The following is a 72,089-nucleotide window of genomic DNA, read 5'->3' on the forward strand; positions in this document are numbered from 1 at the left end:
ATTCACAGCCCTCTGATAGGAGATAATTTAATTCAATGTTAATGAACAATTTAATACATATTGTCTGCTTTACCCGGGACTTGCAGATATTTACTCAGTGCTTTAAACAGTGCACAACTGGACTTTTCTTTGGAGAAAAGCTCCTATTATGCCACAACCATTAGAGATACTAAATTTGCCCGCAAGCTTGCATTCTATGATACCTGTTAGAAATCAAAACCATTTCCCTGTATGATTGAGAACAGCATTGCACTATTTTATCCCTTCATGTCACTGGCAGTGAAAAGGCACGATTCAGATCTGAATTTGCATCAGCGCTTTAAAGATACCTTGAAACTCAGTCTGTTTTCCAATTAAAAGATTAGCAGCCCTGGAAACAGTGTTCATGTGGTGAAGATTTAGCATTGCTACCAGCTCTGAAATGTTTCTGTTGTGATCTATTATTTGGTTGAATTAACCCTTCTCAAAATCCTTCATAAGAGTTGGGTGTCCGGTGTTCCTTTACAATATAGGAAACACGTTAAAATCCCAAACAGCACTAAAAGCTAATATTCTACACGTCCAAACTATTGAGAAGATTATTGAAAAGGCCTTCAATCATCTTCATTTAACTTCTATAAAACTTATTTACAGACCAGTAAAATCATTGTTATTTAAATATCTGATATCTTATGCTGTCAGGTTGAATGGGGTTGCGAGTAACTTTCTGGTGTTCGAGAAAAAAAGGGAGCTTGTGAAATATCAAATAGAAAAATTGGCAAATCAAAATCAAAGCAAAGCAAGTTCGATAATATTTTAGCACATGATATGCGCGATTTGGACCAGCAGCACCACCCTTTTCATAATGAGCAGTCTTCTGAATGAAGCCGCGTAATGTGAAATTCAACCCCTTCTTTTCTCCCCTCACAAACAGAAAGTCAACTCAAATTCAGTGATCTTGCAAAGTTTGAGGGTATAGCCATACTGCAACTCTGGCAACTGCGCAAAGTGGTGCTAACCTGACTTCAGAGCGGAATCTTGTAAAAGCACCTCCAGGAGGCATTTCCCGCCATTTGGGCTCGATACTGCACATTCTTTGGACCTCCTGGGCACTTCATGAGTTTGCACAGAGTTGTTTCAAAATCATAGCAACATAGAAAAATAGGAGCAGGAGCAGGCCATCCGGCCCTTCGAGCCTGCTCCGCCATTCAATATGATCATGGCTGATCCTCTATCTCAATACCATATTCCCGCTTTCTCCCCATACCCCTTGAAGCCTTTTACATCTAGAAATCTATCTATCTCCTTCTTAAATATATTCAGTGACTTGGCCTCCACAGCCTGCTGTGGTAGAGAATTTCACAGGTTCACCATCCTCTGAGTGAAGAAATTGCTCCTCATCTCAGTCCTAAATGTCCTACCCCGTATCCTGAGACTGTGACCCCTCGTTCTAGACCCCCCAGCCAGGGGAAACAATCTTTGAATTCTTACTCATGCTTTCAAAACATTTAAAATTTAAAGGGTGGGAGCAGAGCTCTGTGCAAGTTTTTTTTTATATGCCCATTGCTGTCCTGGTACTGACAATGTCATTCGCAATGAGACAGTATAATGGGATTCTGCTCAGAATATATCCTATAGCAATAGCTCTGAGACAGAAAGAAGCATCTTAGCAAGGAAATGTTTAGTAACTCACTAAAAGGAAAGCCTCGGTTTTGAATACTATTGCGAAAATTATTTGTTGGTATAAAAGAGAAACAGAATTTCTTGCACTGCTTTCCTGCTTCACCTGATTGGTCAATAAATGGTTCACGGACAGGAGGAATAAAAAGACCAGAGAGAAAAAGGAACAAAAAACCAATCATTCAGCCGGAACAATTCAAATCAATTAATATAATGGATTCACCTCTCAACATCAAGGCTTTCAAGGGACAATAAAATCTCATTTACTGTAATTTATTTGCATAATAATTAAGAAATGCAAATGCAAACAATCAGTATAATGTGCCTAGCTTCTGGTGTGTTTACATTATCCAAGAAGTCTCTGAAATAGATTGAGGGCTGATTCATTTACCCATAAAACAAGGTATAGGAGCACTTCACTGATGAACTCAAGTGAAGGTTCACATTACTGCTTACGGAATGTGTGCTCCTAGGGCAGATTTTGCCGTCGGCGTGCTTATGGAGTACGCCGCCGGCTTCTGAATAGAACACGAACTTACCTGATGGGGACCTTCTTTCACGAACTTGCTCTGTGACGCTGCGTGCTCGAGGGCAGGGTAATGGCCCATGGATCCCGGTGCGCAGCGTGTGTGGAAGTGTACCCGGGATCACGTGCGCCTGGTGCTCCAACCTGTGGAAGCGCTGAGTTTCCTCTGGACAGATATGTGGGAACCAGCATCAGGCTTTTAAAGTTAATTGTTCAATGGGATACTGATAACACAGGGAAATAAAGGGCAGGATTTTCATTCAGGAGTCGGGTTGGAGGCGGGACTACAACTTTCGGGGTTGTAGTCCCGCCTCCATCGAGGTGCAGCCAATCCACGCGATTTTAACTTGATTGACATTGTTGAGCCTGCCCAGCATGCTCAGAAGGCCAATTAAGGGCCACCCGGCAACAGGTGACATCACAGACTGAAATTTCATCTGTCAAGATGTTTTGACAGATGAAATATCAGTGTTTCACAGCTGTTTGAAGCTGTCAAACACTGATAGTCTTACTTCTAACCTGAGTCCTTCTCCACAGACTCAGTTAGAAATCTCTCCTGCACAGAAAGCTACAGGCTGTCACTTTTGACAGTTCGCAGCCATTCTGCTTTCTGTGCCGGTGAGATGAGGGACTCCCGGGACCTAAAGGAAGGAAGGCTGAAAAGGTAAGAAAAGGTATGTAAAACTTCTTTAATCACTTTAGACACACCAAACACACTTACCTTTGCACTCATGCACACATCACTCACCTGAACATCGACACCTCGACCCTTCCAAGTCCTTCAACCCGACAGCCCGCCTCCTCTAACTTGGCATGGTTTGGGGCCATCGAGAATCCCACACTTCAACCTTAAAAATAGGGATTAGGCTAAAAACTGCCTGTTAACTACCTATAGGCGGATCCCAGTGCGGGGCGGGTACCCGCCTCCTTTGAAACTGGCGTGGAGGCGGGTTTGGGTGCGGGATGGGGTCGGGACACCTGATTTCGGGATTTTAACCCCCCACACACCTCCAATCCCAACTCTACGGCCCAATGAAAATCCTGCCCAAAGTTACAGAATAAGGTGAAAGAGGAGAAAGGAGGATGCAGACTGGCACCTGCCCTGCTGAATCCACTCACAGAACGGGCACAGTCAATGACAACAGCACTGTATGGTGACTTTAAAAGCATTAATGTATAAATATATAGTTTGGATGAACATTTCCTTCTTTACTTTGGATTTAGGCCGGGACTTTCCTTACCTTGGCGGCTCCGGTGCAGGCGATGTCGGTGGCGGGTCACGGCCCCACTGTTGGCTCCATCCCGTTCTGGAAAATGAATTTATGTTGATGGGGCTTGTTAAGCCCACCCAGCGCATTTGCCGGCCCAATTAAAGGAAACTCAGGTGACGTCGTTCATGACGCGTCATCAGCCGATTTCCTTAAAGGGACAATGGCCAACTTTTTCCTGATGTTTGTGCTGACAGTGTTCTACAGCATTGAAGTGCTGCAAACACTGACAATGACTGCACAGAGGTGCACGGCTGCACCCAAGCTCTCCCATGACTCCCTCCATATGCTTATGGAGGGAGTCATAGCATGCAGGGAGGTCGTATTCCCTTCCCATGGGTGGAAGAGACCTCCCCAGGAGATCAACGCAGCCTGGTTGGAGATTGCAGAGGAGGACACGAGCAGGGATGTGGTCAGGAGGACCTGGCCGCAGTGGCACAAACCTTTCAATGATCTCATTAGATCACGAAACGTTAGTACAAAGCCACACAACCTCATCCTCCTGTGCCTCTCATCACATCCCCATCACTCTGCCTTCCCTACCCTACTCCTGCACATCCTTACTCACACCAACTTACCTTGCACCTCCACCCATCCCTCTCTCTCTATCTACATTATCACATCCCCATCTCACTAGCCACCCCTCACACTCACCCTCATCTTAGTGCAAACATACCAACTAACAACACACAAGGGTGGCCACTTGGATGTTTTATCCAATTGTCATGTAAAGTCTCTGTTAATGTGCTGTCAAACATTGGAACCTTTAGTTTCAACTCTTTGCGTTCTTGGACAGATTTGTGTGCACTGTTGGAAGTGTCTTAGTGAGTTGCAGTGAATGGTGAGACATAACGGTACCCCCCGCAATGGGGATGAGTGTGAAAGGAATGGCTTGGGCATTGTAGGGATGCTTTAAGGTGTTGATATGGGGTGGTGCCAACCTGGTGCATCATGTGGCAGCCAGAGTGTACAGCATCAAGTGAAGTAAATCTGGCCATGGTGAGGCCATCGCTGGCTTCCCGGGCAGCAATGTGCTCGGGCGCTGATGTCCTGTGTCCTGTGCAGCATTGGGTGATTGCGGAGAAGGTTGGTGTTGTTGTTGGTGCTGCTGGTGTGCCTGGTGCTGCTGGTGTTGGGGCTGATCGTGGTCAGATTCTGAGGACCAAAGTGAAACAGTATAAATGGTACCCATGCTGATGGAATAGATGGCAGGTGAACTTGAAATGGCAGAAGCAATCTGTCAATGGTGAGATGATTGTTCTAATGAGGTGGCACTGGATAGAGAGTTTGCTCCAAACACTTGCAACCTGCATAAAGCTCAATCTGTCTTCTGAATGCAGTAAGCAACAGCTTCTAACCTTGGAAAGTGAACAAGCTGTGAGGTGGGAGCTTTTATAGCACATTTCAAGCTGTCAACTAATCAGCTGATTCAATGGCCATTCAACTCCCGCCTCAGGTTCACAGATGTGGGCTTCGAGCAGCATGGACCCCGTGGGCGAGCATTTAAAGTGAAAAGGTAAGGTTAAAAGCATTATTAAGGGTCTGTCAACAACCCAATAATTGGTTTAATTGGGTCACCTGCCTCTGCATGTCGGGTCGGATCAGAGGTCACACACGCGCCATTGGGAAAGGCGCATTGCGACGGGTTGACAGTGGGGTCCCGACCCGCTGTCAAAAAAATCAAATTTCCAACCTGACCCGCCATCGATTACACCCGCTGACCCCCCAGAAAATTCCGGCCTTAGTCTCGGTTGAATTCAGATTGCCCCACACAAATAAACTGGCAAAATGACAGCACCAAGCTTCAACATCAGGATTTCAGTAAAAGGTGTTGACAAAACAAACTAACAGTTTCACATTTATGTGAGCTAAATAAGCTAAATACATGTCGAATCAAACTTTGGATCTTTTGAGGTATCCCGTTACAACAATAACTTGAATTTACATAGTGCCTTTAATGTAGTAAAATGTCCCAAGGCGCTTCACAGGAGCGTAATTAAAGACCAATTAATAGATGCAATCAACTTCAGAAATATGATATCCTTAAAATAAGGCTATGAAGGGAATGTATACAAAGTTTGTGTAAGTGATATAGCTCTAGCTGTTAATTTTGATTAATGATTTATGAATCTGTAAGAAGAAGAACTGCATTTTCTCAAAGATATTTATAATAGAGCTGGTGAAATGGCACTCCTAATTAAATAGACAGTTCATGCTATTAGGTTCAAGTTTAATTGATCGCAGTGACTTGAATTCAGGAGAGCCTTCAATGTTAACAATTATTGAAAATAACATTCCATGCTAAACTGCGCAGAATTAGCACAGCCAACTGATTCATGACACCTTTAAATCTATATATATAAAAGACCTCTTCTGTCTGTCTGTCTGTCTGTCTGTCCGTTCTCTATACGTTCAAAAGTTATAGAGCGTACCTACACGCGCGTCACATCAAAAGAAAGCTTACGATTACGGACCAGTCATAGGCATATTTACTTTTCCGTCAGACAAAAATCGTGCCCACGGTATCCAAAAAACGTTCAAAATTCCGCTCATTAAATGGGAAAAGTTCCGCTCATTTGCTCATTAGCATTGAGTGACGTGAAGGTTGACCAATCGTGCGGTCGAGCGACCTGACGGTTGACCAATCACTGTGTCACGGGGGCGGGTTCATTGCGCGTGCGGGCGGGCCATCCTACAGTTGAGTGTTGAGTGACTTGACGATTGACCAATCCTACAGTTCAGTGACCTGACGGTTGACCAATCGGTGCGTGTGTGGGCGGGCCTTATCATTCTGAACCGAGGTGAGTGGCCGCCATCTTGATTCTTCACGATTTTTTCCCCACACTTTCTGTGTGTTAGGGAACTAAGGAAAATAACAATTTATTTGAGTTTTAAATTGTATTTAGCAACAGTAGGAAATGAAGTGATCCCCTGCCCTTCGCCCGGAGGCTCGCCTACTTTGACGGCCATTTCGAGCGGCTGTGCTGGCGCCGGGCGTGGCCTAGCAGCCCGGGAAGCCTGGGCCTTGAGTTGCGGGCCGTGCCGGGAGCCGCCGCGCACAAAACCTCCCCGCGGCATCAACAGCCCCGCCCCAGAGCCCGACCCAAAGCCACCAGGTCACCGGCCGCGGCGGGCCATGCTGGGAGCTGCCGCACACAAAACTTCCCCGCGGTGTCAACAGCCCCGCCCCAGAGCCGGACCCATAGCCACCAGGTCACCGGCCGCGGCGGGCCGTGCGGGAGCTGCCGCGCACAAAACCTCCCCGCGGCGTCAACAGCCCCGCCCCAGAGCCCGACCCAAAGCCATCAGGTCACTGGCCGCGGCGGGCCGTGCCGGGAGCTGCTGCGCACAAAACCTCCCCGCGGCGTCAACAGCCCCGCCCAAGTGCCCGACCCAAAGCCGTCAGGTGAGCGGCCGCGGCGGCCCAGTCTCTCTCTCACACTCCCAATCTCTCTCTCTCTCACACTCCCAATCTCTCTCTCTCTCACACTCCCAATCTCTCTCTCTCTCACACTCTCAATCTCTCTCTCTCTCACACTCCCAATCTCTCTCTCTCTCACACTCTCAATCTCTCTCACTCCCAATCTCTCTCTCAATCTCTCTCACTCCCAATCTCTCTCTCTCTCACACTCCCAATCTCTCTCTCTCTCACACTCCCAATCTCTCTCTCTCTCACACTCCCAATCTCTCTCTCTCTCACACTCCCAATCTCTCTCTCTCACACTCCCAATCTCTCTCTCTCACACTCCCAATCTCTCTCTCTCTCACACTCCCAATCTCTCTCTCTCTCACACTCCCAATCTCTCTCTCTCTCACACTCCCAATCTCGCTCTCTCTCACACTCCCAATCTCTCTCTCTCTCACACTCCCAATCTCTCTCTCTCACACTACCAATCTCTCTCTCTCACACTCCCAATCTCTCTCTCTCACACACTCCCAGTCTCTCTCTCTCTCCCTCTCTCTCTCTCACTCCCAATCTCTCTCTCTCTCACACTCCCAATCTCTCTCTCTCACACTCCCAATCTCTCTCTCTTTCTCTCCTTCCCCCTCTCTCTCTCTCTCCTTCCCTCTCTCTCTTTCCCTCTCTCTCTCTCTCTCTCCTTCCCTCTGCCTCCCCTCTCTCCCTCCCCTCTCTCCCCCTCTCCTCCCACCCCCACCTTCTCCCCCCTCCCTTCCCTCCCCCCTCCTTCCCTCCCCCCTCCCCTCTCCCCCCTCCTGCTCCCCCCTTCCCTCCCTCCCCCTCCCCCTTCCCTCCCCCTCCCCCTTCCTCTCCCCCTCCCCCCTTCCTCTCCCCCTCCCCCCCTTCCCTTCCTCCCCCTTCCCCCTTCCCTTCCTCCCCTTCCCCTTCCTCCCCCTTCCCCCCAGTCGCTCTCTCTCTTCCCCCCAGTCTCTCGCTCCCTCTCTCTTCCCCCCGTCTCTCGCTCTCTCTCTTCCCCCCAGTCTCTCGCTCTCTCTCTTCCCCCCAGTCTCTCGCTCTCTCTCTTCCCCCCAGTCTCTCGCTCTCTCTCTTCCCCCCATCTCTCGCTCTCTCTCTTCCCCCCCAGTCTCTCGCTCTCTCTCTTCCCCCCCAGTCTCTCACTCTCTCTCTTCCCCCCCAGTCTCTCGCTCTCTTTCCCCCCATCGCTCTCTCTCTTCCCCCCCAGTCACGCTCACTCCCCCCGTATCTCGCTCTCTCTTCCCCCCCAGTCGCTCTCTCTCTCTTACCCCCAGTCGCTCTCTCTTCCCCCCAGTCGTTCTCTCTCTTCCCCCCAGTCGCTCTCTCTGTTCCCCCCAGTTGCTCTCTCTCTTCCCCCCAGTCGCTCTCTCTCTTCCCCCAAGTCGCTCTCTCTCTTCCCCCCAACTCGTTCTCTCTCTCTTCCAACAACAACATGCCCTCAAAAAAGCCTCGGCACCGCTGGGCACCCCCAGCTAGTTTAATATAAAAAAAGAAAATTCCCCCAACAACCGACCATTATTTTATGACTTCAAAAAAGCAAATGCAAATACATTTTAATTTCAATAGCTGAACCTTTCTTTTCAGATATTATTTAAAACATGTCTCAAATATAAATATCCTACTTACCCCTCAATAAATAATGTTTTGCGTACATTTATTCTTCATTTATATGAAAAAATTATAAATATTGCAATATATGGTCGCTCCCATATAAACAGCAGCAAAACATTCTGAGATCAGAAAACAGGCAGTGACTCATAGATGGGATGGCAAAGGGGCAGATAAGTTTTAGGCAGTCTGAAGAATAAAGTTCATTTGTTCTCCAATCAGACATAAAGGAGTAGACTTTCATCTTTACCTCCTGGGTCTAAAGCATCGTTTGAGCAAAGTATAGAGAGGAAAGTCAGGTGGGAGAATTGTGCACCCGTAATGGAGCTTTCCCAATTTTCTTTCCACGAACGGAAGGAAAATTTAGCAGGCTCTGCCACGGGTATGCGACCTTCCTCATTTGATTTTCCTCTCCGCACTTCACACTGGCAATGCTTCATACCCAGATGGTGAAGGCAAATATCGAGCTTGTGTATTTTTATTATTTGCCTGTAGGAGTATGAAATGCAAATGCTTCATGCAATGAATTACATTTATCATTCAATTATTCATTTCATCGTGCTGTCCTCGATATGTATTCACAGGGCAGAGCTAGCTTCTGGCAAAGGCTTGTGCCAGGAATTGGAGCTGGAATGATGGGTGCCATTGTGGACTTCAGCCGCCAGGCTCGGGGCCGACTGGAACAAGGCCCAACACTGAAAATATTAATCGAGAAGTTATGACAAACACTCAACATGTTCATCAGATTTTGCTCTGTCTGCTATCTTAAGATTCATTTTAAATGGATAACACCTTCACTGAAATAGAAGGGAAAGGAATGTCACACAAACACATTGGGCCCTGATATTTATGGGGAGGCGGGGACGATGCAGGGGAGTGCGGTAGCGGGGGAAAGCCCGAGGGAGAGGAGGTATTGCTGATATTAACGGCAGGACCTCATCATCATTTTTTCTTTCAGTTTCCCACCCGGCTAGTTTGACAGGCTGCCGGGTGGGTAAACCAATGAAAGGAGGCCGTAACCGGGGGAGAGATCAAGGTTGGTGTAGGGGGAAGGGGTGCGGTTCCCAACTCTCCCGGAATGACCAGGAGTTACCCGGATTCGGGGGTTCCTCCCGCCCCCCCCTGCCGAGTGCTGCCTCTAGCAGCTCGGCGGATCAGCAGCTTAAATTCCCCGCTGCAGTGGGCAGCCCCCACCCCCCACACCCGTCTCCGTGACCTCACTGACTGTTCACAGAAATGTCCGGCTCAGTGCAGAGTGCCGCAACCAGCTAGTGTGCAGTCAGGAGGGGGCTGGAGAGTCGGGAATCAGGGGTGTCGGCATTTGGGGGACTCTCAGAAATCAGGGATGGGGAATCTCTGAAATCGGGGGTGGGTCTCTGAAATCAGGGCGGTCTCTGAAATCGGGGGGTCTCTGAAATCGGAGGGTCTCTGAAATTGGGGGGAAGAGAGTGAGACTGGGGAATGGGGGCTCGGGGGGAGAGAAGGAGACTGGGGAATGGGGGCTCGGGGGGAGCGAAGGAGAATGGGGAATGGGGGCTCAGGGGGAGAGAAGGGGACTGGGGGCTTGGGGGGAGAGTGAGACTGGGGAATGGGGGCTCGGGGGGAGAGTGAGACTGGGGAATGGGGGATCGGGGGGAGAGTGAGACTGGGGAATGGGGTCTCGGGGGAGAGAAGGAGACTGGGGAATGGAGGCTCGGGGGGAGAGAAGGAGACTGGGGAATGGGGGCTCGGGGGAGAGAAGGAGACTGGGGAATGGGGGCTCGGGGGAGAGAAGGAGACTGGGGACTGGGGGCTCGGGGGGGAGAGTGAGACTGGAGAATGAGGGCTCGGGGGGGAGAGTGAGACTGGGGAATGGGGACTCGGGGGAGAGAAGGAGACTGGGGAATGGGGGCTCGGGGGAGAGAAGGAGACTGGGGAATGGGGGCTCGGGGGGAGAGAAGGAGACTGGGGAATGGGGGCTCGGGGAGACAGAGCGAGACTGGGGAATGGGGGCTCGGGGAGAGAAGGAGACTGGGGAATGGGGGCTCGGGGGGAGAGTGAGACTGGGGAATGGGGGCTCGGGGAGAGAAGGAGACTGGGGAATGGGGGCTCGGGGGGAGAGAAGGAGACTGGGGAATGGGGGCTCGGGGGGAGTCGGAGCGAGACTGGGGAATGGGGGCTCGGGGAGAGAAGGAGACTGGGGAATGGGGGCTCGGGGGGAGAAGGAGACTGGGGAATGGGGGCTCGGGGAGACAGAGCGAGACTGGGGAATGGGGGCTTGGGGAGACAGAGCGAGACTGGGGAATGGGGGCTCGGGGGGAGTTGGAGCGAGACTGGGGAATGGGGCGCGGGGAGACAGTGAGACTGGGGAATGAGGGCTCGGGGAGAGAAGGAGACTGGGGAATGGGGGCTTGGGGGGAGTCGGAGCGAGACTGGGGAATGGGGGCGCCGGGAGACAGAGTGAGACTGGGGAATGGGGGCTCGGGGAGAGAAGGAGACTGGGGAATGGGGGCTCAGGGGGAGTCGGAGCGAGACTGGGGAATCGGGGCATGGGGAGACAAAGCGAGACTGGGGAATGGGGGCTCGGGGAGAGAAGGAGACTGGGGAATGGGGGCTCGGGGAGAGAAGGAGACTGGGGAATGGGGGCTCGGGGGGAGTCGGAGCGAGACTGGGGAATGGAGGCTCAGGGGGAGTCGGAACGAGACTGGGGAATGGGGGCGTGGGGATTCGGAGCGAGACTGGGGAATGGGGGCGCGGGGATTCGGAGCGAGACTGGGGAATGGGGGCGCGGCGAGTCGGAGCGAGACTGGGGAATGGGGGCGCGGGGATTTGGAGCGAGACTGGGGAATGGGGGCGTGGGCAGTCAGAGCGAGACTGGGGAATGGGGGCCCGGGGAGAGAGAAGGAGTCTGGGGAATGGGGGCTCGGGAGGACAGAGTGAGACTGGGGAATGGGGGCTCGGGGAGAGAGAAGGAGTCTGGGGAATGGGGGCTCGGGGAGACAGAGTGAGACTGGGTAATGGGGGCTCGAGGGGAGAGAAGGAGACTGGGGAATGGGGGCTCGGGGAGAGAGAAGGAGACTGGGGAATGGGGGCTCGGGGAGAGAGAAGGAGACTGGGGAATGGGGGCTCGGGGAGAGAGGAGTCTAGGGAATGGGGGCTCGGGGAGACAGAGTGAGACTGGGGAGTGGGGGCTCGGGGGGACACAGCGAGACTGGGGAATGGGGGCTCGGGGGGACACAGCGAGACTGATCAATGGGGTGCGTGTGGTGCCCAGCATTTCCTGCAGAGCCGGGAGCAGCAGCAGCAAGGTGCTGAGTGGGAGCGACACTGAGAGAGGAGCAGTCAGTAAAGGGGTGAGTGAAACCTGGGGACCTCACTGTGGATAAATAGCCAAAGATTATTTCCATTGGTGGGCAAATGGGGGACATGGGAACAGGAAACAAGGATTCTCGCTGGAAGAAACAAGGGAGGAAGAAGTTTCTTGAACTGAAGGCTATTAGACTGTGGAATACTTCACCACTTGTGGCTATAGAGGGAGGACTAAAACTTCATTTCAAATAAAATGGCATAAATATTTGAAAAGGAAGAATATAAGGTCTTTGGGGTGGGGGGAATGGGGTTACAGGAGAGAGTGCCAGCACTGGGGTTGAATGGCCTCCTCCTGTGCTGTAATTTCCATAAGTCTATCGAGTCTGAGCTGGTTTAGAAATGTTGGTGCCGAGCTGAGTTTAGGAGGAGGTGCCCTGTAGGAAGTGCCACAAACACAGCCCGCTGCCCTTTGTGCGATCTCTCGGTTTGGTTCAGGTCGGTCTGCGCTGGCCGGTTTTGACGTGAGATGTCCAAATACAGATCAGCTCTGGCTGAGGTTCCTAGTTGAGTGTTGTCACCTTCACATGGAACCGGAGTCCAAACCAGAGTCCGAGGAGATCGGGAGAGAGATCAGAGCTGTTAAAAGTGACATCGACTGGGGGAGCCTGACCACACCTTGTGCAGCGCAGGGGGATTCAGGCTTATGGTTTCAGGGTGAATATCAGCGGGTTATAGGATTACTACCAGTTACAATAGGATATCAGGGCATTACACCTAATACTACCAGTTACATAGAGATTATCAGAGAGTAATTTGTATTACTGTTGGTCAGTTGTTAGCGCCAGCTGCTAGCACCTTAGGGGGAGGAGAAGTGGGGCGCCAAGCGGCTAGCGCCCGGGCACGGCGTGATCTGCACCTCTCGCGAACTTCACTCAAGATTTAGCGGTGGCGCAAAACCGCAGTGCCCGCTCAGCTGCGCGCGCAGATCCTGACGTCATTTCATGGTGCAACGCCCTTGGTGCACCCCGAACCGGAACTTCAGTGGCGCCGCCCTTCTGTGCGCCTGGCACCCCCAGCGACTGGTAGAGGGAAACGGTTCCCAGTCACTGCGGGGCACGGGGGGGCGCTATTTAAAGGGGACTCCTCCTGCATTATAAGTGGCAGCCATTTTGTGGCAATCCTTCTGTGTGAGAGACGGATATTTGGAGAGAGACAAAGGGAGAGAGCTTTCTGCTTTGACTCAGCGCTCGCACAGGTATTCTGGCTTCAGGCCAGAGCTTTGCACTTGGATTTCACTTTCAGTGCCATAGCCTTGAGTCACCACATATAATGGGGGCTGCAATGGGTGAAAACGTTGGCTTACTGCATTGCATTCAAAGGGCTCAGAGATGCCGTGAGAGAGTGCCAGTCATGGCCAGACGGAGAAGGGCCAACAGGCGTCGGCACAGGAGGCCTTACCCACCCAGGGTATACTGCCAGCAGTTCTCATATCTGAACATGTCTGAGGAGCAGTGTGTTCGGAGGCTGCGATTCAGAAGGGAGGTGGTCACTGAGATCTGCCACCTGCTTCGCAGAGATCTGCAGCCACAGCTGAGGAGCAGGACGTCTCTGTCGGTGGCAGTGAAGGTGACGGTGGCTCTCAACTTCTATGCCACCGGCTCCTTCCAATCCGCCACTGGGGACATTGCCAACATCTCCCAGTTTGCGGTACATTGCTGCATCCGCCAGGTGACCAATGCCCTTTTCAGAAGGAGACGTCAGTACATCTCCTTCCCCATGACCCAGGACAAGCAGCAAGAGCGTGCAATGGGATTTGGAGGAATAGCGGGCTTCCCCATGGTCCAGGGCACCATTGACTGCACGCATGTGGCTTTGCGGGCACCTCTAGAGAATGCCGAGGATTACCGCAACCGGAAGGGCTACCATTCGCTCAACGTCCAGTTGCTGTGTGACCACAGGCTGCTCATACTAGCTGTCAATGCCCGCTTTCCAGGCAGCAGCCACAATGCCTTCATCCTGCGCCAGACTTCTGTGGCAGACATTTTCGAAGCCCAGGCTCACCCACGAGGATGGCTTCTCGGGGACAAAGGCTATCCTTTGTGCACCTGGCTGATGACCCCGCTCCGTGCGCCCAGCACCCCTGCTGAAGAGCGATACAATGACAGCCATCAAGCTACTAGGAACATCATTAAGCACACAATCGGCGTGCTCAAGCAATGGTTCCGCTGTCTGGACCGTTCCGTAGGAGCCCTACAGTACTCGCCTGAGCGAGTCTCCCATTTCGTTGTAGTGTGCTGCATGCTGCACAACCTGGCTATCCTCAGGACTCAGCCACTGCCAGCAGACATTTGAGGACCACCAGAGGAGGAGGAGGAGGAGGAGGAGGAGGAGCACCAAGACGGGAGGGAGGCACAAAGTGCAAGAGCCGTCCGTCGGCGGCTTATTGCAACTCGGTTCTAGGCCCCCTCTCAGGGAATGGCTTGTGCCAATGAAAGAAGATGAATGGAGCCGCTCTGCAAGCCCTCAGCCGATCAGGGCAACAAATAGTTCAAAGTGCAAACATGGACAATGTGATTAAAGAACATTTCTTACTGTGCAAACTCTGTGACCTTCCTGCATGACAAACTAATTCAGATAAACCCCCCAAAAAACAGTCAGAGACATAACTGGCTCTCACAAACTTCAGAAAATGAAAAAAACAGTTAAACAAAAATGACCATGATCCTCGGCCTTCATATAAAAAACAAACACAACAGTCTCGGCCTTCATATATAAAAAAAACATTCTCGGCCTTCATATATAAACACAACATTTGGCCACAATTTCTACTTTTTCCCCTGTGAGGGTGATCTGCCTCGCTTCCGTGAATGGCCCCTACCCGCCCTGCAGCTCCTCCTCAATGGGACACCAGTGGCTGCAGCAAGGCTGGGGGAAGGCTGCTGAGGGTCAGATGGTGAGACGCCAGATGCCCTTGGGGGACGGCCTGGACCGGCTCTGGGCCTGGAGGGCCTGGCTGCTGACTGCTCCAACTCTGCTTGGGCGGCAGCAGTCTGTCCTACGGGTGGTGGCAGCTGCAGTGGAGGAGTGAGAGTGTTGGCTGCAGGAATGCTGCCAACCTGACAGAGCACAGGCACTCCCTGGTCGGCTGATACACTGGCACTCGCATGGGCCAGCACTGCAGCATGCGCAGCAATCTGCTGAAGCACAGACTGCTGGGCTGCTGCGGTGCAGCGAGGGCCCCGGCTATTATGTCCGTGTATAATTGAGACACGGACTGCAGGAGTTGATTATAACAAGTCTTTACTGAATGGAGACAACCTGGATACTGAAACTACAGAAGCCTGCTAGGGCCTTTTATACAGGGGTGGTCACTGCCGGCACTGCAGTCTGAGACCAGTTATTCCCTTAAAGGTACATACACAACAATTCCTCCCCTTTTAGATAAACAGTACATAACATTCATTTAACAACTAAATAATAACTAATTACAATTACAATTATGGTTGCTAGATACATTGGTTGAAGTTAAGCAACTATAAGTTCAGTCTTTGAGGAGGCTTCCTGATTCTGTCTGGATAACGCCTCTTTGGGATATCAGGTTCTTCTGGCAAGGTTGAGTTGGGATCAATGTCGTTGTTTGGTTTGTCTGCTTTCAATATCACCGATTCTGCGGTAGATGCAATTGGTACTTCGGTTTCATCGTCAGGTGTATCAGATCGTGGTGTGGAGTTGACGTTTTCCAGTGACTCTAGAATCTGGTCAGCATGGCGTCTTACAATGCTCTCCCCAACGTCCACGGTATACATTAGAGGTCCTTGCCGTGTACAGATCGTTCCTGGCTGCCATTTCTCTGTGCGGTAGTCCCGGGCCAAAACTGGTTGACCTATCTTAAAACTCCTGGTCGGCCTTTCATTCATATTCTGAAACTGCCTATTCTCCACATCTCTTCTGATGTTTGGCTTAACCAAATCCAAGCGGCATCGTAGTCTTCGATTGAAGAACATCATGGCTGGAGTTCGGTTGGTAACCGCATGTGTCGCATTCCGGTAGGCAAACAAGAAGTTATCCACCTTGTGTTGTAGGGGTATATCTTCATTACACATTGCCTTGATAGTCTTCTTGAATGTTTGAACAAACCTCTCGGCCAATCCATTAGTGGCTGGATGATATGGGGCGGATGTGTAATGCTTAACACCATTGTTCTTTAAGAACCTCCGGAACTCTTCAGACACAAACTGTGGTCCATTGTCAGAGCAAATCTGTTCAGGCAGCCCATTCCTGGTGAATATGGTTCGTAAGACTGTGATAGTTTTTTCTGTGGTGGTTGAGGACATTTTTATTACCTCTGGCCACTTTGAATGTGCATCCACCGCAATTAAAAACATTGAGTCCATAAAGGGACCAGCAAAATCAATGTGCACCCTTTGCCATGGAGATGAGAGCCACTCCCATGGATGTAGAGGGGCTTGTGGTGGGGCGTTTTGGACCTTCTGGCATCCTGTACAGCTCTTGGTCATCTCTTCGATTTCTCTATCGATTCCCGGCCACCACACAAACACTCTGGCTAAGTTCTTCATTTTTACCCCTCCCAGATGACCCTCATGAAGCTCATTGAGCACTCTATCCTTCAATTTGGGTGGAATTACTACTCTGGATCCACACATCAAGGTTCCTCTGCACACTGACAGCTGTTCTCTTCTCGGCGAGAATGCTGGCAGCAATGGTTCGCCATGTGCTGGCCATCCCTTCACCGTTAAGTCATAGATCCAGGAGAGTGTCGGGTCATTTCGTGTTTCCTTTTCTATGTTTGCATTCGTCACAGGGAGACATTCGACTATAGTCGAGTGGAATAACTCCATTGGATCCACTGCCAGTTCTTCTTCCACCGTCAGCAACGGTAGGCACGACAATCCATCAGCATTCCCATGCTGTTTAGTTCCTTTGTACTCGATGTCATATTGGTGAGCCCCTAGGAAAAGGGACCACCTCTGTAGCCGTTGTGCCGTCATTATCGGTACACCCTTCTGAGGGTTGAAAATGGAGACGAGAGGTTGATGATCAGTTAGTAGAGTAAATTTCTGACCGTGCAGGTAGTGATTGAACTTCTTCACCCCCCACACCAGGCTGAGGGCCTCTCTGTCAATCTGGGCGTAGTTATGCTCGGCTGAAGTTAACGAGCGTGACGCAAAAGCTTTCGGCCTCTGTGAACCATCAAGGAATTTATGTGACAGTAGCGCCCCAATGCCGTAGGGAGATGCATCACACGCCAGTCTTATCGGTAGTGATGGGTTGTAGTGAGCCAATACTTCTCTTGAAGTGATTAGGTCCTTACTCTTCTGAAAGGCCCGCTTGCATTCATCGCTCCATTTCCATGCTACTCCCGTTCGTAGTAGGGCGTTCAGTGGATGCAGAATTGTGGACAAATTCGGCAAAAACTTATGGTAGTAATTCACCAATCTGAGGAATGACCTCAGTTGCGACACATTTTCAGGCGCTGGAGCCTTAACTACCGCTTCAATTTTGTCAGGGGACTTATGCAACCCCTCTTCATCAATCACGCGGCCACAATACGATATCTGTTTATTAAAAAACTCGCACTTGGGGCGATTGGCTCGTAGCCCATGTTCACGTAGTCTAGTGAGCACCTGCTCTAGGTTGTGTCATCTTCACCTGTCACTAGGATGTCGTCCAAGTAACACTGAGTCCCCGGAATCCCTTGCAGGACTTGTTCCATCGCTCTTTGCCATATCGCCGGAGCTGATGCTACTCCGAATACCAGTCGATTATACTGGTAAAGACCTTTGTGAGTGTTTATCGTGAGATACTTCCTAGAGGATTCTTCAACCTCCATCTGCAAATATGCTTGTGCTAGGTCAATTTTTGTAAAACGCTTCCCTCCAGATAGTGAGGCGAAGATATCTTCTATCCTTGGAAGAGGATATTGTACTGTGTGAAGGACTGGGTTCACCGTCACCTTGAAGTCCCCACAGATGCGAACCTTCCTTGGCTCCTCAGACTTATTGTTTAACGTTTTCTTCATGACAGGAATGATGGGTGTCGCCCACTCGCTCCAGTCTACCTGAGATAACACGCCTGCATTCTCCAGATTCTCCAGCTCTGCCTCGACGGCTGGGCGAATTGCATATGGTACCGGTCTTGCTTTGAAAAACTTGGGAATTGCATTCTCCTCTATTTTTATCGAGGCGGTTACGCCTTTAAGAGTGCCCAGTTCTTGTTGAAATACGTCTTTGGCGTCAGCTAAGATTGTTGAAAATCGTCCAGGAGTGACGTCGTCATCCTTTTTACCAGCCACCGTCAGTGCCTGAATGGAGTGCCAGTCTAAACTTATCTTTCTGATCCATTCACGTCCCAATAACGGTGGTCCACCATCTTGCAGAATGTAGAGATACAATTTCCGTATTTTCTTGCCGTTGTATTCAACAGGCACCCTTATTTTTCCTCTGGGGTTTACTTTTTGCCCCGTATATGTCCTCAAGACAATGGATGTCTCTCTCAAGGGTATGTGTGAGAATAGCCGCTCGTAGTCTCGTCGATTAATGACGGTTAGAGCTGATCCTGTATCCAATTCCATTTTGACTTGGGACCCTGCTATCGTGAGGGTGACCCAAATAGTTCGGTGATCCTCTTTTGCGATTACGTTGTGAAGTTTGAGACAGCTTAGTCTCTTGTTCCCGGATTCACTATCGCTCATCTGGTCTTCGGAACCACTGTCCGTCATCTTTTGTACTTTCCTGTACGGTTCCTTAGTAGCCTTTTTGTTGTCGTTGGTCTTCTTCCCAGACCTGCAAACTCGTGCAATGTGTCCCATCTTTCCGCATTGCCTGCATATTTTGTCCTTGGACCAGCAGTCCTTCTGGTCATGGTTTGTTCTGCCGCAGCGATAACATTTTGCAAATCCCCGTGTCATTTCGTGGGTGCCGTATTCCTGTGGCTTTTGATGTATTTCCGCAGCTCCCCTTGCTGCTGCTTCATACGATACTGCCACGCTGAAAGCCTTATCTAGCGTCAGCTCTTTCTCTGAGAGTAACCTCTTCTGGGTTCCTTCACTCAGGAGTCCACAGACAAATTTGTCCCGTAAGGTATCTGGCAGTCCTGCTCCGAACTGGCAGTGCTTTGATAGCTTGCGTAGTTCCGTAAGGTAATCAGCATTGCTCTCATTTTTACGCTGATTTCTCCTGTGGAATTTAAATCTTTCTGCTATCAGCAGCGGTGTAGGATTTAGGTGTTCCTGTAGGATAGCAACAATTTTGTTAAAACTCTTCGCCTTCGGTTTGGCTGGAGTAATCAAGTCCCGCAATAGGCCATACGTTCTTGCGCCCATTAAATTTAGCAATACCGATGCCTTTTTCTCATCGGCTATTTCGTTTGCCTCGCAATATACCTCGACTCTTTCCACATACGTGGTCCAGTCTTCTATTGCATTATCGAAGGCAGTGATATCGCTAGTCTTTGGCATCTTGAAAATCTAAGATGGTGCCTCCCACGCTTTGCCTTCGTCCCCGATGGATCAAAATGGCGCCTCCCACACTTGTCCTTCTTCCCCGCCGAGTTAAGATGGCACCTCCCGCGCTTTCCCGCCGCTGCCGCTGCTGCCAACGCTGTTGATGGCGATTATATTTATTTTACTATCCTGTAATGGCGACGCCCTATGATCTTCACGCCTCCCCGATCGCTGCTGCCAACGCCGCTCTCCGTGGTATTTTTATTTTTCTATCGCGCTTCAATATTTGCTCCGTTAATTGAAACACCGTTCCCGTCGTGGAGCAGACCCTCTGGGACACTTCCCTCCCTCTTCTTAGGTCCGAATGCTGCCCGGCTTCGAAGCACCGGCTGCGCCCTGTGTGCTCCATCCTCTCTCTCTCTCTTTGCTTCCCGACTCGCTGCCCGGCCCCGTTGCAGAGCCACCCGATCGAGCTCTAGCCCACCGCAGCCCAGGAAGGATCAGTGCACTACCTACCACCAGCCCGATTAGCTGGGAAACCACAGACTGGAGAACCAAGCCTGGCTCTCGACAGTCTCTCCTGCACTTTTCAATTCGATGATTTGGAGGGCGGTTGCCCACGGTCGACGCCCGTTTCTCGAGTTTCTTTGGATTATTTTTTTTTCTTTCTTCTGGCTCCGACCTTCAATAACGTCGTCTGAGGTGCTGCCGAGTTGCAGGTAAGTTCGTTTCTTATTGGTCGCCAGTATTATGTCCGTGTATAATTGAGACACGGACTGCAGGAGTTGATTATAACAAGTCTTTACTGAATGGAGACAACCTGGAACCTGAAACTACAGAAGCCTGCTAGGGCCTTTTATACAGGGGTGGTCACTGCCAGTACTGCAGTCTGAGACCAGTTATTCCCTTAAAGGTACATACACAACACCGGCAATGCCTGGCCGATCCAGCGAGGGTGGCAGCAGTTAGTGCCCGTGTGGCCCTGATCTGTGTCTGCATCAGACCAGCCAGTGAATGCACGGCACGACTGAGCGCTTGGCTGGAAGCCGCCTGTGATGCAGCGAAGTCCTGCTGACTCCTAGCCTGTGCTGCCGCGAAGTCCTGCAGACTCCTTGCCTGTGCTGCACTGAATTCTTGCAGATTCCTGGCCTGTGCTGCCCCGAATTCCTGAGCACTCCTTGCCAGTGACTCTATGGAGTAAGGCATCCTTGCCACTGCAGCTATGAGCTCAGTGTGCCTGCGCTCAGCCTGGGCGCCCATTTCACCAAGGAGCCGCACCTCCTCCGTTTTCATTGTAGCAGGACTGGAGGCCGCACTCACCCTCCGGGGAGAAGGCCGCCGAGCTTCCCCACCCCTCCCGCGTTGCTGCAGCCTGCTGGGCCCCGGAGCTTCACTCTCCTCAGAACCTTCCCCCTGCTCCCCTCCAGGGAAGACGTGTCCCCATCATGGCCATGGCTGCCTCAGCTGAGGGTGGCACTGATGGGCCGGCTTTCTCTTCCTCCTCCTCGAATTCAGAATCACTGACAGTGGCAGCTTGAGGGCCCGCCTCCTCACCTGGCGAATCAGCATCTGAAAGCAGGGAGGCACAAGAGTTGCTTTAGAGTGAGGACAGGGCGGCAGCGAGGGAGGCATGAGTGCTGCTGTGCACTGCGTTGGTTCGATAATGGCAAAGGATGCTGGTGTGAGGCACAAGTGGAAAGAGAGAGGTCAAAAAGGTGATGACCTTACCATTGCTGTCCAGAACAGGGTCGGCATCTCCACTGGCGACGGGGCCAATCAGCCGGCCTGCCATAATGCGCTCCACATGCTGCTCCAGGTCGTTGAGCTCTTTGAGGTCAGGACGGCCTCCCCCGGTCCGTCGCTGCTGCCTGCGATTGTGGGCCAGCTTGCCCTGGAAGAGAAAGGACGGCCTCTAAGTACAGTTTCTAGCCCTGATCTTGCCTGCACTGCCTCCCATGGTGGAATAGCCCTGACAGTGTCAAGCCCTGATCTTGCCTGCACTGCCTCCCATGGTGGAATAGCCCTGACGGTGTCAAGCCCTCATCTTGCCTGCACTGCCTCCCATGGTGGAATAGCCCTGACAGTGTCAAGCCCTGATCTTGCCTGCACTGCCTCCCATGGTGGAATAGCCCTGAGAGTGTCAAGCCCTCATCTTGCCTGCACTGCCTCCCATGGTGGAATAGCCCTGACAGTGTCAAGCCCTGATCTTGCCTGCACTGCCTCCCATGGTGGAATAGCCCTGACAGTGTCAAGCCCTGATCTTGCCTGCACTGCCTCCCATGGTGGAATAGCCCTGACAGTGTCAAGCCCTGATCTTGCCTGCACTGCCTCCCATGGTGGAATAGCCCTGACAGTGTCAAGCCCTGATCTTGCCTGCACTGCCTCCCATGGTGGAATAGCCCTGACAGTGTCAAGCCCTGATCTTGCCTGCACTGCCTCCCATGGTGGAATAGCCCTGACAGTGTCAAGCCCTGATCTTGCCTGCACTGCCTCCCATGGTGGAATAGCCCTGACAGTGTCACGCCCTCATCTTGCCTGCACTGCCTCCCATGGTGGAATAGCCCTGACAGTGTGTAAAGTGCTGAATGTGCAAGTGGTTTTCATGAGAGTCCCATAGCTCTTGGATGAGGGCTGGGCATTGGGGCTTTCAGGTCCCTTTGGCCAGAAACTGAGGTGCACATGCAGGGATGAACAGGATAGTGGAAAGGGTACTCACCCTGACAACCCGAGTGAGGTCGTTGAACTTTTTCCTGCATTGAAGTGGAGTCCTGGCAACCATGCTGTCGGTGGTCACCCTGTTTGCCACCTCCCTCCAGGCTTTTCGATATTCGCTGGGAAGCGGCCTCCTCCCACTGTCAGGGAAGAGGACAGGTCGCCTGCGCTCTACTGCGCCAACCAGTAGCCTCAGGGCGCCATCGCTGAAGCGCTCCGCTCACTCCCTAGCCTTCTGCATGGTCCTGGGCATAGAAGTGATGATCCAGCAATGGTCAGGCCTTGCTTCAGGGCTGCAGTGTGCAGGGCGTGCCAGCCAAACAAGTCCACCCTCCCCCTTTAAGAGCTGACCGGCGCCAGCGTGTCTGCCTTCAATCAGCAACTTGCCGCACCTGCGCTGCGCCCGCCCTCGGTGTTAGCACCTCGGCTCGCCGGCTTAGCGCCTTATGATAGTCGTGCATCGCCTGCTTTAGCGCAGCAGCAACCTCTTGGGGCGATGCAACTCAATTTCGGCGAAGGTGGCGCTAAGTTGCGCCGGGTGCTAAATTTAGTGAACGCCCGGCTGTAGCACCCCAAACATGGCGATACTGAGTTTCTAGGCCAAAGTGTTACCATTAATTATCAGTGCAATGTCAGTGAGTTACCATTAATTATTTGGGGAATCAAAGTTCCTCCCATTTCTCGTTTCTCCTCTGTGAATCACTCCCCACGCTCAGTTACCCCTCTTCCCCGCCCTCGCTTTCCCCTCTTCCCCGCCCTCGCTTTCCCCTCTACCCGCCCTCGGTCTCCCCTCTTCCCCCCCTCGGTCTCCCCTCTTCCCCGCCCTCGGTCTCCCCTCTTCCCCGCCCTCGGTCTCCCCTCTTCCCCGCCCTCGCTTTCCCCTCTTCCCCCCCTCGGTCTCCCCTCTTCCCCGCCCTCGGTCTCCCCTCTTCCCCGCCCTTGCTTTCCCCTCTCCCCGCCCTCGCTTTCCCCTCTCCTCGCCCTCGCTTTCCCCTCTCCCCGCCCTCGGTCTCCCCTCTCCCCGCCCTCGGTCTCCTCTCTTCCCCGCCCTCGCTTTCCCCTCTCCTCGCCCTCGCTTTCCCCTCTACCCGCCCTCGGTCTCCCCTCTCCCCGCCCTCGGTCTCCCCTCTCCCCGCCCTCGGTCTCCTCTCTTCCCCGCCCTCGCTTTCCCCTCTTCCCCGCCCTCGCTTTCCCCTCTTCCCCGCCCTCACTTTCCCCTCTTCCCCGCCCTCGCTTTCCCCTCTTCCCCGCCCTCGCTTTCCCCTCTTCCCCCCCTCGCTTTCCCCTCTTCCCCAGCCCTCGGTCTCCCCTCTCCCCGCCCTCGGTCTCCTCTCTTCCCCGCCCTCGCTTTCCCCTCTCCTCGCCCTCGCTTTCCCCTCTACCCGCCCTCGGTCTCCCCTCTCCCCGCCCTCGGTCTCCCCTCTTCCCCGCCCTCGCTTTCCCCTCTTCCCCGCCCTCGCTTTCCCCTCTTCCCCGCCCTCGCTTTCCCCTCTTCCCCGCCCTCGCTTTCCCCTCTTCCCCGCCCTCGCTTTCCCCTCTTCCCCGCCCTCGCTTTCCCCTCTTCCCCGCCCTCGCTTTCCCCTCTTCCCCGCCCTCGCTTTCCCCTCTTCCCCGCCCTCGCTTTCCCCTCTTCCCCCCTCGCTTTCCCCTCTTCCCCCCCCTCGCTTTCCCCTCTTCCCCCCCCTCGCTTTCCCCTCGCCCCGCCCTCGGTCTCCCCTCTCCCCGCCCTCGGTCTCCTCTCTTCCCCGCCCTCGCATTCCCCACTTTCCAGCCCTCGCTTTCCCCTCTCCCCGCCCTTGCTTTCCCCTCTCCCCGCCCTCGCTTTCCCCGCTCCCCGCCCTCGGTCTCCCCTCTCCCCGCCCTCGGTCTCCCCTCTCCCCGCCCTCGGTCTCCCCTCTCCCCGCCCTCGGTCTCCCCTCTTCCCCGCCCTCACTTTCCCCCCCTCACTTTCCCCTCTTCCCCCCCTCACTTTCCCCTCTTCCCCCCCTCACTTTCCCCTCTTCCCCCCCTCACTTTCCCCTCTTCCCCCTCACTTTCCCCTCTTCCCCCCCTCACTTTCCCCTCTTCCCCCCCTCACTTTCCCCTCTTCCCCCCCTCACTTTCCCCTCTTCCCCCCCTCACTTTCCCCTCTTCCCCCCTCACTTTCCCCTCTTCCCCGCCCTCAGTTCCCGCTCCTTGCCTGCTTACAGGTGGGCTCCTGGTTTTTGGAACTTGTCGCACGACAGCTACTGGCGCAACACCATGAGCAAAAATACTCCACTACGAGGGACCCAACCTTTATATAAGGTAAATGCAATAACATTTGTAGAAGTCACGTGATCAGATGTCACGTGATCAGACGTCCTGTGATCGGAGGTCAAGTGAACAGGCATCACATGGTCAGATGTCTTGTGGTCAGATGTCATGTGGTCAGAATGTCACATGAACAAAACCTCCAGGAATGCCTCCACCCACAGTTGGCAACCCTGGAGAGAATCAGAGCCCGGCAGTCGAGGGGACGAGATCGGGGCTCGGGATTGGAGCAGGGTGGTGTGGGGTTCACCGATCACGGCAGCGAGGAGAAGCTGCGATCGGCAGAAGGGAGGTCGAAGGTTTGCTTGAGGGGCCGGGGGAGCACTCCTGCTGCTCCTGGCCCACAAGGAATGCTCTAAAAAGCACTTACCATCTGGAGCCAGCTGCTGCCACCTCCATTTCACTGCCCAGTTCCTGAGCAATTGCACTGTGGGAGCCTGATTTAAATATGTTAATGAGGTGTTCTGCCTCTCCAAGATGGGACACATGCACACCGTAACCCACCACCATAAAAACGGCAACGGGCGTGTACACGGCGGGCTGGGGACGCGTTCCCCGATTTTGAATTTTTAACCTTCTCCCGCTCACCGTGGGGCGGAGGGTTAATATGGAGGCAATTAATTGCTTGTTTTATGATATTGCGAACAATAATTTTTAGCTGAATATCAGATAATCTGCTTAAAATGGACGTTAACTTTATCATCTAAGGAACTGATTGCTTCCAAAACAGCACAGTGAGGAACATGAGTGATATCAGGCATGAAAATTCTTGACACTTAGGGGGAAAAATTTGATATCGCCCATTTTGGGGCGCTATTATCGCCAGGGCACAAATTTTAGCGCCTGGCACTAATTATCGCTGCCAACTGTGAAATTCGTCTCCAGAGCCCCTGGAGGTGATTGGAGTGTTAAATCAAGTGCTACACACCTCTCTTAGTGCGCTAATGTCAGGGAACGAGGCGCTAGCTCAGAATGCTACTGAAGCTCAGGCGATGTCAATCACCTTGTACTCAGATAGACTGGCGCCGTCCAGTTCTTAAAGGGGAGGATCCATCTTGCTACACAGCCACATCCTGATCATTGCACCGTTTGACCTCGGCCTGCAAGCAGGTAAAAATCTTCAGTAAAGATTCATGATGACTACTCAGAGGCCCAGGGAGAGAGCTTGCCGGTTTACCGACCAGGCATTGGTGGCTCTGGTTGGCGCTGTGGAACGCCGACGGGCAGTGCTGTTTCCAGACACTGGCAGGAGGCCATTGCCCCGGGAGTTCACAAGGGTGTGGAGGGAGATTGCCCAGCACGTTTCATCCAGGAGCCTGGTCCAAAGAGCGCATACGCAGTGCCGTAAGAAGTTCAACAACCTCACTCGGGCGGTCAGGGTGAGTACATGCTTGACAAACCTCGACATCCCACCATCTCAACCTCACTCTGTGCACAGACGGTATAAATTCCCAAATCCCCAGCACTCACCCAACAACTATGCCCATCTAATAAAAGTCACATGCACATCCCACACCTTTCAGACATTAATGGCTATTCAACTATGGTAGGCACATCTGCCACATGCTGTCCTTTTTCTTGCAGGCCAAGCTTTCACATAACCGGAGAGAGCAACAACAAACAGGAGGAGGACTTCTTCTTCTTAGGCAGTCCCTCAGAACTGAGGATGACTTGCTTCCATACTAAAAATGAATTCTCAGGTGACTGATGAGTCCAATGCAGGACCTACAGTCTCTGTCACAGGTGGGGCAGATGGTGGTTGAAGGGGCGGGTGGGTGGGGTGCTTGGGTTGACGTGCGCTCCTTCCGCTGTTTGCGCTTGGCTTCCGCTTGCTCCCGGCGAAGAGACTCGAGGAGTTTGGCGCCTTCCCGGATGCTTCTCCTCCACTTTGTGCGGTCTTGGGCCAGGGATTCCCAGGTGTCGGTGGGGATGTTGCACTTTTTCAAAGAGGCTTTGAGGGTGCCCTTGAAGCATTTCCTCTGCCCACCTGGGGCTCTCTTGCCGTGTCGGAGGAGGACAGGCAGAGCTGCACCCCCTCACACAACTGGAGGAGCGAGTCCACAGACTCATTGCCAGTCATGTCATCGGTGCTGTGGCCGTTGGAGAGGTCGACCCCCTTGGGGATAGCAACGGTATGTTCATCAGCTTTATCACCTCTCCCATACCACTTCCCCCTCACAACACCAGCCTTTTACACATTTCCATCTAACTACACTGTCTCCAATCCTTGCTCCCTTCCTGCCCCCTTGCCCTCATGTTTAAGCCACTCTTGTACCTTCCTGCTTTCAGATAGTGAATCACCAGCTGACCAGCCTGTCTCTCAGCCTCCCAGTGGCAGTGACATGGGAGTGGAGGAGGAACACAAAGATTGCGCCTCACCCCCTGCGTCTCCCGAGGGCGAGACATCCGACACTGGGGCTACGCATTCACTGGAGGGGAGCAAGGGGTTTGGATCTGATCTGGGTGAAGCTCCGGGACTCAGCGGGCTGCAGCAACACCATGGGGGAAAGGAAGCTCAGGGGCCATCTCCCCAGAGGGTGAGTAGGCGCACGAGTTCTGCTGCACAGGACTCAGATGAGGACCTCGATGAATACTCAGGCAATGAGCATGCAGACAGAGCACATGGGTGCAATGGCAAGGGTGCCTGACAGCATGGATGCACTGGCTAGGAGCGTGGAGGAGCCTGTCGCTAGCACAGCTGTCATCTGTGCGCAAACCCTTGAACCCATCCTTGCCGCATTGCAGAGGATGGTTGACTTGCAGAGAGACCATGGGGACCCAGACCCCATGCCGCGTGTAATGGGTCAGGTGGCAGAATCTATTGCAGCACAGGCCGAGGCAATGCAATGGCTTAGTGCTGGAATTGAGTCATTGGTTGTTGCCATCCAGTCTCAGACTGCTGTCATGCAGTCTCAGATTGATACCACGTAAACGCTGACTGCTGCCATCCTCGCTGGGTCACCCACAGTCCACCGGGGAACTGACGGTACCACAGCAGGCCAGCAATCTGTACTCGAGCAGATTGCTCCGAATGCTGTGGTTCTGCCCCAGGGGAGTGGCAGTGTGTCAGTCGAGCAGGAAGGTGCTGTCCTCTCTCAGGATGACAGCATTCCTGCTCCCACCGCTGCCACTCCAGCATTGCACTTGCCGTAGTCTGTAACACAGCCAGCCCAGACTGCTGCCGCCCAGCCTGAGGTGGTGCAGTCCGCAGTGGGGCCCTCCAGGCCCAGAGCTGGTCGAGGGTGTCCTTCAAGGCCATCTGCAGTCTCTGGATCCGAGATTCAGCAGCCTTCCACCAGCCTTGCTGCAGCCACTGGGGCCACATTACGGAGGATCAGTAGGATTGGAAGGGGGGAAGTGCAAAGGGGAGGGAGATCAACCTCAAAGGGCAAATAACTAAAAATTCTCAAACAATTGGGGGAAATGTTTGTCCCAAAGTTGGATGTTCATGTTAATATATTGTTCACTCTGTTTATGCTTATCTCGCTGTGGTAAGAACCAGTTTTGTTAGTTAATGAATTGTTGTGTTTCTTTGTTATTGGTTGTCAGAAAAATATTTTTTAAAATTTAAACTTGACAACTTTGCTCATTTTACTCATTGGGGCTTTGCCCGGTAATAGGGGCTGTGGGATGTTTGCGATGATGTGCTTCTTCATCCCAAAAGCCATCTTCTCTGTCATTCATCAAAAGCGGCATCTTATCAGGTGTTCACGAATGGCCCTTGCAGAGGCAACATTGAGCGCCTCCCTCCCACGTTGCTGCTGCTCATCCTCCTCTTCATCCTCCTCCTCCACCTCCTCCTCCTCTCCCTCTTCCGCCTCCTGAGGTGGTGCACCAGTCCCTGGTGGCAATGGCTGGGTCCTCAGAATTGCGAGGTTGTGAAGCATGCAGCACACAACAATGAAAAGTGATACTCGATCAGGAGAGTACTGCAGGGCTCCTGCAGATTGGTCAAGACACTGGAACCGTTGCTTCAAGACGCCGATCGTCTGTTCAATGAGGTTCCTGGTGGCGCTATGGCTCTCATTGTATGCGAGCTCAGCAGGAGTGTTGGGGTTACGGAGTGGTGCCATCAGCCAGGTGCAGAGTGGATAACCCTTGTCCCCGAGGAGTCAGCCACAAGGGTGATGCGGTGGTTGGAACAGTGCTGGGACACCAGTCTGGCGTAGGATGAATGCATCCTGGCATAGGATGAATGCATCCTGGCTGCTGCCAGGATAGCGGGCATTGACGGCGAGGATGCGCTGTCTGTGGTCACAAACCAACTGGACGTTGAGAGAGTGGAAGACTTTGCGGTTGCGGAAAACCTCTGCATTTTCATGAGGTGCCCGTAATGCCACGTGCGTGCAGCCAATCGTGCCCTGAACCAAGGGGAAGCACGCTATCCGAGCGAAGCCACATGCTCGCTCACGCTGTTTGCCTTGGGTCATGGGGAATTAGATGTACTCCCTTCTCCTTTGGTATAGAGCATTTGTGACCTCCCGGATGCAACAATGGATGGCAAACTGGGAGATATTCGCAATATCCCCAGTTGAAGCCTGGAAGGATCCGCTAGCATAGAAATTCAGAGCCACCGTCACCTTCACTGCCACCGACAGAGACATCCTGGTCCTGAGCTGAGGCTGGAGCTTTGGCTGCAGGAGGTGGCAGAGCTCAGTGACCAGCTCCTTGCTGAAGCGGAGCCTTCTGAAACACTGCTCCTCGGACAGATGAATGTAGGAGAATTGCTCCCGGAATACCCTGGGAGGGTAAGGTCTCCTGTGCAGAGGCCTCCCTCCGGCCACATTTGCCACTCTCTCTCTGTGCCTCTGCTGCCTCCGAAGGTGAAGCTGGAGGACGATGCCCCGAGTTAGTACAGCCCCCATTTAATCTTCTAAATAAGGTAGCAATAAAGCTGGCAGAAATATGAACCTGAAAAGTGTTGGCGAGGACCAAAACTCCTTGTAGGACAGCGTTAAATGTCTCCAGACGCCTCTCTCCCTCTCTCAACCTGCGTATGCAGAATATTTTGCCGATAGGAAAAAGCAGGAAGCGCCGCATTTAAATAGTGCTCCCCCAGCTCCCAGCTGCAAAACACCCCCCTCTACCTGTCGTTCCTAGTGACAGGCACTAAGGCTGGGGGCGAGAATCAATTTCCAGTCCAGGGCACTACCGGGGCATTGCACGCTTCGATAATGTCATGATCGCCGGGCGCAGGAGATTGTGGCGGTAGTGTTTAGCGCCACCGCAAAGTGGCAGGTCAATTTCGCGGATGGCGCTAAAATCGCCGCGCTCAGGCTGTAAGTTGTTAGCGCCCCTTTAGCGTCCCCCAGAGGCGCAAACGGGAGGCGCTAACCAACCCAATTTTCCCCCTTAATTTCCTAAATGTTCAGGTTCAGTAATTCAGCCAATAAAAGGTCATTTGAAAATATGCAAATAATGTTTTATTAATCTGTTAATCATACCTGCCCTCTGCTGTTTAGAGATCCATACAGGACAGTGGAACAAACTCTGGAAATGGGATAAATCAGTCATCACAGCAACTTTCTTTCAACTTGTTGCATTACCTGGAATCCTACATAAAGGAAATGGAGGAATAATCAGAGGAAATTAGCCAACTTCCAAAAATTGTCCTTTCACTCTATTCCCTGTGACCACTTTACTGTGCGATATGTAATATTTGATACAAAGCTGTCAGTACCGAAAGCTATTTTAAAATGACTAATTTTCTTTTAATAATAATGTTTCTTTTCATGTTTTCACCTCAAACCAAATGGTTGCTTTGAGCATATAATTGATGGCTGAGTAGAATATTGGACAGCTTTTCTTTCCTTCTGGCTGTTCAAGAATGCCTTTCAGCTACAGTACTGCCTGAACTTGCACAATTAAACACAACTGTCAGGAAACACTGCTGTGGAGGAGTTTGCATGCCTAACATGACATGATAATCTGAGCACATTCACTCCTCAGGCAAGACTTAGTCAACTAAGAATACACTGTAATTCCTTGAAATGCAATGCATTTTCTAATTATTATTTTTATTCATACGCTCATGCAAGAATTATCTTGAAGTAAATTTGAATCTATTCTGATTGCGTTAGATTGAATTGTCTCACAATGTTGTATGTTCCTACAAATGACTGTTGGCAGATTAATCTTTTTGATGCATCAACATCTCCCCACCATATGTTCTAAGCATTGTGGTTTCCGAATCCTGTGCCTGGCATCTGAAAGATTACACTGAAACTTGGGCACAATAGTTCCACATTGTTGCCAGCTCTCCCAATTTAAGTGTTAAACTACTCATTTCTCACTTTTGCCTTTATGATCTTGCTTTTCAAACCCAACAATGTTCTCATTAACGTGAAAAATGTTAAATTGCACACAGGAATCACTTCTACAAACAGGACAATGGGTGACGAGCTCTTGGTTAGTTGACTAGTCAGTACATGTACAAATAGTTTCACATCTCTGTATCGTGTGCTTCTGTTTCTGAATCATCACTACCAATTGTATTTTTCTCTGTGGAATATTTGGCAAATATGAAGAAATGTTTCCTGACGGGTTTCTGACCTTTATACAGAAATGATACGTTTGAAATTGCAGTATTTAAATGTCCATTTATACTGCCACTTTTCCATCCATGTCCATCAGTGTGAGGCAGCCTTCTGAAGGTCATTACACCTCAGCGCCTTAGCATGCTGGGCAGTTTTCTCAGTGATGCTGCCACTTTTACATTGATGTGCATAGATACAGAAATGGCATCCGTGGGGAAGCTACCCAGCTTGCGAAAGCCCTGAGGTGTGATGGACTACAGGAGGCTGTCTCGCACTGATTCGAGTTTCCTGTAGAAATCCAGCCTCAGTGTCAGAGGCTGCCAGCAACTTCCACGTTTCTTTCTTTTTACACCTTTGTCTTTCATTTCTCCCTGTAATGTGGATCATAATCTGACCAAAAGGGCAGGCACTGACACCCAGGGTTTTGCCAATGACATTCGATAACTGGCTAAAGAAGTGACCCAATTACCTCAATTGCCTTTACTCTCGCTCTCATGTAAAGAATCACTGGCGTACACAATCTTCAATACACGGACCACACTACTGTCTGTCAATTATCATCGCCGAATCCCCCACCATCAACATCCTGGGAGGTCACCATTGACCAGCAACTTAACTGGACCAGCCACATAAATACTGTGGCAACAAGAGCAGGTCAGAGGCTGGGTATTCTGAGGCAAATGTCTCACCTCTTGACTCCCCAAAGCCTTTCCACCATCTGCAAGGCACAAGTAAGGAGTGTGATGGAATACTCTCCACTTGCCTGGATGAGTGCAGCTGCAACAACACTCAAGAAGCTCGACACCATCCAGGACAAAGCAGCCCATTTGATTGGCACCCCATCCACCACCTTAAACATTCACTCCCTCCACCACCAGCGTACCGTGGCTGCAGTGTGTACCATCTACAAGATGCACTGCAGCAACTCGCCAAGGCTTCTTCGGCAGCACCTCCCAAACCCGCGACCTCTTCCACCTAGAAGGACAAGGGCAGCAGGTGCATGGGAACGCCACCACCTCCAAGTTCCCCACCAAGTCACACACCATCCTGACTTAGAAGTATATCGCCGATCCTTCATCGTCGCTGGGTCAAAATCCTGGAACTCCCTCCCTAACAGCACTGTGGGAGTATCTTCACCACACGGACTGCAGCAGTTCAAGAAGGCGACTCACCACTACCTTCTCAAGGTCAAATAGGGATGGGCAATAAATGCTGGCCTTGCCAGCGATGTCCAGATCCCATAAATGAATAAAATAAAAGAATGGGCCTTCCTTTAAACAACTTCACATTGATGACCAATAAGGCAGGAACCATCTTGATAGCAGAGGAGATATATCACAATAACTCAGTTCCACACTAGACAGTGAATATACCCACTGGGACATTAGGGGAGTTCATAAGTCTAATTAAAGTTGATTAAAGGCATGTTGCTTTTGATGGTAACTTGGGATTGGCAATGAAACACTTGCAGTGTTTAACTGCTAATGTTGTGTCGTTTGACATCTCATAGAGGTGGCTGTTAAGGATAAATAAGTATGCAGTATGTAATTAGCATGAAGTGACATTTCCTGGGAGTAAGAGAGTCGTAGCTTGAAAAGGCCTCATCTCACAGACAGTACTGTAATACCCCTGCAGCTGAGAAATCCTGCTCACTGTGTGACTCAAATGATGCGGAGGATGGACTGCTCGTCTTACTCACAAATCCCACAGCCTCCAGGAGCGGATGTTCTGAGCTCTCTCAGTAAACAGCAACTTTCACACCCTGTACCAGGGAAGAATTAGTTTTACTTCTGTCTTGTTCGGTCCTGCATGTTTCAGAGCATTCAGTTTCAGTTCCGCTACACGCAATCATTTTACCAATAAAATAAAAATAAATAATTCTTGCCTTTGTATATCATGTTGAAACGTCTATAAGTGCTTCACACAATTAATTTCTTTTTGATATACAGGGACTTGTCATAGGCAAATGTGTAACCAGAATTAAATGGTAAAGTGCTTTATTTTGGTGGTATTGGTTGAAGAATGAATATTAGCCAGGTTCCACATTCAGAGCTACGTAACTTACCTTTTCTGTTGCAAGTGTTCTGTCAGGCTTGTTTCCTTGAGTGCAGCCGGCGATGGTACTGGCTGCCTCATGGCAGACTAATGTTGGAGCGGGGACCTCAAGCAGACGTTAGGCCCCTTATTTGGATATGCGAAGGGCCGAATGCCTGCTTCAGGCGTGGGTAAAGGAAGCCTCTTGTTGGTGCACATCCAATATGGTGGGTGGCGTACATCTGGCAGGCCATGTAGTGCCTGAAAAACAGGCTGCGTGGCCACCTAATGCTCAAAAATGCGGTCCGAGATGCGCACGCACATTTCCAATAGGAAGTGCGCCAGACGCCATCTTGGTAAAGGGGTTTCCGCGTGCACACCTACTGACCACCGGTAACATGCAGAGCAGGCCAATCAGTGTGCAATGCTGATCTGATGCTACTGCTGCCAATTTCGAATACCACACTCCAGCCTTAACCTCGCACAGCTGAACACAACGTTAAGCTGTTTGGCTCCTGCCAGGCTGCTGCTGGAGATATAAGCAATATTTCACACTTTCCAGTGCACCGCTGCATAAGGGATGTCACTGAGGTTTTCAGAGAAACAGTTTAATCTCATTTCCTCTTGCCAGAGACAAGCAGGCAGAGTGAGCACGAGGGTTAGCATGGAATGCCGGCATCCCCATGGTGCACGTATATTGCCATGCATGCGCCTCATGTGAACTCAGGCATTTTCATGAACCAAAACGGATTTCACTCCCTCAGTGTGCAGCTGGTGTGCGACCACAGGCAGCACATCATGCAGGTGGCTGTTATACTGGCAGTAGTGGCGATTCCTCCATTCTGCGGCAGTCCTCTGTGCCATCTGTATTTGGTCCAGCACAGCAAGTCAAAGGATGGCTACTGGGCGACAAGAGCTAGCGACTCATGACATGGCTCATGACTCCGGTCTGGAACCCACGCACATGTGCACAGCAGGCCTACAATGAGAGCCATACTGTAACACAAGGAACATTATAGAGCACACCATCGATGCCCTCAAGCGATGTTTCTGCTGCTTGGCCCACTCTGGAGGAGCCCTGCAGTACTCAGCTGAGCGAGTATCAAGATTTGTGGCAGTATGCTGCATGCTGCACACCCTGGCCATTTTGAGGGAACAGCCGTTGCCACCACCTATCAGGTGAGAAGCAGAGCATGAGAGGAGGAGGAGGAAGAGGAGGAAGTGGAGGAAGAGGAAGTGCAACGGGATGTGGAGGAACAGGAAGAGGAAGGGAGGCTGCAACGTAGACTGCTCATTTCTGCCTGGGCTTTACATGATCAAATAATTCATGAGCGATACCTTTAACCTCAACCACACCTCCCCATTCACTAACAGTCACACACTCCTTACCTCTCCTCTCTCACTGACCATCACATCGTTCTCTTTCTGACAACACAAAAATAAAACCCAATCAAATTTTTTTAATTGAATCATTACATAATGCACACAAAAATAAACTAATCACTCTTGTGCATTCCCTAAGGGCCTGTCTTCCGTGTGCCTTCGCCTATCCTTGTGCTCCTACGAGGTGCTTCCCCAGTGGCTGCAGCATGGGTGGTGGAAGGCTGCTGACCTTCAATTGAGGAGACTGCAGATGGCCTTGGAGGATGTCCATGAGCAGCTCTGGGTCAAGAAGGCCCGGCTTCAGACTGCACCATCTCGGCGTGGGCTGCAGCAGTCTGGGCTGGCTGGCTGACAGGCAGCAGCAAGGGCAGTAGCAGAGTGGCAGAGGTGGGAGCACAAATGCTGTCATTCTGAGAGAGGACAGCCGGTTTGTGTTCCATGGAGTCACTGCCACTCTCCCTGGGTGATAGCTCAGCAATCCTACTGATCTGTTGAAGAACAGATTGATGGACTGCTGTGACACCCTGGAAGCCCCTTTGAACAGTGGTATCATGAACCATGATGTCAGCAGTCTGAGCTTGCAAGACAGCAGTCTGAGCTTCCACTGCAGAACTCAGACCTTTGACGGAAGTTGTTTGTGGTGGAATAGAAGCTGTGACATCACCATCAGGTGCTGCATTATTGTAGCTTCCACAGGTGTGCTGATGGAGGTGACCATCCATTCCATTTTGGAAAGGATGGGCTTCAAGCTCTGTGTAAAGCCCTATGCCAAGTTGGTGCTGAACTCCTCCATGCTGCTTGACGTTGTGTGCAGGCTTTCTGGTAGGCTTTCCAGTGCATCAAGGATTTGGTTGTATACACCCATCGGGCTTCTTCTGTAGTTTGGCTCATCGAAGTCCTCATCAGGCTTCTCTATAGCAGAACTAGTGTGCGACATCGCCGTCCGGCCAGCTGACACCTGCGTTATCCTTTCCCCCCGCCCAGGCTCCTGCTCACTTGTGCCTGGTGTCTCACCACGTGCAGTTCTGCTCCATCCTAACCTCTAAAATACATGTAGTATTGTCTCTGAGCTGGTGACTGCGAGTGTAAGATCGAGTGACATTTTCTCTTCATCTCTTCACTGTTCTTCCTCTTCCTCCTCTGACTGGGAAGGTTCCAGTTCTTGGGTATCTGAAATGAAAAAGGGACAAGGGTTGGGTTGTGATGAGGGGAGGGGGTGTGAGAAAGCAAGAGGTGCATGCTTGAAGGGATAATTATAGTCCTAGCCCTTTTGGGCTAATCCCAGATCAGGCATATTCCCCAGACGTTCACCCTCAACTTAAGTTAGAGATAGCCGAATTCCATAAGATGCTTAAATGGGTCTAAAGGTTCAGGCTATCTCACCCTAAAGGAAAGGAATGACTGAAAATGTTACCGTCCTCCGGATAGTACTTTTAATAAGTTGAACTAGACTGTAACCTTCCGGATATTATAAGGGTCCGGAATACCCCCCAGAATTCTGCAACTGCTTACAAAAGAGTGTACAGAATTTGTGGGTCCGCGAGTCTATACAGAATTACACTTTGAGACAATTCTAAAAATATATAGTTTTATTTAAGAGCCGACATTCAGTTAACATCTGTTGAGTCAGTCGCAACATTAGCAATTCAAAATACAATTAGCTTACATTTCTTATTTCTCAGAGATCCTTATTCTCAAATCTTTACTTCATTACATTTCTTATTTCTTACTTATTTCTAAATCCAGAATATCCACCAAAAATCAATACCTTGATTTACCCGAGACTCAAAGTTAAAAACTTACAGATGGTGCCTGTAAATTTGAGAAACGCTTAGCCCGTTCAGTGAATTCTGACTTTCTGTTTGAAAAGCTCTTATTTTATACTCTTTTGGCAGTTGTTTCTTCTTTGATGTTCTCTGCTGATGTCAGCTAATTGTCTTTATTGATATTTCTTTCGAATGCTTTCTATTTTACTATCAATTCTACTATTGCATGCATACCTTTAAGTGTTTCAAAAACCATGATAAAAACAATGGCAGCAATGGTTTCTGTTTGATGTCATTCTTACAAAATGCTTTCTATTCAATTCTTACTATTGGCTTAACTGCTTTTTAGCAGACATTTTGACTTCGTGGTGTTCCAAGTTTAATACAAACACAATGGCCCTGAAATTAGGATCGGGAGCTTGCCGCGCGTGCAAGCCCCCGATGTGCACTTACCCGGCGCGCTGACATTTCAATCCTGGCCCACATTGCATTTCCTCTCACTGGCCCACTTGAGGTCCTGCCGCGCTGTGCGTGCGTGACCCAGCGGCGTACTTAGTGCGATGAGCCGGCTGGGATCACGTGAGCACAGGGCAACCAATGGGAGGTTGCGAAAGTTCATTCATGAGTTTGATAGTGAGAGCTGTCAAACTCATGAAAACTCCTGGCCCCAAAACACTACTTAAACTTGAAAGAAAATTTTAAAAAAAATTGCGCTACTTAACTGAACCATAAATAACTGTAAAAAACTATTTTAAACAATCATTTTAAAATTTGAAAAAAATGATTATATAAAAAATCGGGGCTAAAACTAAACTTACCTTACTGTAAATTCTTTAAAAATAATAAACCTGTGGAAGAAAAATGTATAAATTGTATTATTAGACCACTTACCTGTAAAACTAAGTACTTACGTGTGGTTTTTCAATGCGTAAAAACCGGAGGCCTTTACACATGCGCAACTCTCTAAAAATAAAGGAAATCCAAGTCGCACGCGCTGCCTGTGTATGCGCACGCATTCAGCCTCTTAACCCCTTGGGTCAGAGGAGAGGAAATGCCGGTTTTCCCCGCATGCGCTGTGCATGCTGAAAACCGGCAATTCCTCCGGGCACACGCGTGAGTACCCCGTCCGTACTCACGCGTTGGGAGAGGAATTACTGGGCCAATGTAATTGCTTGGTGTATCTATTGAAGTCTTATCTTCAAAGTGTCCTTGTTGGTATGGTTTTTACTATATCTAAATTAAAGACACTTTGACCAGAGTGGTTCATACATTTGTAGCTATCTCAATTGGTTGCATATTTAATCTTATTTCCAAGTTTAACATAAAACTATTTGACCAGCAGATGTTTCTTTACTTGATGTCATGTTTCAAAGGCACATGCCTCTTTTAATGTTTGTGTTTCTGTTCCAACGTGTTAGCTCTTAACACTTAAACTGGGTCTTCTCATTGTGTTACACCCAAACTCTAGACTCTTCGGAAGCAAGTCTTTGCTTTTCAATAGGGTCTTAGTTTCTTGTTCAATATCCCTTTCCCATTTCAAAGCCTGTTTACAACTTTGTTATCAACTGATCTTTATCTCAGATGCCTGTATTTTGTTTACAGCCATGTCTGCTGAGACTTGTGTCTTTTAAACCCAGTGGCCTAGAAATTCATTAAGGCGCTGCCAGCTTTGCGGCCAGTTACCGCCTAAAGAGGGCTTCTGCGCCAAAAATGAGTTTGCGCTGATATTCAGCGCAGCGGTATTGGCGGCGGTAGCCGTTAGCGCTGCGCCGGCACCGATGATGTCATCGGTGTGCGCAGTGCCCCGGTTCCGCCCCGAATCCGGCCCGGTCCCCATATTTAGTAGCGGCCGCCTCCTCCGAAGTGGCCGCAAACAGCGACCAAAAAATGGGGCCGTGCTGTAGCCTTAGTGGGGTGCTTTAAAGGGGAAGGTGCGGCCGGCCGCTTTTTCGGCGGCCGCCTGCCCGCACCTCCTTCCCCGGCCTCCTCCCCCCCCCTCCGCGGCATTGCCGGCTGCTTTCCGCGAACCCGGCACTTCTCGGTGGTGCCGGGCTCATTTGCCGGCACTCTCCAGTGGCGATCTCCCCGTTGCAGGCAGCTCCCCCTTAAGAGAAGGAGGAGGCCTGCAGTACCGCAGCCTGCCGCTCCGCAGCGGCTGGCGCAGCGGCGCCAAGAGCGCTGAAATTCAGTGTCAGCGCCCCAAGCGGAGGCGGGCACACCCTGGTATAGCTCCCGGTTCCGATTTGGGGCGCTAACACTGAATATCTGACGATCGCTAATGGCTCCCCGCCCAGTGCTAACTTTTGGGCGCGAGCGAGCTGGCCGCCCCAAAGTGAATTTCTAGGCCCAGTATGTCTTTTATTAATAATATTAGAATTCTGTTCATGGTATCGTGTATTTCTCTGAAGCATGGCTATTCCTTCGCCCCCCAGCCTTGACCAAAAGATGAGCCTAAAACTTTAGGGCAGAGTTTGGTCAATATTGATCATGAGGTTATTAATTTTACAAGATGTGCTACATGAAAAATCCTTTGAAGTCATCCTAGGACAATGTTTTGTCTTATTTTAAATTGTACACAATTTAAAAGGATGATAATTACATAGTCATGCAATTAGCGAAACAATAATGTCCTTAAAATGTCCAATCGGTAGATGTACGTTCCGTAGAGGTGAGTTATTCATATGAGTCAAGAAAACGTCAGTTGAAACTAGTTGAAGCTTTACACGATGTTCCTTCGATCTGGCATGTGTACCGATGCGTGTTGTGGTAAAGGCCTCCCCAGGCACTTAGTTGATTCCTTCTTTTATCCGTTGTGTCTTCCTCCTTCGCTGAAGTAACTCGTTGATCTTTCCTTGTTTTGGTTGTTGCTTTTCGCAAATCCAATTCCTGATGCGTTGTGAAGCAATGTGTAGAAGTGTCAGTGACACCTTCTGACTCCCCATCGTCTGTATTTCGATCGCATCCATTTCCTGTGTCGTACTCCAAGCTGGGTCTTTAAAGACAAGTGTACGACTGCACCTTGTATTGTTCCTCCTTCTCCGTATCCTTCAGGACATCTTTTGATATTGTCTATGGAGACATTTAAAAAAAATATGCTTGCCATTCAGCTGGTTAATATGTATTTGAACTGTTGTTTCATTAATAACAGACTGTATTTGAACAGGTTTTTTCCACTTCAGTCTTAAACCAGGTTTCTGCTTGTATTTCTTTTCCTGTACCCATTCTCTTACTATGGGTTGCCATACTTTATTTGTCAATTTTTTCTGCCTATTTGCTTCCCTTATCCTCTGATCATTTCGATGAATCTCCTTTGTTACTTTTTTAAAAATCTAACTGTCGCTGTCGGGTCAAGGACTCAGTGTGTGTAGAGGCAATAAAAGAACTCCGGGTAAGCAGTGTATGCATCTCAACCCCATACATCAGATAATATGGAGTTTCTTAGGGGACTCTGTCCCTGATGCAGATGTGGGCACATTGTTGAGTGAAAACTGTACTTCCGGAATGCTGGCCGTCCACTTATTTCTCCGATTCTCAACAGTTTGGCCAATAACTTTATTACTTCCCAATTTTTTACATTCCACCAGCCCCGCTGATTGCGGATGACATGGCGTGCTGTGCTCTAACCCAATCCCCCTTTGTTTGCAATAGTCTTTGAAGACCTTGGAGACAAAGGCTCCGCCTTTAATGGAGTGCAAGATTTTGGGTGCACCAGCTACAGTAATTATATCAGAAGTAGCCCTGGCGAGTGTGTTTTCCGAAACAGTTTGTGGGGACTAGCCAGCAGAAGGAAGTGCATCCATCCACACAAACGGGAACATGTCTATATCTCAAAAATGGGGGAAGTGGTCAAATAAAGTCAATAAAGAATTTTCACATTTGCTCATCAGCTTTCACAGGAGCCAATGGTGGTGGCTTAATTTAGTGATGACTTATTGGTCGAATAGCATGGCTCACAATTTGCCACGTATGTTTTACAGGCTTTAAGCATGCCTGGTCACCAATATAAAAGGATCAATTTGCAGAATGTTATTCTGGCTCTACAATGTGATTGACTTATGCCCATGTGAGCTTTTTTTTACAAGCTGTTCTTGTTTGTGTCTCGGGGGTACTTCTCGGTTTTCTTTGGGCAACTTAACTAGTACAATACCCGTAGAGGTTTCCGAGTAAAAGTACCTTGGTGGACATTCTGGTGGATTCTCTGTTATTGGGTCTAATAGCTGAATCAGTTCCTCATCCTGATTAGCTGCCCATTCTGCCCAAGTGATTACACTATTGGCAGGCCCCTCTCAAGGGGGTGTCATGCAGACCGAATGTTTCGCTTGTTCGTCTGTAAGGCTGTTTCCTTTTGAGTGTACTGTTCCAGTGATATGTCCGTTTATATGAATCACCTGACACTTCTCTTTCTCCATTCTCGAATGGAGAATATCTTCCCACTGTGTGGGTTTAATAAAATCTGCTTTCTTTAAAACATATCGTAATGCTGTGGCTTCAGCATATTGCGCTGTCTTATGGCCAAGGGGTTTAAACAGTAATTCTTTTGGATATAAAGAATAGGAATCTCAATGTCCCTACTACTATCCCCATCCTAGCTGAGGATTGTTGGGGTGTCTCTTTTTTAATCGTCATTGACGATCCATCAGAGTAAATAACTTGATGATATTCTGTAAGTGGTCTCATAATTATTTGTCTGATTCTCTCTTCCGTATTATCATCCTCCATGATGGAGAGATATTCTATCTCTCCACATTAATTTTGGATGGCTTTGTAGTTAAAAGATAATGGCCTAGAAATTCAGTGCCCTTAGCGCCGATTTTGCGGCGCTAGAGGGCCTAGCGCTGCAATTGGCGCCGGCGCCTAAATTGCCTGGGGCCCTTCCGCCGCGGTAGACCGGTAGCGCTGCGCCGGCACCGATGACGTCATCGGTGTGCGCAGCGTCCCGGTTGCCGTGGTGACGGGCCCCAGCGCCGAAATTGACTTGCGGCCGCCTCGCCCGTGGCAGCCACAAGCAACGTTCTGGCAGAGGTGCCTTGCACAAGTTTGCGCCGGCGCATTAAAGGCCCCGCGGCGGCCGGCCGCTTTCCCGCCGCCCGCCTGGCCGCAGCTCCCTCCCCGGACTTCCCCCCCCCCCCCCCCCGGAACAGAAGCAAGCCCGGCACTTGTCCGAGGTGCCGGGCTCATTTTTAATAAGATTATCGCGGGCCGCGGCCGGGTGCAGGCAGCTCCTCCTTAAGGGAAGGAGGAGGCCTGCACTTCCCGAACCTGCCGCACCGCAGCGGGTGCCGCAGCGCCGGAATAGTGCCGAAATTCAGCGCATAGCGCCAGTTTTCAGGCGCTAACAGCTTTCAGCAGCGCCGGCAGCCGTTTGGGCGCAGAACCAGTGAATTTTGGGCCCGACCAGCGCGACTTAGCTCCGGCACTAACTTCCGGCGCTAAAGCCCTGGCAGCGCCAAAACTCAATTTCTAGGCCAATATTTATTAATAAGTTTCTCAAGGAGGTCTTTGCCTTCCCCTTCTGGACAAGTTCAATCAAGCTGTGTTCGTTTGTGGGCAAGGTTGCCAAGGTATAGGGAAATTCGAAAGGTCCTGACTGGGTGCCAGGCCTTTAATGCTGGGATTGATCATCTTCAAGTTGCTGAGGTTCGTTTACTGCTTTATCTTGAATTATTTTAACTGATATTTGTTCCTCCCTCTTGGGGATTTCATGTTTTCCAGATCCCTGATGGGGTGTATCGGACCGTTTACTTTCTTGACGATTCTCCTGTTGAGGTGGATGTTGGTTCTGCCGGGAGTCTTTTTTATCCCAATTTCGGTTTTCTCGGTACCCTCCCATGGCTCTTTGATAACTTTGGCCAGTGTAAAAGCTGTCCCCATAGGGAGTCAGTCCACTGTCCTTCGCTTTCCTTTTGAGGTCTAGCCCCTCGTCTATCCCATCTTTCTGGGGAGAAATCTGTCTCATATTGTGGGTGGGTTGGGGGTGTAAACCTTTTGGAATATCCTCTTGGGGGTCCCAAGCCATGAGTTTGTGTCTGGGCTGGGTGGACTTGAGACTTGGGTCTATACAGTCCTTCTTTCTGAGTACCAAAGGTACCTTCTTCATTTTTTTTATCCCTAGTTTCTGATCTCATTATAGGTTTAGTTTGGGGTAGACCTAAGAGGTCATGATTTAATTGGATAACACGATTGACATTATCCCATCTTTGTTGGTTATCTTGATAATCATTCAGAGCACCCTCACAGGCAAGTTTGAGGGCTGTATTTTGATATTGATTTGCCAGGCAACCATGAACAATGTCCCAATTATCCTGTGTAAGTACTTTGTCTAATCTGTAGGCAGCTACCAGCCCTTTAGTTGTGGCTGTATTTGTGAGTATTTCCTTGATTGAACCCATTACATGCCCGCCCTGAGTTGCCGTGAGAACATAAGCGTATATTTGAACCCAGTTGTTGCACTGGTTTAATGGGGGAAATAAGTCTGAACTTAACTTGTTTGTAGCAGTTGCCTCAGGTGTTGAGCATTCCAATTTTGGCAACAGGTTTCCAATTTATCAAGGTTAGTTAGAATCCAGCAGGTTTTTTCCTGGTTGATGTTTCCTGGTTTACCACACATTGTGTAGATAGAGCTCAGGTTTACTTGACCTAGGGGCGCAATTTGTGGTTGCTGGGGTTGGTTTATTGGACCATTAATCATTGCACCTCCAGCATTTAGATAAGATTGAGCTAGTGCCTGTTGGCATTGATTATAATGGATTCTAAGTTGTCTATAATTTTCTTGAAGATTGTTGTCATTTATTTCATCATGAGTTTGCCACCTTAACTGGAATCCATGGCCCCCAGGAGCATAGGCTGCTCTGGGTCCTGCTATTCAGCCTTGGTTGCCACCACTGTGTTGGGCACCGTTCATTTGGCCTCCCAATTGTGCAGGTGTGCACCTTATCATTAAGGAATTTCATGGATTTGGAGTATTTGTTTGATTATCCCACAGGATATTCTGTATCCCCTGGTTCTGGGGATCAACATTAATCATGCCATGAGTTCTAACAGCTCCTTCAGCATCAAAGCCTTCTATTTCAAAAATTATCACTTGGTTTTGTGGAGGTACAGGGATAGGATTATTTCCCCTAATAAAGCAATCGTTTAAGTTTTCTAGTAAAAAAACTTGTCCAATTCTGACAGGATTTGCCATTTCTTCAAGACCTAACCTCGGTTAGGGTTTAATATTTCTTCAGGACCTAACCTCGGTTAGGGTTTAATATTTTGTCAGGACCTAACCTCGGTTAGGATTTAAAATGAACGTTATAAGAAGCTTCTAGACCTCAATGGTATTTTGAGGAAGTTCAGATTTAAGCTCTACAAGGCCTGATCAGAGTCTTGTCGTCTCTAGAGACTTAAATCTGGGTCTTAGAACCACTGTCAGTAAACACTCCTTCTATACTTAACAATCTACAACATGGATATAGATATTAATATAAGTATAGGTTCTGTATCAACTCATTAACACACTCGTTGGGCGCCATCTGAAGGGATAATTATAGTCCTAGCCCTTTTGGGCTACCCCAGATCAGGCATATTCCCCAGACGTTCACCTTCAACTTAAGTTAGAGATAGCCGAATTCCATAAGATGCTTAAATGGGTCTAAAGGTTCAGGCTATCTCTCCCTAAAGGAAAGGAATGACTGAAAATGTTACCGTCCTCCGGAAAGTACTTTTAATAAGTTGAACTAGACTGTAACCTTCCGGATAATATAAGGTCCGGAATACCCCCCAGAATTCTGCAACTCCTTACAAAGGAGTGTACAGAATTTGTAGGTCCGTGAGTCTATACAGAATTACTCTTTGAGACAATTCTAAAAATATATAGTTTTATTTAAGAGCCGACATTCAGTTAACATCTGTTGAATCAGTCGCAACATTAACAATTCAAAATACAATTAGCTTACATTTCTTATTTCTCAGAGATCCTTATTCTCAAATCTTTACTTTGTTACATTTCTTACTTCTTACATATTTCTAAATCCAGAACATCCACCAAAAATCAATACCTTGATTTACCCGAGACTCAAAGTTAAAAACTTACAGATGGTGCCTGTAAAGTTGAGAAACGCTTGGCCTGTTCAGCGAATTCTGACTTTCTGTTTGAAAAGCTCTTATTTTATACTCTTTTGGCAGTTGTTTCTTCTTTGATGTTCTCTGCTGATGTCAGCTAATTGTCTTTATTGATATCTCCTTCGAATGCTTTCTATTTTACTATCAATTCTACTATTGCATGCATAATTATTTCTCTACCTTTAAGTGTTTCAAAAACCATGATAAAAACAATGACAGCAATGGTTTCTGTTTGATGTCATTCTTATAAAATGCTTTCTATTCAATTCTTACTATTGGCTTAACTGCTTTTTAGCAGACATTTTGACTTTGTGGTGTTCCAAGTTTAATACAAACACAATGTAATTGCTTGGTGTATCTATTGAAGTCTTATCTTCAAGGTGTCCTTGTTGGTATGGTTTCGACTATATCTAAATTAAAGACACTTTGACCAGAGTGGTTCATGCATTTCTAGCTATCTCAATTGGTTGCATATTTAATCTTATTTCCTGTCATCCAAGTTTTACATAAAACTATTTGACCAGCAGATGTTTCTTTACTTGATGTAATGTTTCAAAGGCACATGCCTCTTAATGTTTGTGTTTCTGTTCCAACATGTTAGCTCTTAACACTTAAACTGGGTCTTCTCATTGTGTTGCACCCAAACTCCAGACTCTTCGGAAGCAAGTCTTTGCTTTTCAATAGGGTCTTAGTTTCTTGGTCAATATCCCTTTCCCATTTCAAAGCCTGTTTACAACTTTGTTATCAACTGAGCTTTATCTCAGAAGCCTGCATTCTGTTTACAGCCTAGTCTGCTGAGACTTGTGTCTTTTAAACCCAGTATGTCTTTTATTAATAATATTAGAATTCTGTTCATGGCATCTTGTATTTCTCTGAATCATTGCTATTCCTTCACATGCTTACTCCATCTGCAGCTTGTAAATCAGAAGAGATAGTGGGATGACGGGGAAGTGAGATGCAAGAAGGAGGATTAGGTATGAGGATACTGTCATCTTTGATGCTTTCAGCCCCATTGCTGGCCACGGCCTCAGCGATGCCCCTTCCCATGGCGGCTACCACTGTCTCCACCATGCAGGCGGGCTGGTCCTTATCCAGTTCCTTCCTGCTGACTCCTGTTATGCGCCACCTTGTCCTGCAAGAAAGAGGGAAGTGTGTTAGCGAGTGCCCTGCAATATGTTTGGGTGATGTGACTGTCAAGGTTGAATAGCTGCAGTGTGTGTGAGCTGTGAGTTCTGGGTGTGAGGCTTGCAACAGTGCTAAGTGTGTGAGGTGAAGTAAAGCATATGAATTGAAGGGTAGATTATTGATTGATTGGGATTGTTGGTAAGTGGGTGATGGGGGTGCAGTGAATTGAGCAGTGGATGAGGCTAGTGGTGCAATTGTTAGAATATGTCATTTGAAGATGAACTTACTCACCGTGACAACTCATGTCAGGCCATTAAACTTCTTCCTGCACTGCATCCATGTTCTTGGAGCAACACTCCTGGCATTGACATCCACTGCTACTTCTTCCCATTGCCTCCTGAGCATATGTCTGGAGGGCCTCTTGCTCCCATACAGGATGTCTTTCTTTCTCTCCATGTCTTGAACCAAGATCGCTACTGCATTGTCAGAAAACCTTGGTTCTCGCTGTCTCACATGTTAAGCCATGCCTCAAAGTATCACAGCACATATTCACTTTTCAAAAACTCGCACCATTTCTTGAAGCCACAATGCACCTCCCCTTTAAGAGGTGCAGGCTGCCTTTAATTAGCACCAGGCACTCGTGATATTAGGCCCGCTGTTGATGAGTGCAGCCAATGAACAGCAGAGGTAGTGCTGGCTGTATGCAGCAGTCATTTAAAACAACAGGCTGTATGAATTTAACTGCATCGCAATTGAGAAATACTAAGGAGAAAAAAACGCTAGTGGGAGTGGTATATAGACCTCCAAACAGTAAGGCGGAGGTTGGGGATGGCATTAAAAGGGAAATTAAAGAAGCGTGCAATGACACAGCAGTCATCATGGGTGACTTTAATCTACACATAGATTGGGCCAACCAAATTAGTAACAATACTGTGGAGGAGGAATTCCTGGAGTGTTTACGGGATGGTTTCCTGGACCAATATGTCGAGGAACCAACCAGAGATCAGGCCATCTTAGACTGGGTATTATGTAACGAGAAAGGATTAATTAGCAATCTTGTTGTACGAGGCCCCTTGGGTCGGAGCGATCATAATATGATCGAATTCTTCATTAAGATGGAGAATGAAGTAGTTGACTCAGAGACTAGGGTCCTCAATTTAAATAAAGGAAACTATGATGGTCTGAGGAGTGAGTTGGGTAGGATTGATTGGGGAATGGCACTCAAAGGGTTGACGGTGGATAGGCAATGGCAAACATTCAAAGACCGAATGGATGAGCTACAGAATTTGTTCATCCCAGTTTGGCATAAAAATAAAACAAAAAAGGTGACTCAACCGTGGCTAACAGGGAAATTAGGGATAGCATAAGATCCAAGGAGAGGACATATAAATTGGCCAGAAAAAGCAATAATCCTGAGGATTGGGAGCAGTTTAGGATTCAACAAAGGAGGACAAAGGGATTAATTAAGAAAGCGAAAATAGAATATGAGAGTAAGCTTGAAGGGAACATAAAAATTGATTGTAAAAGCTTTTATAGATATGTGAAGAGAAAAAGATTGGTGAAGTCAAGTGTAGGTCCCTTGCAGTCAGAATCAGGGGAATTTATAATGGGGAACAAAGAAATGGCGGACCAACCAAATGCATATTTTGGTTGTGTCTTCACAAAGGAGGACACAAATAAGCTCCGAGAAATGCCGGGGAACATAGGGTCTGATGAAAGGTTGGAACTGAAAAAAATCAGTATTTGTAGGGAAATGGTGTTAGGAAAATTGATGGGACTGAAGGCCAATAAATCCCCAGGGCCTGATAATCTACATCCCAGGGTACTTAAGGAAGTGGCCCTAGAAATAGTAGATGCATTGCTGGTCATCTTTCAGAACTCGATAGACTCTGGAACAGTACCCATGGATTGGAGGGTAGCTAATGTTACCCCACTATTCAAAAAAGGTGGTAGAGAAAAAGCGGGGAATTATATATTGGTAAGCCTGACATCGGTAGTGGGGAAAATGCTAGAGTCCATTATAAAAGATGTAATAGCAGAGCACTTGCAAAGCATTGACAGGATCAGACAAAGTCAACATGGATTTACAAAAGGTAAATCATGCTTGACTAATCTACTGGAATTTTTTGAGGATGTAACTGGTAAAATAGATAAGGGAGAAACAGTGGATGTGGTGTATTTGGACTTTCAGAAGGCTTTCGATAAGGTCCCACATAAGAGATTAGCGTGCAAAATTAAGACACATGGGATTGGGGGCAAGGTATTGACTTGGATAGAGAACTGGTTGGCGGACAGAAAGCAAAGAGTTGGAATAAACGGGTCGTTTTCCGAGTGGCAGGCAGTGACTAGTGGGGTACCGCAAGGATTGGTCCTAGGACCCCAGCTGTTCACAATATATATTAATGATCTGGACGAGGGAATTGGATGTAATATCTCCAAATTTGCAGATGACACAAAGCTGGGTGGGAGGGTATGCTGTGAGGAAGATGTCGTGAAACTCCAGTACGATTTGGACAGGTTGGGTGATTGGGCAGAAACATGGCAAATGCACTATAATGTGGATAAATGTGAGGTTATCCACTTTGGTGGCAAAAACAGGAAGGCAGATTATTATTTGAATGGCAATAGATTGGGAGAAGGGGAAGTGCAAAGAGACCTGGGTGTTCTTGTGCACCAGTCACTGAAGGTAAGCATGCAGGTGCAGCAGGCGGTTAAGAAGGCAAATGGTATGTTGGCCTCCGTAGCAAGAGGGTTCGAGTACAGGAACAAGGATGTCTTGCTACAGTTGTACAGGGCCTTGGTGAGACCGCACCTTGAGTATTGTGTGCAGTTTTGGTCGCCTTACCTGAGAAAGGATGTTCTTGCCATGGAAGGAGTGCAGCGAAGATTCACCAGGCTGATACCTGGGATGGCAGGAATGACGTATGAGGTGAGATTGTGTTGATTGGGCTTATACTCGCTGGAGTTTAGAAGATTGAGAGGGGATCTCATCGAAACCTATAAAATTCTGTCAGGCCTGGCCAGAATAGATGCAGGAAGGATGTTTCTGATGGCCGGGGAGTCCAGAACCAGGGGTCATAGCCTAAGGATAAGGGGTAAGCCATTTACGACTGAAATGAGGAGGAATTTCTTCACCCAGAGAGTGGTGAACCTGTGGAATTCTCTGCCACAGAGGGCGGTGGAGGCCAATTCATTAAATATATTCAACAAAGAGTTGGATATATTTCTTAAGGCTAAAGGGATCAAGGGATATGGGGAGAAGGCAGGGACAGGGTACTGAATTTGGATGATCAGCCATGATCTCATTGAATGGCGGAGCAGGCTCGAAGGGCCGAATGGCCTACTCCTGCTCCTATCTTCTATGTTTCTATGAATGGGCGCGGGTTAATCATGTACCGCATTCGCCACACTAATTTAACCACTGAGATGTCTGGAAAGAAAATTACTGTGGAAAGTGATCACAAACTGCCTGAAGCCATTTAAAAAAACTAGTCTAATCAGTGCATGCAAAAAGCTCCAGAGAACAATGAGACATCTTCAAAAGCATGAGTTTGATGCCTACAAGACAGATGTTATAAATGAGGGGGAGAATTTTGAAATAACTGTCCTATTCGATAGGGAGCCCATGGAAGTACTGAGACAGGAGAAGGGTTAGCAGGACTTCGTACATATGCCAGGAGCTGAATTTTGAACAAATGACAGTTTATGTAGGAGAATAGCAAAAAGAATATTGGGGATGTCAAGCTTGGAGGTGATGAAGGCATGGATTCGATTTTAGTACTGATGGTGGATGAGAGATGACAGAGGCAGATGATGTTACAGAGGTGAGAATAAATAGTTCGGTTGATATCACATGCTTATATGGGTGCAGCTACAACAACGCTCAAGAAGGTCAGCACCATCCAGGATGGAGCAGTTTGCTTGATTGGTGCCCCTGCCACTGGACTTAATATCCAACACCTCCATCACTGGTGCACTGTGGCTGCAGTATGTATGATTTACAAGATGTTTCTTTGACAGCACCGCCACCCATGACCTTTACCACCAAGAAGCAGAAGCGGAACAATGCTGTCAGAACACCATCATCTCCAAGTTACTCTCCCAGGGACTCACCATCTTAACATAGAGTCATAACAGTCATAGAGTCATAACGGCACAGAAGGAGGCCATTCAGCCCATCGAGCCCATGCCAGCTCTCTGCAGAGCAATCCAGTCCGTCCCATTCTCCCGCTCTATCCCTGTAGCCCTGCAAGTTTATTTCCCTCAAGTGCCTATCCAGTCTCCCCTTGAAAACATTTGTCCGCTTCCACCACTTCCGTTGGCAGCGAGTTCCAGGTTCTCACCACTCGCTACATAAAAAGGTTTTCCCTCACATCCCCCCTGAATCTCTTGCCCAAAATCTTAAATCTGTGTCCCCTAGTCCTTGTACCATCAACTAGTGGGAACAGCCTTTCCCCCTCTGACCAGAACTGGATGTAATACTCCAGTTGTGGCCTAACCAGCACTTTATAAAGATTCAGCATAACTTCTCTATTTTTGTACTCAATACCTCTATTTATGAAACCCAAGATCCCATATGCTTTGCTAACCACTCTCTCACTATGTCCTGCCACTTTCAGGGATCTATGCACGTTAACTTCCAGGTCCCTCTGTCCCTGCACACTCTGTAAAACTGTGCCATTAAGTGTATATTGCCTCTCCTGTTCCTTCTGCCAAAATGCATCACCTCTAAAACTTTACCCACCACTGATGTTAAACTGACCACCTGTAGTTACTAGGATTGTCCTTATATCCGTTCTTGAACAATGGTGTCACATTTGCCACTTTCCAATCCTCAGGCACCTCCCCCGCATCTAGGGAAGATTGGAAAATTATGGCAAGCCCTTCCGCTATCTCTTTCCCCAATTCCCTTAGCAATCTGGGATGCAAGCCATCTGGACCAGGCAACTTATCCACTCTAAGCCTTTTTAGTACATCCAGTCTATCAATTTTCTCCCCTTCCATTGCTTCTACCTTTTCCACTGCTACCAATATTTTGTCAGCAACCACCTCCTTAGTAAACACAAAACTTTTCAACCTCCCACCTGAGAAAGTAAAGCTGTCAAAGTTCTATTTGATTCTCTCATTAGTCACATTAATGTTATGGTTTCCCCCACCTCAGTGAATTGGAGAGCTGTGTATACGTTCTATTTCTTGGATTTCACTTTTTTATTATTTGGAGAGGCACATCCTCTAAAATAGAAATAACCCAACGCAAAATATTTTGTGTATGTGAGGGTAGATATTACACAGACCTATGCGTCCCCTTGAGCGATCCATAGGTAGGTCCTGGAAAGGGGGAGAGAAGCGATCAGGAGGGAGTGGATCGACAGGAAGAGGGAGGTGGGGGCAGCGATCGGGAGAGGGAGGGCAGCGATCGGGAGAGGGAGGGCGGCGATTGGGAGAGGGCCGAGCAGTAGGCCGTCAATGGTCTTCGGAATTTCAGTGGAGCTAGAATGAATACACATGCTCCTGTTGACTCCACATTCAGGTAAGTATATTTTACAAACCGTACCTTTTTGGTGGCGGCCGGCAGTGGTCCCTTTATGGTTAGACCACATGTAGACCGTATTTTATGAAACACAGCCGGCACAATCCCAGCTGCGTTCAGGGTAAATCAATTTGGTAAAAGGGGCATCAAACAGACTTTAGGCCTCTTATTTGCATATGCAAAGGGCCTAATGTCTGTTTTAGGTGTGTAACGTCCGTGTGTAATTGAGACACGGACTGCAGAAGTTGGTTATAACAGGTGTTTACTGAATGGAGACAAAACTGGAACTATTATACAAAGTTACTGCACAGGCTTATATACAGGGGTGGTCACTACTGGTACTGCAGTATACAGGGGCTGCAGAATATAGTTCCTTCTTCAAGGTACATACACTACAATTCCTCCCCTTTTAGCTAAACAGTACATAACATTCGATTAATAATTAAATAACATATTTACAATTACAGTTGCTATATACATTAGCTGAAGTTAATCAATTATAAATTCAGTCTTTGAGGAGGCTTCCTGATTCTGTCCGGATAACGCCTCTTTGGGGTATCAGGTTCTTCTGGCAAAGTTGATTCGGGATCAACGTCGTTGTTTGGTTCGTCTGCTTCCAATATCACCGATTCTGAGGTAGATGCAATTGGTGCTTCGGTTTCATCACCAGGTGTATAGGATCGTGGTGTAGATTTGAAATTTTCCAGTGACTCTAGAATCTGGTCAGCATGGCGTCTTACAATGTTCTCTCCAATGTCCACGGTATACATTAGAGGTCCTTGCCGTGTGCAGATCGTTCCTGGCTGCCATTTCTCTGTGCGGTAGTCCCGGGCCAAAACTGGTTGACCTATCTTAAAACTCCTGGTTGGCCTTTCATTCATACTCTGAAACTGCCTGTTCTCCACATCTCTTCTGATGTTTGGCTTAACCAAATCCAAGCGGCATCTTAGCCTTCGATTGAAGAACATCATGGCTGGAGTTTGGTTGGTAACCGCGTGTGTCGCATTCCGGTAGGCAAACAAGAAGTTATCCACCTTGTGTTGTAGGGGTATGTCTTCATTACACATTGCCTTGATAGCCTTCTTGAATGTTTGAACGAACGTCTCAGCCAATCCATTGGTGGCTGGATGATATGGGGCGGATGTGTAATGCTTAAAACCATTGTTCTTTAAGAACCTCCGGAACTCTTCAGACACAAACTGTGGTCCATTGTCGGAGCAAATCTGTTCAGGCAGCCCATTTCTGGTGAATATGGTTCGTAAGACTGTGATAGTTTTTTCTGTGGTGGTTGAGGACATTTTTATTACCTCTGGCCACTTTGAATGTGCATCCACCGCAATAAAAAACATCAAGTCCATAAATGGACCAGCAAAATCAATGTGTACCCTTTGCCATGGAGATGAGGGCCACTCCCATGGATGTAGAGGGGCTTGTGGTGGGGTGTTTTGGACCTTCTGGCATCCTGTACAGCTCTTGGTCATCTCTTCAATTTCTCTATCGATTCCCGGCCACCACACAAACGCTCTGGCTAAGTTCTTCATTTTTACCCCTCCCAGATGACCCTCATGAAGCTCATTGAGCACTCTATCCTTCAATTTGGGTGGAATTACTACTCTGGATCCACAGATCAAGGTTCCTCGGCACACCGACGGCTGTTCTCTTCTCGGCGAGAATGCTGGCAACAGTGGTTCGCCATTTGCTGGCCATCCCTTCACCGTTAAATCATAGACCCTGGAGAGTGTCGGGTCATTTCGTGTTTCCTTTTCTACGTTTGCATTCGTCATAGGTAGACATTCGACTATGGTCGAGTGGAATATCTCCACAGGATCCACTGCAGGTGCTTCTTCCACCGTCGGCAACGGTAGGCGCGACAATCCATCAGCATTCCCATGCTGTTTAGTTCCTTTGTACTCGATGTCATATTGGTGTGCCCCTAGGAAAAGGGACCACCTCTGTAGCCGTTGTGCTGTCATTATCGGGACGCCCTTCTTAGGGTTGAAAATGGAGACAAGAGGTTGTTGATCAGTTAGTAGAGTAAATTTCTGTCCGTGCAGGTAGTGATTGAACTTCTTCACCCCCCACACCAGGCTGAGGGCCTCTCTGTCAATCTGGGCGTAGCTACGCTCGGCTGCAGTTAACGAGCGTGACGCAAAAGCTATCGGCCTCTCTGAACCATCAAGGGATTTATGTGACAGTACCGCTCCAACGCCATAGGGAGACGCATCACACGCCAGTCTTATCAGTAGTGATGGGTTGTAGTGAGCCAATACTTCTCTTGAAGTGATCAGGCCTTTACACTTCTGAAAGGCCCGCTTACATTCATCGCTCCATTTCCATGCTACTCCAGTTTGTAGCAGGGCGTTCAGTGGGTGCAGAATTGTGGACAAATTCAGCAAAAACTTATGGTAGTAATTCACCAATCCGAGGAATGACCTCAGTTGCGACACATTTTCAGGCGCTGGAGCCTTAACTACCGCTTCAATTTTGTCAGGGGACTTATGTAACCCCTCTTCATCAATCACGTGGCCACAATACGATATTTGTTTCTTAAAAAACTCGCACTTGGGGTGATTGGCTCGTAGCCCATGTTCTCTTAGTCTAGTGAGCACCTGCTCTAGGTTGGCAAGGTGTTCACTGTCATTTTCACCCGTCACTAGGATGTCGTCCAAGTAACACTGAGTCCCCGGAATCCCTTGCAGAACTTGTTCCATCGCTCTTTGCCATACAGCCGGAGCTGATGCAACTCCGAATACCAGTCGATTATACTGGTAAAGACCTTTGTGAGTGTTTATCGTGAGATACTTCCTAGAGGATTCTTCAACCTCCATCTGCAAATATGCTTGCGCTAGGTCAATTTTTGTAAAACGTTTCCCTCCAGATAGTGAGGCGAAAATATCTTCTATTCTTGGAAGAGGATACTGTACTGTGTGAAGGACTGGGTTCACAGTCACCTTGAAGTCCCCACAGATGCGAACCTTCCTTGGCTGCTCAGACTTATTGTTTAAGGTTTTCTTCATGACAGGAACGATGGGTGTCGCCCACTCGCTCCATTCTACCTGAGCTAACACGCCTGCATTCTTCAGGTTCTCCAGCTCTGCCTCGACGGCTGGGCGAATTGCATATGGTACCGGTCTTGCTTTGAAACACTTGGGAATTGCATTCTCTTCTATTTTTATCGAGGCGGTTACGCCTTTAAGAGTTCCCAGTTCTTGTTGAAATACCTCTTTAGCATTAGCCAAGATTTTTGACAATCGTCCATGTGGTGTATGTAACCTGTTCCACCTTAAGAGAACTACCTTAAGAGATGTACTACTTTCTCTTGGCTGCTGTATACTGTAATACCGGTGGTGACTACACCGGTATATAAGTGTTGTGTAGGGATTTGCTGGGCAGTTCAGCCCTGACCTCCGAATAGTAAAGACCTGTTAAAAGTTATTCTTGTGGTCTGTGTCCAGTGATTTATAATAACCATAACTGGGACACACAGACTTAACAGTGGCGACGAGTCCGATCTTACCCTGCGGCAGTTTTACATCCAAGGCAGCTTCGTCCTCAGAACAGGCGTCGAGAAGAGGCATCCGCCCTCATCATCCTGCTGAGCACCATCGCACGGGAGGCATCGAGAACCCGGGTTAAAAAGAAAAAATTCTGACCACGAAGCCCTCCATCAGCGACAGGCAGTGATCATCCCTTCTACCACAGTGGTGGGTAAGCCGATCAGCGACACGAGCAGAAAGTCGGCCGCGTTGACTGTGGAGTGGGGGAGGGAAAACGGAGGAAAAAGGGCGGAGAACTCGACCACGGCCGGTGAAAAGGGCCGGGCTGCAATCGAGGCCGAGAGGCGCAGCGACAGGGGCAGCTTAAGGCACAAGAGCCGCGGAGAACTCAAACACAGCCGGTGTAAAAGGACCAGCCTGCATGCGGGGCAACCGCAGGGGAGTAAAAGCAGCGTCGGGGAACTGAGAACCACTGGGGAGGCGAGAACGGCGGCAGCATGGCAATCGCCATTGCAGCCAGCAGGGGAAGAAGGCAAACGCGGGAATCCGCCATTGTAGTCGGTGGGGGAAGAAGACGAGCGCGGGAAAGGCCGCCAAGAGCGGGAAGCCGCCATTTTAGTAGGCGGGGGAAGAAGACAAGCGCGGGAAGCTGCCATTTTAAGAAAAAGAAAAATTTAAAAACTTGCAAGGATGCCTAAACATGGGAACATTAATACCTTTGATAGCGATATCGAAGATTGGACCACGTATGTAAAACGCATGGAAGTTTATTGTAAAGCAAATAAGGTACCAGATGATGAGAAAGCACTAACCTTATTAAGCTCAATGGGTGCGAAGACATACGGGCTATTGAAGCACCTTCTATCACCAGATAAACCGGCGGATCAGACTTTCGCGAATATTGTTACTGTCCTGAAAAATCATTTAAACCCCACGCCGCTGATGATAGTGGAACGATTTAAATTTTACAGAAGAACGCAGCTGAAAGACGAAAGCAACGCTGAATTTTTAATTGAACTGCGTAAGCTAACAAAGTACTGTCAGTTTGGAACAGGACTAGCAGATGCACTGAGAGATAAATTTGTGTGTGGATTGTTAAAAGAAGGAACACAAAAGCGACTGCTTGAGGAGAATGATCTTACGCTTGATAAAGCTGTCACTATTGCAGCATCGCAGGAAGCCGCAGCGAGAGGCACTGCGGAAATGCAGCTACGGTCACCGGAACTCAGCACCAATCAAATGGTCTTGGGTACAGTAAAATGTTATCGTTGTGGAAAGACAACGCACGATCAGAACCAGTGCTGGTTTAAAAATCAGGAATGCAGAAAATGTGGCAGGCTTGGTCACATAGCTAAAGTATGCTGGTCAGGAAAGAAGACCAGCAACAAAAAGTCACCGCAGGAAAAGTACAGAAAGGTACACAAGGTGACAGAGAACAGTTCGAACGAACAGAAGTCAAATTCAGACTCCAGCAGTAATGAACTGGGTAGTCTAACAGTACACAATGTTGGTAATGAAGCAGACCTCCAAACAATCTGGGTCACACTTCAGATAGCAGGAGTCCAAGTGAAGATGGAATTGGACACTGGATCGGCATTGACGGTCATGAATAAGCAAGATTACAAAAGGTTATTCCCACATATTCCCCTACGGGATACGGAGATTGTATTGAAAACATACACGGGGCAAAGAGTATACCCCATCGGGAAGATAGAGGTAAAGGTGGTCCACAAGGGCAAAGAAAGCCGAGGAATGGACTTATATGTGCTACCTGAGGGAGGTCCACCACTACTGGGACGGGAGTGGATTAGGAAAATAAATATGGACTGGCATTCCTTAAAAGCACTAACGGTAGATTCCGGTAAAAAAGATGTCAAACCTAAACGATTGTCCAGAATATTGGACGATGCTAAAGAGGTGTTCCAACAGGGACTGGGAACACTGAGAGGAATTACGGCAAACATCAAGGTTGAAGAACATGCAAACCCGAAATTTTTCAAAGCCACACCGGTACCTTATGCGATACGACCTGCTGTGGAAGCTGAGCTGGAAGGGCTAGAATGTTCAGGAGTACTGTCTAAGGTAGACTGGAGTGAGTGGGCCACGCCCATTGTTCCCGTCATGAAGCGTTCATCGAGCAACAAGCCGGGGGAACCGGGGAAGGTTCGCATCTGTGGAGATTTCAAGATCACTGTTAATCCGGTGCTTCACAGGGTGCAGTATCCGCTTCCGCGGATTGAGGATATCTTCGCTTCGTTGTCTGGCGGGAAACACTTCACCAAGATAGACCTGGCGCAGGCATACTTACAGATGGAAGTTGAGGAAGAGTCACGCCAGTATCTCACGATCAACACGCATAGAGGCTTGTACCGGTATAATAGACTGGTTTTTGGAGTGGCATCGGCTCCAGCAATTTGGCAGAGGGCCATGGAGCAGGTATTACAGGGAATTCCAGGCACACAATGTTACCTGGACGATATTCTGATTACAGGAGATGATGACGAGGAACACCTTGCAAATTTGGAACTGGTGCTCACCAGATTGAAAGAATATGGACTTCGAGTTAATCGCCAGAAATGTGAATTCTTTCAGAAGCGGATCTCGTACTGTGGTCATGTCATTGACCAGGAGGGGCTTCATAAGTCTCCTGACAAGATCAAAGCTGTTGTGAAGGCTCCCGCTCCGGATAATGTATCCCAGTTGAGGTCGTTCCTAGGGTTGATTAACTATTACCATAAGTTTCTGCCAAATTTATCCACGGTGCTGCACCCGCTGAACGCTCTTTTGCAGAAGGGAGTACCATGGAAGTGGAGCGAGGACTGTAAGAGGGCCTTTCGCAAAAGCAAGGCGTTGATCACCTCAGAGGGAGTGTTGGCTCACTTCAACCCAACACTGCCTATTCGTTTGACTTGTGATGCTTCTCCATATGGTATTGGGGCAGTACTCTCACACAAGTTGCCAAATGGCCTGGAGAGGCCAGTTGCGTTCGCATCCAGATCATTGACCTCCGCTGAGCGCAACTATGCTCAGATAGATAGGGAGGCTCTCAGCCTTGTGTGGGGAGTAAAGAAGTTTAATCATTACCTGCAGGGCCAAAAGTTTACGCTTCTGACAGACCACCAGCCGTTGGTATCCATTTTTAACCCTAAGAAGGGTGTTTCGGTGATGACAGCACAGAGACTCCAGAGATGGTCCCTTTTCCTAGGGGCACATCAATATCAGATAGAATTCAAAGGTACAAAGCAGCATGGTAATGCTGATGGGCTGTTGCGCCTGCCACTACCTACAGAGGAAGAGGCACCGACAGTTGACCCTGTTGAGTTATTTCACTCGACCATCATCGAATGTTTACCAGTCACCAATGCAAGTATTGAAAGAGAAACCAGGAACGACCCGACACTGTCCCGGGTCTACGAAGTGACAGTGAAGGGATGGCCAGCACATGGTGATCCACTGTTACCGGCATTCTCAGCAAGACGAGACCAGCTGTCCGTCTGTCAAGGAACATTGATGTATGGAACAAGGGTGATTATTCCTCCTAAGTTAAGAGAGAGAGTTCTAAAGGAACTGCATGAAGGTCATCTGGGGGGAGTCAAGATGAAAAGCCTTGCTAGGGCTTATGTGTGGTGGCCGGGTATCGACCAACAGATACAGGATCTGACGAAAAGCTGCTCAGGGTGCCAAAAAGTGCAAAATGCACCTCCGATTGCACCGCTGCATCCATGGGAATGGCCTTCAACCCCATGGCAACGTGTACATATTGACTTTGCTGGTCCATTCATGGACTCCATGTTTTTAATTGCGGTGGACGCACATTCTAAATGGCCAGAAGTGATTAAGATGACTACCACTACCTCGGAAAAGACGATCGCGGTGCTAAGAACGATATTTGCGAGAAATGGATTGCCAGAACAAATATGTTCAGACAACGGACCGCAGTTCGTGCCAGAAGAATTCCAGAAATTCATGAAGAAGAATGGGGTGAAACATTATACCTCTGCCCCATATCATCCGGCTACAAACGGGTTGGCCGAGAGATTTGTACAAACGTTCAAAAAAGCAATAAAGGCCATGAGCGAAGATCAGATTCCACTACAACACAAGGTGGACAAATTCCTACTGGCATATCGAAACGCCACTCATGCAGTGACAAACCAAAGTCCTGCCATGATGTTCTATAACAGGAGGTTGCGGTCCAGGTTGGACTTGTTAAAACCAAATGTGCGGAGGGAAGTTGAAAACAAACAGTTCCAGCATATAAATAACAAGACCACTCGGAGTTTCGAAATAGGACAACCAGTGTTAGCCCGGGACTTTAAAAACGAGAAATGGCAATCTGGAACAATTCGGGCCAGACAAGGACCTCTGATGTACACGGTAGATATTGGTGAAAATGTAATACGGCGTCATGCTGACCAACTGGTAGAATCGAGAACAAGGGTCGAACCCATGGTTACGGCAGAGACAACCGTGGAAGAAGTTAGTGAACCTGAAGCATCTACCTCAGAAGTGAATGTACCTGATGATGATGTCCAATCCATAAGAGACCAACTAGATGAATCACCCCAGCAACGAGAATCAGAGACCCCTGAAAGGCGTTATCCAACTCGAATCAGGAGGCCTCCTCAGAGACTGAATCTTTGAACTGTTTTGCATGAAGTTGTATATATATATGTTATTATGTTATGTTAAATGGGGATATAACTGTTAAGCTAAAAAGGGAGGATTGTGGTGTATGTAACCTGTTCCACCTTAAGAGAACTACCTTAAGAGATGTACTACTTTCTCTTGGCTGCTGTATACTGTAATACCGGTGGTGACCACACCGGTATATAAGTGTTGTGTAGGGATTTGCTGGGCAGTTCAGCCCTGACCTCCAAATAGTAAAGACCTGTTAAAAGTTATTCTTGTGGTCTGTGTCCAGTGATTTATAATAACCATAACTGGGACACACAGACTTAACAGTCCAGGTGTGACGTCGTCATCCTTTTTACCAGCCACCGTCAGTGCCTGAATGGAGTGCCAGTCTAAACTTATCTTTCTGATCCATTCATGTCCCAATAACGGTGGTCCACCATCTTGCAGTATGTACAGATACAATTTCTGTATTTCCTTGCCGTTGTATTCGACAGGCACCCTTATTTTCCCTCTGGTGTATACTTTCTGCCCCGTATATGTCTTCAAGACAATGGATGTGTCTTTCAAGGGTATGTGTGAGAACAGCCGCTCGTAGTCTCGTCGATTCATGACAGTCAGGGCTGATCCTGTATCCAATTCCATTTTGACTTGGGACCCTGCTATCGTGAGGGTGACCCAAATGGTTCGGTGATCCTCTTTTGTGATTACGTTGTGTAGCTTGAGACAGCTTAGTCTCTTGTTCCCGGATTCGCTATCGCTCTTCTGGTCTTCGGAACTACTGTCCGTCATCTTTTGTACTTTCCTGTACTTTTCCTTAGTAGTCTTTTTGTTGTCGTTAGTCTTCTTCCCGGACCAGCAAACTCGTGCAATATGTCCCATCTTTCTGCATTGCCTGCATGTTTTGTCCTTGGACCAGCAGTCCTTCTGGTCATGGGTTGTTCTGCCGCAGCGATAACATTTTTCAAATCCCCATTTCATTTCATGGGTGCTGTATTCCTGTGGCTTTTGCTGTATTTCCGCAGCTCCCCTTGCTGCTGCTTCGTACGATACTGCCACGCTGAAAGCCTTATCTAGCGTCAGCTCTTTCTCTGAGAGTAACCTCTTCTGGGTTCCTTCACTCAGGAGTCCACAGACAAATTTGTCCCATGGGGTATCTGGCAGTCCTGCTCTGAACTGGCAGTGCTTTGATAGCTTGCGTAGTTCCGTAAGGTAATCAGCATTGCTCTCATCTTTATGCTGATTTCTCTTGTGGAATTTAAATCTTTCTGCTATCAGCAACGGTGTAGGATTTAGGTGTTCCTGTAGGATATTAACAACTTCGTTAAAACTCTTTGCCATCGGTTTGACTGGAGTGATCAGGTTCCGCAAGGCCGTACGTTCTTGCGCACATTAAGTTTAGTAGTACCGATGCCTTTTTCTCATCGGCTACTTCATTTGCCTTGCAATATACTTCGGCCTAGAAATTGAGTTTTGGCTTAGCCAGGGCTTTAGTGCCGGAAGTTAGTGCCGGTGCTAAGTCCCCCTGCGCGCGCCAAAAATTCAGCAGGGCCGCGCCCAAACGGCTGCCGGCGCTACTGAAGGGTCTTTGCGGCGGTAAATCGGCGCTAACTGCCGTTTCGCGCCGCAATTCCGGCGCTGCGGCACCCGATGCGGTGCGGCAGGCTCGGGAAGTGCAGGCCTCCTCCTTCCCTTAAGGAGGAGCTGCCTGCACCCGGCCGCGGCCCGCGAAAATCTTTTTAAAAATGAGCCCGGCACCTCGGACAAGTGCCGGCCTTGCTTCTGTTCCGGGGGGGGGGGGGGGAAGTCCGGGGAGGGAGCTGCGGCCAGGCGGCCGGCGGGAAAGCGGCCGGCCGCCGCGGGGCCTTTAATGCGCCGGCGCAAAGACTTGTAAGACTCTGTTGCCAGAGTCTTAGTTGCGGCTGCCACGGGCGAGGCGGCCGCAACTGAATTTCGGCGCTGGGGCCCATCGGCATGGCAACCGGGACGCTGCGCACACCGATGACGTCATCGGTGCCGGCGCAGCGCTACCGGTCTACCGCGGCGGAAGGGCCCCAGGCAATTTCGGCGCCGGCGCCAATTGCAGCGCTAGGCCCTCTAGCGCCGCAAAATCGGCGCTAAGGGCACTCAATTTCTAGGCCTTCGACTCTTTCCACATACGTGGTCCAGTCTTCTATTGCATTATCGAAGGCAGTGATATTGCCAGTCTTCGGCACCTTGGAGATCTAAGATGGCGCCTCCCGCGCTCTGCCTTCTTCCCCGATTGAACAAAATGGCACCTCCTGCACTTTGCCTTCTTCCCCGCTGGATTAAGATGGCGCCTCCCGCGCTTTCTGTCTTTTCCGCTGCTGCTAGCGCTGTTGCTGGTGTTTTTATGCCTTGATGGTGACGCCCTATGGTCTTCGCGCACTTCCCCCCCGCGCTGCTGCCAACGCCGCTCTCCGTGGTCCCCGTGGCAAACTGTAGCTCCTCGCGGCTTTCTGCGCTTCTAATTTCTTTTATTTTAATTACTGTTCCCGTCGTCAGAGCAGACCCTATGGGACACTTTCCTCCCTCTTCTCGGGTCTGTACGCTGCCCGGCTTCGTAGCACCGGCCGCGCCCTGTGTGCTCCACCCTCTCTCTCTCTCTGCTCTTCCCGACAACGCTGCTCGGCCCCATTGAAAAGCCACCCGATCAAGCTCTAGCCCGCCGCAGCCCAGGAAGGATCAGTGTACTACCTGCCATCAGCCCGATTAGCTGGAACACCATCGACTGGATAACCAAGCCCAGCTCTCGACAGCCTCTCCTGCAAATCTTCGAATTCGATGAATCAGAAGGCGGTTGCCCACGGTCGACGCCCATTTCTTCAGTTTGTTTTTTTTTCTTTTTCTTTTTGGATTTCTTCCTTCTGGCCTCGACCTCTAACAACTTCACTTCAGGGATGGATCACCGTGAGGTGGTGCAGAACTGTAGGTAAGTTCAGATCTGTTCGTCGCCAGTGTAACATCCGTGTGTAATTGAGACACGGACTGCAGAAGTTGGTTATAACAGGTGTTTACTGAATGGAGACAAAACTGGAACTACTATACAAAGTTACTACACAGGCTTATATACAGGGGTGGTCACTACTGGTACTGCAGTATACAGGGGCTGCAGAATATAGTTCCTTCTTCAAGGTACATACACTACAATTTGCAGGCCCCGGATGTCTCTTAAACCAATATGGCGAGCGGTGCACTTCTGGCCCAGAATGTACAATGCGCACACCACCCGCCATATTGGATGCTTCTGCGCCCATTTCATGCCTGTAAAATTAATGCAGCATAATCAAATTTCTACACCATTGTATTTTTAAAGACTTATTTGACCCCTGTAAGACAACTGGGTTTGCCCTACAAGTCAAAGACTTCTTTACTCTCAAACTTCGCCACATAATTTTGTATTACTGAGCAAAGCTCCACGTCACTCTCACTTTCACAGTTACTCAGTTTCATCTGATCAAAATCTCATTTCCATCTTATTTTTTTCCCTCCAATTTCTTACTCTGTTTTTCTGAAGGAACTGAGTTATACTGGGCTACAGTTCCTCAGGCACCAGTCCCACAGGCAACCAAACATTCTTTGCATATGGGTCCAGCCACTCAGTGCTGGCAAGATACTCCTTTCTTTGAAAGGAATATACATTTTAAGATATTTTCTAATAAAATATATGTTCTTTCTCAACATTGACCTCTCATTACCAGAAAATGCTTGCACCTTGGCCAAAATTATTTTTACTGTACACATTGTTTGTTTTCCCAGCATGTTAGGGATCTGTTTTCAAATTGAACAAAAGAGGCATATTACGAATGAAGGGCTAGATTTTCAGTCGCTTGCGCCAGCAGTTAGCGCCTTAAGAGAAGTGATTTCCGGGCGCTATGCGTGTAGCGCCCGGGCGCAGCGCAGTTTGCGCCCCGCCCCAAATTAAGTTGCCCGTTAGCGCCGGCGCAAAGTTTAGCGCCCGCCCGGATGCGCGCGCAGAAAATGACGTCACATCCTCGTGCAACGCCCTTTGGCTGCCCCGATTCCAAACTTCAGTCAGACCGCCCCATTGTGCGGCGGGCGGCCGGAGCGTTTGGAAAAAGGAACGCAACACAACCAGCGCGGGCCCCGGGGGGCGCTAATTAAAGGGAACGTCCTCTCCAGTATAAAGGCCAGCCTTTTTTCAGAAAACAGTCTTGTGCAACGCATTTCTGGAGACACAACAAGGAGGATAGCTAACTGGTTTCAAGTAGCAAGAGCCAGTTATTTTTGGACTCAGGCCATAGCGCTGCAAGTGGCCATTTGGAAATTAGACTGTTTGCCAGGATTTGATGGGGCCTGCATGGGGTGCCAACGCGGAGCTGCAGCACCATGTCCGTAGGGCTCGCAGACGCATTGTGAGAGGGGCAGCCCTGGCTAGAGGCAGAGGGGGCTACAGGCGTCGGCCACGTAGGCCTTACCCAGTCAGGCTATACCGCCAGCAGCGCTCCTACCTAAACATGAGTGCCGCGCGATGTGTTAAAAGGCTCCGATTCCGAAAGGAGGTGATTGCAGAGATCTGCCACCTGCTTCGCCGAGATCTGCGGCCAAAGCTCAGGTGCAGGACGTCTCTGTCGGTGGAAGTGAAGGTGACGGTGGCATTGAACTTCTATGCCACCGGCTCCTTCCAATACGCTGCTGGGGACATAGCAAACATCTCCCAGTATGGCGCGCATCGCTGCATCTGCCAGGTGACCGAAGCACTGTTCAGAAGGAGAAGCCAATTCATCTCCTTCCCCATGGCCCTCGAGAGCCAGCATCAGCGCGCATTGGGATTTGCCAGACTCGGGGAATTCCCCTTGGTGCAGGGCGCCATTGACTGTACACATGTGGCTTTGCGGGCCCCTCTGGAGCATGGCGAGCAGTATCGCAACAGGAAGGGCTACCATTCTCTGAATGTGCAGCTGGTATGTGACCACAAGCAGCGCATCATGGCAGTCAATGCCAGCTTCCCAGGCAGCAGCCACGATGCCTTTATCCTGCGGCAGAGTACTGTGCATGACATGTTCCAGGCACAGCCTCCCCCAAGAGGATGGCTCTGCGGGGACAAAGGCTATCCTTTGTGCACCTGGCTCATGACCCCGCTCCACGCGCCCAGGACCGCTGCTGAAGAGGCCTACAACGAGAGTCATCAAACCACCCGCAACATCATCGAGCTAACTATTGGGGTCCTCAAGCAGCGGTTCCGCTGCCTTGATCGCTCCGGAGGAGCTCTCCAGTATTCGCCGGACCGGGTCTCCCAATTTGTGGTGGTTTGCTGCATGCTACACAACCTGGCTATCCGCAGGACTCAGGCACTGCCACCTGACGTTGGACCTGCACCTCAGGAGGAGGAGCAGGAGGAGCATGAGGAGGAGGAGGAGGAGGAGGAGCAGGAGTACGTTCCCAGGAGGGAGCGACCAGGGCCAAGGGCCGCACGACGCCACCTTATTACACGGTACTTCTAAGCCCCCTGTCAGGGAATGGCCAGGGGCCATGAGGGAAGATGAATGCAGCCGCTCCGCAAGCCCTCAGCCGGCGAAGCCAACAAACACTAAGAAGAACAACCATGGAGACTGCATGAATAAAGATAATTTTTTATTGCACAAAAATGAAAAGCCCTTCCCACATGAATCCCCAAAAACAATAAACGGGCCCCACACAAAGCCCAACAAATGACTCACTCCCACAAACTGGGGAGGAGTCACTCCACCTTTCTTCAAACCGGGCCTCAACGTCGGCCTAACGCAAAAAATAAGCCCTCCAACAACACAACCATGGGCAAAATAAAGATGGCCACCGCCATATTAAAGGAAAGCTGCCCACACCCTCTACTGAGTGGCCCGCGAGGGCGAGACCTTGGCCAGCCTTTTGCCTCCCCTGCCCGGCCTGCTGCTTCTTCGCAAGCTCTGCCCAGTGGCTGCTGCGAGGCTGGGGGAAGGCGCCTGAGGCTCAGATGGCCTTCCGCCAGATGCCGCTGGGGGGCGGCCTACACGGCGTTTGGGCCTCGAGGGGCCGTCTGCTGAGTGGCGCACCTGAGCCTGGCCACCATCAGCTGCAGCCGTTTGCCCTTGACGCCCCAGTGGGGGAATGGCGGCGACGGATGGCGCAATGTGGGCCAGCTGGCGTCTGGGATGCGCTGGCTGGTGCTGTGGCGCGGTGGCACTCGGCCGGACCCGCACTGCAGGATCCGCAGCAATCAGCCGAGGGGCGGCTTGCTGGGATGGTCCAGCGCGGCGGCTGCCCTGGCGATGCCTGCCTGAGACAGCGCGTGTGGCAGCAGTGAGTGCCCCTGTGGTCCTGGTGTGCGCGCGCATCACAGCCGCCAGGGTCTTGACGGCATCAGTCAGCATGCGGCCACTCGCGGCAGTTGCTGCCCCAAACTCGTGCACACTGGTCGCCAGCGACTCGATGGCCTCAGGCATGCGCCCCACTACGCTCATGAGCTCCGTGTGGCGCCGGTCCAAGTCCTCGGCCATCTTATCCAGCTTCCGCACCTCCTCCGAAGTGAAGGTGTCCGGACTGGAGTCGCGACTCTCCCGCTGGGGAGGAGGGGGCCGAACTAGGGGACCCTTGCCGCGTTGGTGGCGGCGAGTGTGCCGAGCAGCAGCAGCACTCCCCTCTGATCCTTCCCCCCTTTGGCTGGACGCCACTGGTCCCAGAAGCTGCATTGCCCTGCGACAGTTCCTCCAGGCACTCGTCCAGTGAGGAGGTGTCAAGCATTTCCTCCTCTCCTGCGGGACGTGACTGTTCCCCCGAAGGTCCGGCTTGCTCCTCCTCCTCCTCCTGGTCGGAGGTGCTGTCACTGGCAGCTTCAGGGTCCTGGTCGTCACCAGCTGAAAGCAGGAATGCACAAGAGTAGCTTCAGAGTGAGGAGACGGCGTCAGCGAGGGAGTTAGGACTGGTGGCATTCAGCGCATTGGTGGGACAGTGGCAAAGGAGGTAGCTCGGATGGGCCAGTGCGACGCGAGAGGGCCAAAAGGCGAGGTCCTTACCATTGCCGGGCAGTGGAGGGTTGGATACACCGCACGCTGTGGGGACAATCACACGGGCTCCCATGAGCACACACACGCGCTCCTCCAGCCGAGTGAGCTTCTGCAGCTTGGCGCGGCCACCCCTGGCATGGGCCTGGCGATTAAATGCTGCTTTAGCCTGCAAGAGAAAGGACGGGCTGTAAGTGCGCAGTGAAGCCCTGATGTAGTGTGCACTGCCTCCCATGGTGGAATAGCTTGGACAGAGTGAAGCCCTGATGTAGAGTGCACTGCCTCCCATGGTGGAATAGCTTGGACAGAGTGAAGCCCTGATGTAGTGTGCACTGCCTCCCATGGTGGAATAGCTTGGCCAAAGTGTGGAGTGCCGAATGGCCATTTGATGCTCATGACTGTCCCAATGCTGCTGGCTGAGGGCTGGCCAATAGGACTTTCAGCTCCCTTTGCCCATCATGTCAGGTGTACATGCAAGAATGAGGAGGAGACTGGAAAGGCTACTCACCTTCACAATCCTGGTCAGATCGTTGTATTTTTTACGACATTGTTTGTGGGTCCTGGGGGCATCGCCGGTGAACGTCACCCTCTGGGCGATCTGCTTCCAGGCTTTGGTGTAGTCATGGTGGGTTGGATTCCTCCCACTCTCTGGAAACAAGATCTTGCGCCTCACCTCCAGAGCTGTGACCATTATGTCCAGATCACCCTCTGAGAAGCGCAGGGCACGCTGACGGGCCTTCTCTGGCGTTGCCATGACTCCCTGGGGCTGAGCAGCAGTGTTGAGGCCTCTTTGCAAGGCTGCAGTGTGCAGGGCGTGGCAGCAGACCAATTCGTCCCTTCCCCCTTTAACAGCTGGTCGGCACCACGGGGTCTGCTGTCAGTGCAAAAATGACCGCACCCGCGCTGCGCCCCGCCTGGGCGCTATCCCTCTGGACCGCCGGCTTAGCGCCTAAAGGTAGGAGTGGAACGCCTCTTTTAGCGCTCCACCACTCTCTTAGGGCGAAGCCACTGAATTTCCGGCAACGGGGCGCTACTTTGGGGCGGGCGCTAACTTCGGGTAGGCGCTAAGGTTAGCGCCCCAAAACTGTCTATACTGAAAATCTAGCCGTGTCTAAATTCACTTTCCTAAAAATGTCATTTGCCGGAATAAGTTCCCATTTTTTAAATGAAAATGTTACTCATCTTAAATATAGCATAAGAAAATTTAACAATAAAGTAGCCATTAGCAACAGTCTCTGGTGTGAATTCAAGTAAGATTCCTATGGCACAGGCTCGCAAACAATTGTAGGAAGGAAGTAGTAGGTGTTAGCAATCCTGTGGGTTCAGAGTTTGCAACGGTGAGGAGAAATAGGAAAATATGATGAGATCTTGTACAATGACAATCGCTAGCAGATAACATCACAACTTAAATATAGCGTCAGTGTGACCTTTGCTTTGACTTTCCTTCGGCCTTTTGCCCATAACTAAAATAATTCAGTCTCTTCTTGTGAACAGTTTCAATCATAGCACTGCAGCATTTGCAATGGTCAGTAAGCAACAATGGTATGTGACTTTTGCGAAAAGATTTTTTTAAAATTCTACTTAAAGTATTTTGACAAATAAGGGATAGGAGATAGGAAAGGGTTCAAAGTTTTGAAACTTTAGAAATTATATTTTAAATTCAACTAACTTGAAATGTTCTATAGCTGTACTGGTGTATTTTGAGATATGATTTTGTTTTTCTGACTAAATGGAAAGAGTACTAATTAGGCTATTTTTAGGATTTTCTAGATTTTTGAGACAATACATTGTCAGAGGATGTCTTTCAGAACATACAATACAGAACAAGCCTAGAACTAATCAGGTTTTCATGTACAGTACTTGAAAATATTTGGGGTTTAAATTCCTCCATTTCATACATTCATGAAAAAGCTGGACACTAAGGGGGAAACATTTGTAACTTAGTGTTTCCCATTAGCGGGGTGCTGGAGGATTATCGGTGGGGTGAGGCGAATTGAGCACCGCATGCCAAATCCCGCTCCCCGCCCCCCCGGCAGCGCCGCTGCTAACAATTATCGTCGGGAGTCTCAACGCCAGATGGATCGTGACGTCAGTGAGTGTGCAACGCTCACTGATTGCCCAATCTACGAAATTGATTGTCGCCACCTACCTTAGTGCCTAGAGTAAACAGTGACAGGGAGAGCTGTTGTGAAGCAGCAGGAAGCCAGCTCCTGGGACGTTAGTGAAAGGGATCATCAGTAATGAGTTGCAGCTGTAGGTTAGTGGAGTTTCAGTGCTTTCTTGTCAGTTTCACATAGTCCAACAGTCTGATTCCATAATTTCAAGGTTATTTAGTATCAGGAGTGTTGTGGCAACTAAAAGGTAGCTACTATTCTTCTTAAAAAAACAAACTGCTATAATTGGTAACATTAATGGGGGCTGTACTGGCAGTCAACCTCGTCCTCCAGGAGCTATGGTAGAGGGAGCGGAGATAGCGAGAAAGACTGGAACATGTACCCAGAGGTAGGAGGAGGGCTATCAGGGCTCTCAACAGGAGGCCTTACCCTCCAAGGGTATTCTGAGAGCACTTCTCCTACCTCCAATTAAGTGAGGAGCAGTGTATTAGGAGGCTCCGCTTCACCAAGGAGGTGGTCACAGAACTCTGCCACCTCCTGCAACCAGACCTCCAGCTTCAGATCAGGTTGACCACAGCTCTCTCAGTGGCAGTCAAGGTTACCATCACCCTCAATTTCTTCGCCAATGGATCCTTCCAGTCTTCAACAGGAGACATAGCTAACATCTCGCAGTTCACCATCCATCGCTGCATCCGAGAGGTCACAGAGGCTCTCTACAGTAGGAGAAGGGACTACATTACTTTAACAATAACAAGAGAGAAGTAGGACGAGCATGCATGTGGCTTTGCCAGGATAGCGGGATTCCCCTTGGTGCAGGTCGCTATTGACTGCACCCACGTGGCCTTGTGGGCACTGCATAACAATCCTGAGATCTTCCGTAACCGCAAAGGCTTTGACTCACTTAATGTGCAGTTGGTGTGCGACCACCGACAGCTAATCCTCAATGTCAATGCCTGCTAACCTGGCAGTAGCCACGATGCCTTCATCCTGCACCAGACCGGTGTGCCAGCACTCTCCCGGCCACCACGTCAAGCTCGTGGCTGGCTGCTTGGAGACAAGGGCTATCCGCTCTCCACCTGGCTCATGACTCCCCTCCACAACCCCAACACTCCTGCCCAGCACTCACATAATGAGAGCCATGCTGCCAACAGGAACATCATCAAGCAGACCATTGGCCTGCTGAAGCAATGATTCCGCTGCCTTGACCGCTCAGGAGGAGCCCTCCAGTACTCGGCGGAGTGGCTGTCCCATTTCATCGTGATCTGCTGCATGCTCCACAACTTGGCCATCATGAGGGCCCAGCCCTTGCCACCAGGGACTGCAGAACCACCTCAGGAGGAGGAAGAGGGAGAGGAGGAGGAGGAGGAGGAACAGGAGTGATGGAGGAAGCAGCCATTCAATCAGCCTTCCCAAAAGGGCAGTCTGTGACCGCCTCATCAGACTGCGCTTCCAATGAATTAAACCCAGATCCCCTTTGCTCACCACATCCCCATCATTCCATCTCTGTCGCAGGCCATAGCACAGTGCACAGCTGAAATGAGACACACCACAAAATAATGCAAACTGAATTAATAAATTTATCAAAAATCAGTGAACACATATTTACAACAAAAATATTACCTATTCATCCTTGTGCAATCCCTTAGTGCCTCTCATTACTGTGCCTTTGCCTACTCTTGTGCTCCTACGAAGTGTTGGCCCAGTGGCTGCAGCACGGCTGGTGGAAGGCTGCTGAGTGTCCGTGCGGGAGTCTTCAGATGGCCTTGCAGGACACCCTCGACCAGCTCTGGGCCTGGAAGGCCCAGCTGTAGACTGCACCACTTCAGCATGGGTGGTAGCAGTCTGGGCTGGCTGAATGACAGGCAGCGACAAGGGCAATGGCGGAGTGGCAGAGGTGGGAGCAGGAATGCTGTCATCCTGAGAGAGGACAGCAGGTTCCTGCTCCACTGACCCACTGCCATTCCCCCGGGGCAGCACCTCAGCATCCCTCGCAACCTGTTGCAGCACAGATTGTTGGCCTGCTGCGACACCGTGAAAGCCCCGGTCGACGATGGTAGACCCAGCCATGATGGCAGCAGTCAGAGCTTGCGTGATATCAAACTTGAGACTGCATGAGAGCACTCTGAGATTGGATGCCAACAAGCATAGACTGCATTACAGCACTAAGACGTTGCGTCGCTTCTGCCTGTGCTGCAATGGAAGCTGCCAGGTCACCCATCACATGCGGCATCAGGTCTGGGTCGCCACAGTCTCTCTGGGTGTCTACCATACTTTGCAGACTGGAAATGATGGACTCCACGGTGTGCGCAGAGCCTTGTGCAATGTTGGAGGTGGACTCCTCCATGCTTCTTATCATTGCCGAGAGGCACCCGGGCACCCCCACCGTTGCACCTATCATCTCTGTGTGCATGCCCATCATCCTTCTTCTAAAGGCCTCCCCATCGAGGTCCTCATCTGAGACCTGTGCGGCAGAACTCATGACGAACTCGCCCTCCGGGGAGCTGGCCCCTGAGCTACCCTTTCCCCCTGGCCTTGCTGCAGCCCACTTGTCCCCGGTGCCTCACCCTGGGCAGATCCCGCTACTATACTACCCTCTAAAGAATGCATAGTGCCAGTATCTGAGCTGGTGCCTGCAGGTGAGAAATGCTGTGACGCGGTGTGTTCTTCCTCCTCCTCTTCTCCTGCCTCGCTCTCTATGATGCCCTCAGGGGCAGGCTGCTTAGGTGTTTGCTGATTATCTGAAAGCATACAGGCACAAGAGTCAGGTTAAGGTGAGGGGAGGGGGGCAGGAAGGGAGAAATACATGCAAACAGCATGATTAGATGGAAAGTGGAAACCGCTTGTGGGGTGAGGGGGAAGTGAGATGTGAGAAGAAGAAATAGGGATGAACATGCTGTTGTTGTCCCCAAGGGTAATATCATCACCGGTGGCCATGGCACCCACCACTTGGTGCCCAATAATCTGCAGCACTCGATTCTCCAGCGCAGACAGTGGTTGGGTGTCGGCTTGTCCCCTGCCTGTGCGCTCCTGCTCCCTCCTGTTGTGAGCCACCTTGGCCTGCAAGAGAAAGGAAAGTGTGTGAGTGAGTGTGGAGCAATGTGTTTGGGTGATGTGCCTGACATAGTTGAATAGCTGTCATTGTGTGCAAGGTGTGAGATGTTGGTGTGAGTGTTGGTAGGTAGAGATTGTTGGTGGGTGAGTGCTGGGGGTGTGGCGCTTTCGGTAGTATGTTAAGACTGTGGTTCAGATGGTGGTATGTAGCATTTGTTGAAGCATTCACTCACCCTGACCACCCGAGTGAGGTTGTTAAATTTCTTCCTGCACTGTGTGTGGGTCTTGGTGACCACTGTGCTGCCCGAGATATGCTGCGTACCTCCCTCCACATGGTTCAGAAGACTTGCGGCGAAGGCCTCCTGCCACTTATCGGGTAGAGCACCACCCTCTGTCTCTCCACAGTGAACACCAACGTCTCCAATGCTTGATCGCAGAACCTGCGGGCTCTCTCCCCGGGGCATGGATCTGCCATGAGTACAGCTGCTTCAGTCCTCCAGCTTCTTCTCCTTGACCTGCTGCTGCTTGCTGAGGCAGCTGCACAACCAGCAATGCTGAGAATGAGGTTCTGTAGCATCAATGAACCTCCCCTTTTAGAACTGAAAAAAGCCTGTTGCAATCATGACTTGCGATTAGACTGCACTTGATATTGGTCCACCCTTTGAGCGTAACGCCAATGAGCTGGGGCTTTAAGACTTGAATTAGCGCGCCAATCATTCCTTTGAGCAGTGAGTGCAAATTTTGCATGCAGTCTAAAGCATTAGCTCCTGGCGCTAATTCTCCAACTTTTCTAATTTTACCACCCATTCCTGGGCTACAATAAATTTCAAGCCCTAAGAGTAAGCGCTATTGGAGTATTTGTTCATGTTTATAATTTCTCTGACTATTTCTAATACTCCAAAATTGGATTAATGAACCTTAGTGAAAGCCATTTTGTGCTTGCAAAGGGCCAGTTAAAGGAAACTAATGCAGTTTTGGAGACATCTCAAACACCCAGGCCATAATTTTCCCTCTGCTGTGCGTGTTGGTTTGGAGGCGGCTCTGCAGAAAATGCGAACACATC

General features: G+C 49.7%; 1 pseudogene; it reads right to left on the bottom strand.

Annotated features, from left to right (window-relative positions):
• Window positions 1–34,338: 34,338 nt before the first annotated feature.
• On the bottom strand, window positions 34,339–37,576 carry LOC147105250 (uncharacterized; annotated as a pseudogene).
• Window positions 37,577–72,089: the final 34,513 nt, after the last annotated feature.

The sequence above is a fragment of the Somniosus microcephalus genome, chromosome 18, assembly GCF_052327205.1.
Source record: "Somniosus microcephalus isolate GS21.2 chromosome 18, FLI_Smic_1.0, whole genome shotgun sequence".
Classification (NCBI taxonomy): domain Eukaryota; kingdom Metazoa; phylum Chordata; class Chondrichthyes; order Squaliformes; family Somniosidae; genus Somniosus; species Somniosus microcephalus.